The sequence below is a fragment of the Canis lupus genome, chromosome 35 (genome assembly GCF_003254725.2).
Source record: "Canis lupus dingo isolate Sandy chromosome 35, ASM325472v2, whole genome shotgun sequence".
Lineage (NCBI taxonomy): Eukaryota > Metazoa > Chordata > Mammalia > Carnivora > Canidae > Canis > Canis lupus.
Window position 1 is genome coordinate 25,948,542 of NC_064277.1, and position 71,727 is coordinate 26,020,268.

Below are 71,727 nucleotides of genomic sequence, written 5' to 3' on the forward strand. Positions count from 1 at the left end.
TGTGGGCCATATGCTTGGAGAATGATTGCCAACATGTATGTTTGAGGAGGGAGGGTTAGAGATAATGGAAGTTTCCAAAGGAATTTTTATATGTTCAAGTAGACTTACAGGATCCTCGGCATTGGGCTAGGATTGCCTGTTGCCCTTAGCAAAGTATTAACATCAAAGCAGTTGAGTTCCTAGAGGAAATAGGTCACTGCCTATTTCAAGACCTTGTCAATGGGCTATCTGTAATAAGGAAATTTAGTTTTTCTTTTGCTTTTGTTTCCCACATCATGTATATCTGTGTTATTTGATTTTAATATGTATCTCATTTTCATCCTGTTGCTAGCACAGAGTTCTAAAACCCCTGGAATTTTCTACATCATTAGGGCAACAAAGGTGTCTTTTGTTATGTTAACAGTGAGGGCACCAAGACTGTGGGCTGCTTGCCAGGACTGTTCAGTCCCAGCTCTCTGACCTTCAGGGAGTAAACAAGGAATCAATTGCCAATGGACAATGATTTAATCAATTATGCCTACGTAGTCATGCCTAGCTATGGAGACTTCTCTGCATAACAACCCGAAATAAGAGGATCTGGAATGCTCGCTTCTGGATTGGTGATCACGCAGAGATTTGGTGTGAGTGATGCAGTTCGAAAAGCATGGAAATTCCATGCCCTTTTTCTAAGCATCTCTTCCATCTGGCTGTGTCTGAGTTACATCCTTTTAATCTAGTAAGTAAAATGTTTCTCTAAGTAATGTGAGGTGTTCTAGCAAATTAAACCCAAGGAGGAAGCATCATGGAAACCTCTGATTTATAGACAGTCAGTGAGGAGTACAGGTAATGACCTGTACCTGTGACCAGTGTCTGAAGCAGGGGCAACCATTGAGAAGACAAGCAATTCTTTGCTGGATGAACTCTTAACCTATGGGATCTGATTCTGTCTCTAGGTAGTGTCAGAATTCAGCTGAATGATAGGACACTAGACTGACATACAGGGCATTGCTTATTGGTTTGAGGAAATACCCTGCACACATGCACTGGAATTTGGTGATTAGAACCACCTTTTAATATTCAAAGGAAATTAAAAGCGATGTTGAAGAGATATCTATACTCCCATGTTCACTGCAGCATTCATCACAACAACAATATATGGAAACAATCTAGGTGTCCCTTAACAGATGAAGGGAAAATGAAGATGTGGTATATATTTTCAATGCAATATTACCCAGCCAAAAGAAAGAAAGCAATTCTGCCATTTGTGACAACATATGTAGACCTTCAGGGCTTTATGCTAAGTTAAAAAATCCAGAGAAAGACAAAGGCTGCATGGTATCACTTCTATGAGGAATTGGTGGTGGGTGGAGAAGTGAAACTCATCAAAATAGAGTAGAAAAGTGGTTACCAGAACCTGGAAAGTGAGGTAAATCAAGAGTTTGATAAAAAGGTACAAACTTTCAACTGTAAGATGAATAAGGTCTGAGGATCTCATGTACAACTTGAGGACTGTGGTTGATAACACTGGATTGTATAACTGAAATATCCTACGAGAGTAGAACTTAAATGTTCACACACACAAGATAAAGAATATGTTGGACGAGGCACATGGGTGGCTCAGTCACTTAAGCATCCAACTCTTGATTTTGACTCAGGTCCTGATTTCAGGGTCATGAGAGCGAGCTCCCCACTCAATAGAGTCTGCTGGAGATTCTTTCCCTCTCCCTATGCTTCTTCCCCTGCTTGTGTGTGTGCACACACGCTGTCTCCCTCTCTCTCCCTCTCTCAAATAAATAAATAAATAAATAAATAAATAAATAAATAAATGATGTATTAATGAACCAGATGGAGAAAATCACCCACAGTATACACTATAAATATCTTACAATTTTATGTTAATTATACCTCTTATGGTCTATGCCAGACCTGCTCTACTTGCCCAAAGCACATTTCCTGCAGAACTTCCTGAGAAGTGTAGAAATTGCAGAAGAATAGGCCTCAGTATCCAACAGTTTTAAGGAAACAAAAGAATGTAAGAAGAGCCACTAGCAGACCAGGAGATCACCCAGTCCTATCAGAGACTGCTAAAACTCCCAGTGCTGATCAAAAGTAAAGACTGCCCAAAGCACTTTCTCAAGTCACCTTTGCAAGACCTAACCCTCTTTGGGCCTCAGACACATTAGATCAACTCAAGCCAAAGAATTGATGATGCAGACCCCTACTGGCCCTATGACTTCGACCTGGACTCTGTCACCTTAAGAGAACTTTTGCCCCAGCTCCATGCTGAATCCCCCTTGCTAAAGCTCCATCATGAATACATATGCACTCTTGGGTTAAAACTTCCCAGTTTTGTTGTGGAGGAGACACTGCGATGGGAAATATCCCTGGTGTTCTCCTTTAGTTGTTGCATATAAAACCTTTCCTTTTCCTATTCTTTGACTTAGTTGTGTCTTTTGGCTTGATGCCAACCCCTGCCATCCCCCACAAAGAGACAAACCCAATTCCAGGTAACAATATGAGTCTGACATGTTTTTTGTTTTTTTTCCCAACACCACCAAGCAACCCTATAATAATTATTGGACACTGACTAGGCGTCCTACAAATCTAATTAAAATCTGACTCTATCTACCTGGAGACAGTGTCAATCCCACAGGTTAAGGAGTCAGTCCCACAAGATGCCCCAATTCGGATACCAATCCCAAGTCCAGGGTGTTACCTGTGCTTCTTCCTGAATTGGAGGTTCACACTACTGCCTCCTCAGATGCAACAAATTTACTAAAGTAGCTCACAGAATTCTACTTACCAAGTTATTGATAACAGGTTATCTACTTGACTGAGTTATTATTATAAAGGATATAATAAAAGATGAACAGTGAAATATTTATATAAATAAATAAGAATGTTTATATAATATAAATATTATATCATAATATTTATGATATTTATGAGTTTGAAGAATGGCTGGGCATGCATATTAGAGTGAATGAGTAGGAAAGTGTAATGAAACAATGGAGAGTAGCATTGAAAGTCCTAGGTGATTGATTAGATATGGGGCGGGATGGCAGTGGGGAGGGGGTGGGGAAGGGGCCAGGGGAACAGGGCAAGGCACTCATGGAACAGCAAAGTGGAGATGTGCCATAGGCTACATGCCTCTGACTCTTGTAAGGAACTAAAGATGTATTTTGAAAAGTATCAGCTAATAGAGTGCATGTAGAGCCATTGTAGTACACAAGAGTGCTTAGGAAAAACATGTAGAGTTTGAAGAAAGATCATCTAGGCCTGAACTTTGAAAAACACCAACATTTACCAAAATACATGCATTAGATTTAGAGACAAAGGACTCACTAGTGATTTTGATAACCAGTTCACTAGAGTTCTATGACTCAAAGCCATATTCAGAGAGTTGGGAAGGGAGAGTGAGATGAGGAATGAAGACACAGGGTAGAAGTAGGCATTTTGAGAAATATGGCTGGGATCCACAAGGGAGGAAGAGAGTAGTGACCATAAGAGAACATGCAGCTAGAGAAAAAACTTTTAGATAATAATGAGAACAAACCAGTAGAGAGGGAGAGGTGGAAGTAAGAATCATTGAAAGAGCAGGGACCCTGTGAAGGCAGGACAGGATGACTTGAGCACCATTGACTAAAAGTGTAGTGTAGAGATCAGCAGCATTGCATCACCTGGGACCTGGTTATAAAATATAGAATCTCAGGCCACACCCCAGACTCATGGAACTTTTCATTTTACCAAAATTCAGGAGTGAATTTGTATAAACATTCAAGCTAGAGTAGCACTGAGACAAGGGATGGTTCTTTCATTTTAGCAGACAACAATTTAAAAAGGATGGATACACATATAGGCATATTTTTTCAAATTGGTGAAGGAAGTTATGTGAGCCTTCACTCAATTGATTTTTATGTTTAAAGTAGGAGGCAAAGTTAGCTGAAGGGACAGAAAGTAGGATTAGATGTTTCAAACAAGTGAAGAGTTCTTTAGCTACTGTAAATCTTATTAGGGAAATACAGAGAGAGGGTGGTATCAGCAAAGATAACAGAGAAGTTACCTCCCTCTCTGGGCTTGTTCTCTAACTTCAAAGACAAAAGTTTAAATTGAAACTCCCCAAAGTCCTACTCACACCCAAAGGGACAAGTCATAATGATGCCACAGATCTTACTCCTTCTTTCTTCTCTGAAGAGGACACCAACTTGAATCTCAACACAGGAGGAGACAGATCCATTGCCTAAAAAGGTGCCATACTGGCCTGGCCTCCTTGCCTTTATTCTGAGTGGGTGAGAGGGGAAGCTCAGCAGCTGAGCTTCACAGACCTCATGCAGAATGGGAATGCAGGGGAGCTCTGGGTACAGGCCTTGAGGACTAGGTGCCTGCTCCCTTCTCAGAGCAGCACTAACTGGTGGCGTGGTGTTCTCCAGCAGTAGGCAGCAGTCTTCGTGTGGCCAATAAGAAGTTGCATTTGGAATCATCTACAGTTAGACTTCTGAGGGAGGATGTTCAGTATGAAACAAAGGAACCTGTGGATGTTGTCAAAATGTAGTTGAAGGGAAGGATCAAGGAATCTAAGCTGATGTGTGGCTTACTGTGTGCTAAGGCTGCTATAACAGAATACTACAGATTGGCGGGTTTATAAACAATGGAAATGGATTCCTTACTGTCCTAGAGTCTGAGAAGTCCAAGGTCAATGCACAGGCAGATTCAGTATCTGGTGAGAACAGCTTCCTGAATCATGTGTGTCCTCACAGGGTAGAAGGGGCAAGAGAGCTCTCTGAGATCTTTCTTTCTTTCTTTTTTCTTTCTTTCTTTCTTTCTTTCTTTCTTTCTTTCTTTCTTTCTTTCTTTCTTTCTTTCTTTCTTTCTTTCCTTTCTTTCTTTCTTTCTTTCTTCTTTCTTTCTGATTTATTCGTTTTTATTTGAGAGAGAGAGTGTGTGCCTGAGCAGGGGAAGGAAGGAAAGGAGGAGGGGAGGGGTACAAGGAGAGAAGCAGACTTCCTGCAGAGCAGAGAGCTAGATACAGGCAACAGGAGGCTCCATCTCATGTCCTGAGATCATGACCTAAGCCAAAATCAAGAGTCAGATGCTCAACTGACTGAGGCACCCAGGTGCCCTTGAATTCTCCTTTATAATAGCACTAATCCTAACATGAAGACCCCACCCTCGTGACCTAATCACCTCCCAAAGGCTCACTTCCAAATACCATCACACTGAGGACTAGGTTTCAATCCATGAATTTTGGGAGATCACGAACCTTCAGGCTATAGCAATATAAAAAGAAAAAGTGTAGGAACTAAAGGTTCACAGAGAGAAAGAAATATTAAGGAACTGGGAGTTTCCACTTAGTAGAAAAACAGAAGTTGTGGAAGTACCTGGATGAAACTGCCAAGAGAGACAGATTAGAACATAGAATAATGGTCCTCAATGACATCCATGTCCTAAATCCCAAACTTGCCAATATTACCTTACATGGTAAATGAGACATAGAAAATTGACTAATCTGAGAATCTTGAGATAGAGATTATTCTGGATTATTTATGAGGGTCCAGTGTAATCACAGAGTCCTTGTAAGGGAAAGAGGGAGCAAAATAAGTCAGAGAAAGATAAATACTACATGATCTTACTCATATGTGTAACTTAAGAAAAAAAACAGAGGATCATAGGGGAAAGGAAGGAAAAATAAATCAGAGGAAAACAAAGAGGGAGGCAAACCATACGAGACTCTTAACTCCAGCGAACAAACTGAGGGTCACTGGAGGGGAAAGGGTGGGGGCATAGGGTAACTGGGTGATGGGCATGAAGGAGGGCATGTGATATAATGAGCACTGGTGTTAGATGCAATTGATGAATCACTGAGCTCTATACCTGAAACTAATAATACAGTATATGTTAACTAAATTGAATTTAAATTAAAATTTTTTAATTACTATATACTGCATGGACTTATTATTGTAGCATAATATGGATTCATGCTAATATGGAGAGGATGATCATGGATGTGAACTCCTAAAGCAGAATGGAGGTAAAGGTTCTTGGGGAAACAGATCAAAGGAGCCAGAAGCTGAGGTCCTGGGTGACCTGACTATGTGGTGCTGACATCATCAAATCGAGTGGAAGAAGTGAGGCACCAGTCTCCATTCGTCTAGGAAGAAACTTCTTGATGAGAAATGTGACATAATTGCATAAACCCCAGTTTCCAAGGCACACAGTTTTGTTTTTAATGCAGATAGAAATGTAATGGCTTGAAAATTGGAATGTGTTCTCAGGAAAGTGCCAACCCATCTCCTGATTCTGGGGTTGAAGAATGTGCTGATTCTACTTGAAATAGTCACATAATTAGGGAGAGCCAGTTGAAGTTAAAGCAGGAAATTTTGGCTAGGTGGGTTGTTAAACATGGAGACATGAGTTACAAAGAGTGGAGTTGAAGTACTCAAGGGAGACAGACTGCACATTTAAGTCATTAAAATGGAAGGACAGAGGGTATGTACATCCTGGAAGGTACCAGATAGAGAATTGGAGGGCTCGTGTCTGGGGTCATAAACTGGGATAGCAAGAATGAGAGAAAGTGGGTTTAGATGGCCAAATGGTTTCCAAGTAAATTAACCATCCCCCATAGTCCAAAAGATCCCACTGTAAGTGAAAAAATGGATGAGAAGGAATGATTAATTAAGAAATTAAAAGATTGAAATGGGCGAGGCTCTCAGAATTTAGCTCCATCTCAGAGATGGATCCACTGCTGGACCTCAATCTCTCTGAAAAAAGCAGCTGTGCCTACTGTCCAGGTGGTTAGGAGCATGCAAGCCTCTGACTCTCTGACTCTGGGGTTCTTAAGGAATGGTTTTAGCATAGGTCTTGGCATCCTGAAGCTTATTCCTCAGTAGAGGGCCCCACCACAGCTCTTGGGACTCTGCAATAATGACTGAATAAATCTTGTTTCATTTTCTTTCACCATCATTCCTAATCCATTTTTCACAATGTTTACAGCATTAACTTTGTAAACTCAAAATCTGATTGTGGCAATGTCTTGTCATTGGAAACTTGTGTGCGTGTGCATGTGTGTGTCTGTACTCCTTTATTTTGTCAGATACTTGCTTTCAAGCCTAGTGGAATTGATCTAACCTGGCCAAGTAGATATTCTTTTCCATTTAAGTTAACCATATTCAGTATTTGCTTTTCTGCAGCCAAGAACACTGATTGATAGAGTCCAAAACCCTTGTAGTCTACATCTCCTACTTTTCCCTATAGCATCCTAGGATCCAGCCATATGTAACTACCTAAATTTTCCAATGTTTCATGTCACATGTTCATGCCATGTACATGATGTGTATTATAACTAGAATCACACTATGATCCTCATTTCCACCTTCAAACCTCCCACTTATTCTTTAATACACATTACAAGTATCTTCTTTTGTGAAGCTTCTCCTGACCTACCTCCTCAAGAACTGATCCTACCCTGTGCTGTGCCCCAGTGTATCTCCTGCAAAACCTCCAATATGGTAATTAGGAGAGAATTACAAGTATGGTTTATAAATTGTCTCTCCTTCTGTTAGCAGTATTTCCTGATTAAGCACAGTTACACAGTAATATAGAAAAATCACCCAATAAAGGTTTACTAAGTAAATTACTGGATTTCCTTTTAATAAGAGTGGACAATACACGGTACCACTTTACTGTATTTTTAAATGTGAACAGAAATGGTCAATTATTGTTATTACATTATCAATATTTCAAAGCACTGAGTTGAACCAAGAATGAACGTGAGTGCAGTCAGAAATCACATAAGCCTAAAAATCCATTTGATGAGAGATGTCCAGAATGTAGCCTCACTTGGACCTCCAGTGCTGTCAGTCAGTCTTGTGTGGGTTTCTAACCAACTCTGCCTTCCATTTCCATGAGCATTTCTAACCTTACTATTTTCCCAAACCTCTTGCACTGGACCAAGACCAGCTCTCCTGCACAGAATCTCTAAGTAAAGGCAGAGAAGCAGTGAGAAATAAAGTGATAACTAGGTTAGTAACTATAGCAAATGAAGAAATTCCTCTAATGGTCTTAGGTTGGACCCTTTAATATTGATATGCAACTCCCACCTCAATACCCCAAACCCTACCCTACCCGCCCCTAAAATAATTACTGAAAGATATTTTACTTTTCCTGCTTATTTCCCAGTGGAAAGTGAGGATGGATGGGACCTCATTTAACCAAGCTAAATCATTCTGTGACATGCAGCTGTATTCCCTCTTTCTGGATGCCTTCCTAGAATGAATTTACTTTTGAATTGTCCCTCTGGCTTTGTACTTCTTACTGCATAATAAAACACCCCAGGGAATTTCCGGAAAGCAGGGAATATTCGGTGGTCAATCAAACGGAAGAGAAATAAACATACAGACGGGATATCGCGCAACTTAAAAGGAATGATAACGGCAGATCATTCTGGAATAATGAGAAAGGACTAAAAAGTCTTCTCTGGTAATTTCAGAGCAGAGGCTGAACTAGCTCAGGATGGGAATAAAAAACCGATGTGGAGATGCCGGGGATTGAACCCGGGGCCTCATACATGCGAAGCATGCGCTCTACCACTGAGCTACATCCCCTACTGGGGCAGCCGTCGAGCATCATTCCTGTCCTGTGAAAAGTGCGGAATTACTTGGTGCTATTTCGTCTCCCGCCCTAGCGCGGCGGTACTGGAGGGAGAGCAACCTGCAGCCTCGCTGGGTGGCATCCAAGCAGCTTCAGCACCTGCGGAGGCTGCGCGTTTCCAGTCCCGCTGGCGGGTCCAGCACCAGGCAGGGAAAATGCAGGGATCTTCGAGCATCCCTTGGAGAATGTCCTCCCAGCCCAAAGCTCACGGAAATGCCTCCCCGAATTCCTTGCCGCCAAGTCGGCTGAAAGGTTGATTGAATCTTGGGAGCTGTCGCCCTCCACTTCATCCCGTTCGAAGAAAAACCCGTCCAGAGAGATGGAAGCACGCAGATCCTGCTGATCGTGATCCCCCAGGCAGCGGCTCGGCCCACACGGACGTCGGCCACCTGCCACCGGAGCGGCTACCTGGGAACCTTGGCTTCCTGAGGAACCTTCCATCCAAGACGCCCGCGACGTCTTGCTTCCCTCTTTCCTTGATCCGCGTGACAGCCCCCCTGCTCGCGTCCGGCTCAGCGCCCCCCACCAAGGCAGGGCGGAGGGAAGCCCGCACCCGCTCACCTGAGCATACTCCGCCTCAGACAACGCAGAGGGAAGCCCTCACCTGCCCACCTGAGGGCCCCCCCAAAAAGAAACCAGCACGGGGGGACTCAATAAGAAAATAAACAATTGGTCTAAAAAACAGACACAATTCCTTAACAGACACTCACCAAAAAAGATGCACAGATGCCAAAGAAGGTTATGAAAAGATGCTCTACATCAAGTCATCAGTGTAGGTCTTTGTCTTTCTGTGTATCTTTGATTTCTTTCCTTCCTTTCCTTTCCTTTCTTTCTTTCTTTCTTTCTTTCTTTCTTTCTTTCTTTCTTTCTTTCTTTCTTTAATTAAATCAGGTAGTACTTCCAATGATATTGAGGAGTGGTGAGGGGGACACCCTTGCTTTAATTCTGATCTTAGCCGAAACTTTCAGTTTCTCACTATTAGCTTTAGCTGTTTGTAGATACATATTCTTTTTTTTTTTAAGATTTTATTTACTCCTTCATGATAGACACACACACAGAGAGAGAGAGAGAGAGAGAGAGAGAGAGAGAGGCAGAGACACTGGCAGAGGGAGAAGCAGGCCTCCAGCAAGGAGCCAGATGTGGGACTCCATCCCCATCCCAGGATCAGGCAACCACTGAGCCACCCAGGTGTCCCTAGATACATATTCTTTATCAAGCTGAGGACATTCCCTTCTATTCTGAGTTTGCTGAGAGTTTTTATCACAAATGAGAGTTGGATTTTGTCAAATGCTTTTCTGAAGCTATCAATATGGTCTTGTTGTTGGAAGAACAGGGCTAGCTGAGGACAAAGCACCAGCCCAGGGCAGCACATTGTCAAGTCTTTGAAACAGGCAGTGACATTCCTCTATGGACTCAATTGCCTTGATGTTAATACTTTGCTAAGGGCAGAAGGCAATCTTAGCTCGACCCCCAAGAGCCTGTGAGTCTACTTTAACATATAAAAATTCCTTTAGAAATGTCCTTTATCTCTAAACCCCCAAGACACGTGTTGACAATCATCCTCCAAGCACATGGCCCACCGATACACATCTGAAAGGTCTCATGACTCAGATTTTATTAGACAGTAATAAGTGACCTTTTCCCAACAACAGCTAGCCCCCTCAAGGTCCTGGAAACCTTGCTTCCAAAATTCCTTAGAGAGTACACTATTGAGACGGCTAGGTAGCTCAGCAGTTGAGTGTCTGCCTTCGGCTCAGGGCCTGATCCCAGACTTCTGGGATGGAGTCCCACATTGGGCTCCTTGCATGGAGCCTGCTTCTCCTCCCTCTGCCTATGTCTCTGCCTCTTTTTCTGTGCCTCTCATGAATAAATAAATAAAATTTTTATTTAAAAAAAAGTACACTGTCCCCAAACCCCTCCCAACTCCCAGGTATATAATTGACCACCCCTCATAGGCCTGGGGCAGCAGCTCTTCCTGCCCACCGGTCCTGTCCCTGTGCTTTAATAAAACCACCATTTGCACCAAAGACATCTCAAGAATTCTTTCTTGGTTGTTGGCTCTGGACCTCACCCTCCCAAAACCTCACCTATATTCCAAAAGTTCATCAACATGATTTCTCTTTAGCCTTTTATATGATGGATCACATTAACTGATTTTCAAATGTTGAACTAGACTTGCATGCCTGCAGCAACCCCCCCCCCGCCTTAGACACAGTATTAAATTCTTTATTATACATTGTTGGATTTGATTTGCTATTTTTTGAGGATTTTTGCATTGATGTTCACGAGAGATATTGATGTTTAGTCTCCTTTTTTGGAAATGTCTTTGATTTTGGTGTTAGAATAAAGCTGGCCTCATAAAACAAGTAAGTATTTCTGATGCTTCTATCTATTAGAAGAGATGTTGAAAATTGGTATAATTTCTCCCTTAAATGCTTGGTACAGGGGATCCCTGGGTGGCTCAGCGGTTTAGTGCCTGCCTTTGGCTCATGGTGTGATCCTGGACTCTCAGGATCAAGTCCCACATCGGGCTTCCTGCATGGAGCCTGCTTCTCCCTCTGCCCATGTCTCTGCCTCTCTGTGTCTCTCATGAATAAATAAATAAAATCTTTAAAAAATAAATAAAAATTTAAAAATGCTTGGTACATCTGGTCTCAGTGTCTTCTGTTTTGGAAGTTATTGATTATTGATTCAATTTCTTTAACATATATAGGTTTATTCAGATTTTCTATTTATTTCTGTGTGAATTGATTAGTGTAATTTTTCTTTTTATTGTAGAACATCTTAACACATATGAACAAAAAGGATATTATAATGAATTTCCACATAGTCAATATTTAGTTTTATTGATTACCAACTCATAACCAATTTGCCTCATAATCAGAGTTCCTTTGACATGCAATTCTGTTCTTATGAATGAGTTCAGGCATCTTTTCATGCATTTCATATAATTAAGACCCACTTGTATTTCTCTTCTGTGAACCATCTTTTAATATTCTTTGCCAAATTTTCTGCTACATTTTTGACATTTCTCTAACTGATTTGTAGGTTGTTTTATATGTATTGGAGCACAGTAATTGGTATTTTCCTAAATATGTCCCTTCTCCATTTCTGGGTACATGTTATGAACATATTTTTCTGCCCCCTTGACATTAGGTGCAACCATTTTTTCCCCACCCAAAATGAGTAGCTCAATGCATGTGGCTTCTTGCTTGAACTTTAAAGGCATGTGCATAATTCTTCAGAGCTCATTTCCCTCCAAAACAGCAACTGACAATATTCTAGGTAGGGCCTAAGATATGCTACCACAAAATATGTCACTTTGGCAAAAAGATTATTTTGAGTTGAGAGCAAATGAGAGTCAACAGATGCACAAAGAAACTTTCTCAGAACTTCCTTTCTCTAAGTAAAAGAGAAAACTTCTGAGAAATGAGGACTGCCACAAATTCCATCTCCTGGGTAGTTTTATGGCCATGAAAAAGTAGAAGGCTGGTGCTGAGATGGATTTGCACAATCAAGCCTTACTCCGTTGGTTTCCCCTAGATATTTGCCTTCCTGAAGCTCACTGCCCTTGACAGTCCAAAACCCTTTTTATTTTGTCACTTCTCTACAAATGTGTAGTTCTCTTTTAAAAAAAGATTTTATTTATTTATTTTTTTAAATTTATTTTTTATTGGTGTTCAATTTACTAACATACAGAATAACCCCCAGTGCCCATCACCCATTCACTCCCACTCCCCGCCCTCCTCCCCTTCTACCACCCCTAGTTCGTTTCCCAGAGTTAGCAGTCTGTCTCCCTTTCTGATATTTCCCACACATTTCTTCTCCCTTCCCTTATATTCCCTTTCACTACTATTTATATTCCCCAAATGAATGAGAACATATAATGTTTGTCCTTCTCCGACTGACTTACTTCACTCAGCATAATACCCTCCAGATTTTATTTATTTATTAATGAGAGACACAGAGAGAGAGGCAGAGACATAGGCTGAGGGAGAAACAGGGGAGCCTGGGGAGCCTGATGCAAGACTTGATTCCCACGACCTGAGCTCAACCGCTGAGCTACCCAGGCGTCTGGTTTAGGGATTTCAAAAGGAGTGTGAATCAGGTAAAAGAGGAATCAACACCAGCCAAGATATCTTGAATCACAATTGGAAGCACCATTGGAATTCATCCTGCTTTATGTTGTGGAATATGGAATCATATTTTTTTCCTAGATAACTACCCAGATTTTGCTACATCAATTATTAAACAGCCTATCTTTACTCAGAATGGAAGAATGTAACTCACTAGGCTTGTAGTTAAAAATCTAGCAGACAGAAATAAAGTATGGATATAGAATATTAGAGCCTAGTTAACTAGTGAACAACAATTAGAGTTTGATCTAACAGATGCATATAGAGCTCCTAAGAACAAAATTCCCTCATGATCAAAGTAACATTATACCAATTACAGAGTCTAAAGCCCCACTAAAAAATTATTTGTTTTACTTCCTTACCTTGCTTTCTTCCCCTGAAAGATACTGTGACTTGATGTCTTTTCAAATGTATATCTGAATTTCCTTCCAGATGTGAATTTTTTTCGATGATAATTTTTTTATGATAACCTTATTTATGATAATTTCATTTGCTGAATATATGTATATCTGAATCTCTTTTCAAATATGTCTTATCTTTTTGCTGTTACACATTCTGTTTTTAAAGCATATACTACTTGGATAGCTTTTTGAAAGTATATTACCAACATTCTGAAGGTAACTTTTTCATGAACCCCAGAATTTTTCTTCCCAGTGGATTGAAAAGTAATTTCTGAAACATTAAGGACCACAGACTTGGAAAACTTATATATGGCTTTCTGCCTGCAGGAAGTAATGGAGGGAATATCCACCAGCAGAAAGTCTGCTGGCTCTTTCCTTTCAAATCTGAACACATCCATTTTGTGAGTGAATGATTTAGTTGGAAGACAATCATATCATTCCAGAAAAAAAATATATCAGTCTTTAGTTACCAGAAAGAAAAAAGAGAGTAAAAGAATATGAAATACGAAGCACTTTATCAGAAAGAATTCAGACAACTTTAAATAGCCGTAATTTACCAGGGCCTAAGGATCACCTCACAAAAATGAATGAGAATTTCCTTATGGATTTTGAATGTGAGTTCTGGAACTGCTTTAATTTGTGAGCTCTTGGCCCATTCTATATATTTTCTTCTGTCTGTTAGTTCTTAGAACTCTGCTGCCCGATATGATATCCTGGCACATGGGAGGAACTTTTGAGCAGTTGAAATATGACCAGTGTGACTTGAGATGTGCTGTAAGTGTAAAATACACACCTGTTTCAGACTTAGTTTGAAAAAAAGAATAGAAAGCAAATATCTAGGCAGTATGTTTATATGGATTACTTGTGGAAATGATATTTTAGATATATTGAACCAAATGAAATACAATATTCATTTCACCTGTTTCTCCTTTTTTCAATGTGACTACTAGAAATTTTTAAATTATATATATGATTGGCATTTGTGGCTGACATTATATTGGGCAGTGCATCCCAAGAACACTACCATGCTTTTGCTTAATTTATTGTCCAAGATGACATAGTAAGGTGTGTTTTATAATCTTTAACAATCAATTTTGCAAATCAGTAACTAATCACACAAGCTCTAAGCTGTAACGCATTCCCCAGGTTGCTCCCTCTTAGCACAGCTGTGGGCCTATCACACTCTGCTCTGATCCTTGGCTTCTGATTTCTTTCCTTGAAGAATGCTAATTCCCTGCAGTAACTAGCAAGGCACCAAACCAATACTGTGACCTCTCAAAAGATTTGATTTCAGGATAACTTTTACAGTTTTTCCCCTTATTTTAGAAGATGTAAATGTTCTTTGCAAAAAACATGGGAAAATGCAGATAAGCAAGAAGGTTGAAATAAAAATCAGGACAGATTCCACTACTTCAAATTCAAATTTGTTACCATTTTGTTGTATGTGATTCCAGTATTTTCCCCTATGTGTTTGTTTCATTTCTTTAATAAACTGGAAATATACTGCCATATATATTTTGAAATTTATCTAGGTAACTCTACTTTGTGTCAGCCCCACAAACCTGAGTTCCTTCATGTTAGGAGATGTGTCTAATTCACCTCTGTATCTTCAATGTCTAGAACTTCATTTCTAGCAGTTATATAATACTATATTAATGAAAATAAATAAATACTATATTAATGTGCTAAAATTTATCACCCCAGCAGTAAACTAATATAAACAATAAGAGTGTTGGGGTGCCTGGGTGAGTCAGTTGGTTAAGTCTGCCGTCTGCCTTTTGCTCAGGTCATGATCTCCAGGTCCTGGATCTGGCCCCCAAATCAGGCTCCCTGCTCAGCAGGTAGTCTGTTTCTCCCTCAGTCTCTGCCCCTCCCCCTGCTCATACTGTCTCTCTCTCTCTCTCTCTCAAATAAATTAAATCTTTAAAAAAAAAAAACAGTAAGACTGCAATAAAACAAAACAAAAAAGCAAAAGGTTTACATGATTGGAAAATAAAGAAATAGTCACTGTTCACAGACAAAAATAGCCAATGTGAACAAAGTCAAAAAAGACTTTGAACAAAATGAAAATGAACAAAATGAAAAATAATGTGAATGATCATCTCACTGGAAAAATCTTTTAGCATCAATAGGAATTTCCTTCAGGGAACACAGTTGAATGACTGAACTGTCACTTAAGGATTGAACTTTCCCGTTTCACAGAGGCAGCTACTATGTATGTCTTTATTACAAAGGGCCACACTGCCTTACAAGAATTAAAAATTCTCATTTGAACCACTCAGTGCTGCAAAACTTGAAGAGTGAGAAGTACTCATCGTCTCTTCATAGTGATCAATAAATTATTGTGATGGAAATATTGGCAAGCAGTCTAAATACCTGAATCACCAAGGTGAGGACAGGAGACTTCACTGTTTGGTAGAGAGGTGCCTGTCATTGGTCAGCTATGTTCCATAACGTGTAGTTTGTGATTGGTCTTAGATCATCCATAGTTCCTGCTAGTGATGAATGTAAATCACAGCTGTGATTTCTGCTGATGACAAAAACACAGATGCTGCTCACTCTCCTGTGGTTTGCTGCCTGTGTTTATAAAAGGAATAATAAATTATGGTTAGAGCTTAGTAAGTATAAATTGGTAGTTTTTTCACATCCAAGATCTTAAACCTTTAAAATCTATCCATTGACTCCATTGGCGATCACTGGGCTCCAGGTTAAGAACCTTTGCATTATTTTATCCTTATGTTATCGTATTTAACCTTCATAAAGATCTTATGCAGTAAATAGTATTATTATCCTCATTTAACTGCCCAGAAAATGAGAGACCAAATATTTCCTCCAAAGTCCTATGACTAGTAAATGGCAGAGCTAGGATTTGAACCCAGGATAACTGACTTCTGCATATATGTCTTTTTTTTTTAAGTTTTTATATATTTGAGAAAGAGAGGGCAGAGCAAGAGATAGGGAGCAAGAGCAGGGAGGGGAGGAGGCAGAGGGAGAAGCAGACTCCCGCTGAGCAAGGAGCCTGATGCAGGACTCCATCCCAGAACCCTGGGATCCTGACCTGAGCCAAAGGCAGGCACTTAACGCACTGAGCCACCCAGGTGCCCCAATTTTGACATTTTTTTCAATATTCAAACTAATTTACATCTGAATTTTGAGGAAGGATTTTTTTTGTTTGTTTGTTTATAGGCTAATATGGGGAGAACTGGTATTTGAAAATACTGAGCATTCTGATCTAGGAACAGGATATTCCCTCCATGCACTAGACTAGGTATGTAAGTCCCTCATTAAGATAATATTGCTTTGGGGGGCACCTGGGAGATTCATTCAGTTAAGTGTTGAGACTGATTTCAACTAGGATCATGATCTCCAGGTTGTGAGATCAAGTTCCGAGTCTGGGTCGCACCTTACACTGAGTATGGAGCCTGCTTAAGATTCGTTCTCTCCCTCCACTCAGCTTCTTACCCACCCTCTAAAAAAAGATAATGTTGCTTTCTTTATATAACTGATGTACTTTTAGTTTAATTTATTATCAGTTTATATTTCTATTACAATCATAAATGTGTATTTCCCCTGTATTTCCTTCTAATTGGCTATTGCCTGTCATGGTGGTTTAAAAATGTATACAAAATATTTAATACTCCTCCCTTCAAGAAGAAGAAACTAATTTCCCTTCCCTTGAACATAGACTGGACTTAATGACTCTCTTCTGACGACTAGAATGAGGCAGAAGAATTGCACAATTTGAGAGACCTGGTCCTAAAAGATGGGGTAATTTATTATGCAACAAAAAACGTAACTAATACACTGGTATATATTTATTTAGATATATATGTATTTATATTTATATATATTTATTTCCTACTTAGTTCATACTTTGTACAAACTTTCTTTTATATGGATTTTTAGCTGCTTCTATTTCTTGCTATAGCAAATTGTATTATCAGAATAAATGTAATCATGCCTTTACATTTTTTTAAATATGATGCCTCTTTTTTTCTTATGTTGTTCCTATTGCTCCTGACTTTATCCAAAAAAAAATATTCTTTTTTTTAAGATTTTGTTTATTTATTCATGAAAGACACAGAGGAGAGAGAGAGGCAGAGACACAGGCAGAGGGAGAAGCAGGCTCCATGCAGGGAGCCCGATGTGGGACTCCATTCTGGGACTCTAGGATCACACCCTGGGCCAAAGGCAGGCGCTAAACCACCGAGCCCCTCAGGGATTCCCAAACAAAATATTCTTTCAAATAAGAATGACCATGATGGACACCCTGGGTGGCTCCTGGGATCGAGTCCCACATCAAGCTTCCTGCGTGGTGCCTGCTTCTCTCTCTGTGTCTCTCATGAATTAAAAATATATATATATATATATTTTAAAAAGAATAGCCATGATTTTTAATGCATATAATTTATTAGACTAGAAGTTTTTCTTCCCTTGCTATTTTTCTATGTGTAACAATAGGAATGAATATCAATTTTACAAAGTGAATTTTAGCTTTTATGATAGCTTTATAAAATATCGGATAATATAGTCTCTAAAGTAAAACAAAGCCTCATGTTTTAAAAAATATTTTATGTACTTATTCACAAAAGACACAGAGAGAGACCCAGGACCCCAGGATCATGACCTGTGCTGAAGGCAGACGCTTAACCACTAAGCCACCCACGTGCCCCCAAAACAGTCTTATTTTAATCTTGAGTTCAGTATTTACTCTTGGCTACTGCTAAAATTACCTCCTCGTGGACAGCCTGTGAATGAATGATGAGTCGCCATGTATGTATGTGTGCGTGTGTGCATACATCACGTATGTATAATATGCAATGTTTTCTTTCTTTTTTAAAAAAAGATTTTATTCATTTATTCATGAGAGACACAGAGAGAGAGAGGCAGAGACATAGGCAGGGGGAGAAGCGGACTCCATGCAGGGAGCCTGATGTGGACTCCATCCCAGAAATCTGGGATCAGGCCCTGAGCCGAAGGCAGGCGCTCAACCGCTGAGCCATCCAAGCATCCCTGCAATACATTTTCTATGCATTTTCCTATAACTGGTAAATAAGGAGGAGACAGGTTCTGAAATATTTTCCTAAATAAATCCAATGAGAAGGCAATCCTTGAGTTAATTACCACAGAGAAGATGAGCAAATATGACTTTTTTAAAAAGAGATTTTATTATTTGTTCATGAGAGACACAGAGAGAGAGGCAGAGACACAGGCAGAGGGAGAAGCAGGCTCCATGCAGGGAACCCAATGTGGGACTGGATCCCGGGACTCCAGGATCATACCCCAAGCCAAAGGCAGACACGTAACCTTAACCGCTGAGCCACCCAGGTGTCCCCAAATATGACTTCTTATGATGAACTTGTTCCTGCCTCAGGTTTGTACACCTCAAGCCTCATTTTCATGACCCCTGATTAGGCAAGAGCAACCTGAAGAACCATATCACCTCCTATCCTCTCCCAGCTTATGACTGGTATAAAATTGTCTTTGGCTTTCCCTATATTTGCTTCTAATTGGTTATTAGAAAGTGTTCTATCTCTTCCCTTTAATATTGGTGTATTACAAGGGATCCCTGAAAAAAATTGATTGTATAGGCAAGTAACAGAGAGTTCTACTCACTGTAATAAGAGGGGAGTGAAAACATTCTAGAACAGGATGACTACATGTCCTAAATGAAAAGGCCTTATATTCCTCTACTTCAGTCCCTCATGATTACTCTGGTTTGTTGTTTTTTTTTTCTGGTCCTTCTCTACTCCAAATTGTGAAAATGATAAAAGTTACTTGATTTAACTTCTGACAATTGACCTATGGTGTAAAAGTGGGGATTTGTCAGCCAAAATCCTAATGGGAAAGCAGGAGCATCATTAAACAAATATTTGAATGCCTTCAATGGACCTGGACTCCTTCCAAAAAGGCACAGAAAGGCTTCTGTTTTCCCTCAGGACAGAGATTGGTTAGACATTCACTTTGTGTTTAGGGGTTTTCTGAACAGAGTATGTTGGTCATGGGTGTGTTCTGTCTTCTGATGAAAATGTTGAGTTTCTTGGTTTCCCCCAAAAATCTGTAACCGAAGACTTAATCCCACAGCCTTCCATTGAACAGATGTTTCAGTAACATTGCGCAAAGATTGGACACTGCCACAAAAACTCAGAGAAAATTTTGAGGTGTAACAGGGCATACATGGAAAAGAACCTTCCATGTCAGGAATATACAACAGCCCACTTGGAGACCAGCCTGCTCCTGCCACGGAGCAGTGATGATTTACTGGGAACGTTGGACTGAGCCTAGGAGCACTGTACATGAGGGCACAGAAGCAAGTTAAAACCAGCCCATTTCCCCACCTCACACATGTCTGTTCCTCAGAGTCTAGCAGCCTGATGATGCAACTGAGAGACAAGTTCTGCCAGACAGACAAGGTCCTCTGAAGCTCACAATCTACAGCTGGGATTTCTGTGAATGTGAACAAGAGTCTCTTAGGGGCAGAGGAAGGTAAAGAGAAGATAGCAATGACCTCACCTCAATTCTAAGAATTCTAAGCATTTCCTGGGATTTGTAAGGAAGTTCCAGAAGCATTGTGCTATCTGCCATTAGTCCAGAGTCCAAGATCATTATAGTTCATTACAGGGTTTTCCATGAATACCATTAATGCGTGCCTAATCTTCAAATCACCATGAGCCCTTCTCAATTCTCGCTCAATGTACTGTCCCTTTCTTTTGTAGATACATAATTCTTAATATTTTTTAAAGAAAATCTTAGAATCAGCGATTCCTAGAGAATAGCAGTCTTGGGGATCGCTGTGATTGTCAAATATTTTCATAAGACTGCATCTTGAATGTGTGGGTATCTTGAATTAGGTTCAAATCCAAGTTCCTCTCTGCTTCTGCAGGAAATAGAACAACCTACCAACAAGCAGAAGGACATTCTTTCCCTGCAGCTTGCTAAAAGGTACTTCCCCTTATGCAAGCAAAGACAGAGTATCCACTTTCCCAGACAGGGTATCCAAACCCCTTGACCAGGGCAGGAAATACCCTTAACACTTTTCTGGATGTGAGAATTCTCAGGGAAAAAAGCACAACTCCACCCCCTAATGGGACTTGAACATTGGACCCTCGGATTAAAAGTCTGAGGATCTAACAACTGCGCTGCACAGGCACAAGCATTGGGCTTGCTCTAACAGCCCTGTAAAGGTAAGTGTGTCAGGCTATGGTTGACCTTGCTCTGCTTTCTTGGATAACATCTTGCAAGCCATCACTTGCACACACAACTCATACACTCAAAGCAGCTTGCAGACCCCACTCCCACCCTCACTGACCACTCCCAGCACAACCAGGTCTGGCCTGGAATAATTGGGCTTCCCTCAAAACTCCAAGCACAGGGTGCTTTCTGAAGGCTCAGGTTTGGAAAGGGCCTCCACAGTGCTCTCCAATCCCATGGTTTGGGTGAAAATGAATGAGTTCTTGTGAGACAAAAGTTTTTGCCGCACTTCTCTTACAATGCACAAGACTTCAGTATTTCCTTGTACCTAGATGCAGAGCTGGACGCGTCCTTCCTCCCCATTTATCCAGATCCTCTTTCTGTTAAAAGCTCCACATTCATGCTCTCTTCTCTCTACTCTGCTCAGAGCCGGCAATGAGGCCCTCACGGGATACGCAGAGGCCAGCAAGGAAGAGGCGGTGGCCAGCCGTGGGGAAGGTCCAAGGCCTGTCCTGGCAGCACCCCACAAGAAGTCGGATCCCACCAGACGCCCCGGATGGCGGATGGCGGGGCCTCGACAGGAACCTCTGAGCAGGTCAGGAAGAAAAGGTGGGAAACCAGCTTCCAGCTTCAAGTAATGAATATTCGTCCCCTAGTTAACAACTGTTGAAAAAAAGATGGAAAGCCCACCCCGGGGGTGCATCTCCCTCCGCTCCCTCGCACCTGCTCTCTCCTCTCCAGAGCGCGCTTCTGCTTTATTCAAGTTTCCTGCTCGTGTCGCTTGATGGCAGTGCTGCGAGCGTGTCCTCGGGTTCCCTCTTCCGAGACCAGAACCTTCCCCTACGTCTTGGGGTCGGGCTGGGTCAAATCCCCAGGGCCCGGGTCTCCTTAGCCCACCCCGCGGCGGCCCCAGTCGGCCCCCTCTCCGTCCCTAAGCCTCCTCCTACGAGAGGCCCTCCCAGCTACTCGGTCCAGGCTCCCAGGTTCTGGGTTCTCAGCTCTCCAGGTCTGGGTTCCCCGGACCCAACACATTTTCAATCCGGGAGTTTCTCCGTATAAATTTCTGGGCAGCCCTGCTTGCCTACTACTCGAGGCGTGGCCGTGGGCGCTCGCGGGTCAGGCTGGAGCTGCGCTCGGGGCGCCCGGCGCACCCCGGAGACTCCCCTCCGGAAGATTGTCTCCCTGCTCCCCCCCATTCCCGTCCGTCTACCCGGACCCTCCGCACCCCGGGGCGCTCCCTCGGGAGGACGTGCTCCCCCCCACACACACACACACACTCTCCTCTGCCCGCCCGCGCTCACCGCCGCTCCGCCAGGTGCTGTGACTTCTCACCGCCGTCACCTCCTCCGGAAGTGTCCTCCCGCATAATCCTCGGGGCCTTTTAGGGGAAAGTGGGAATTTGGAGACACAAGGCAACAGGAGCGTCTTGAGGTTCGTCGGGTAGGAATGGAAGCGCTTTCCCGAGGGCCCGCGACGACGGGACCTTGGAGCGCAAACGACACAGCCCACGGTCCGAAATCAGTCCCCAGCCAGCTGCTCGTTTGTTTTCCAGAAACACAGACCAACCTCCTTAACCCTCTGTTCCCATGGGTCCCCTATTCCCGTGGTACCCCACTTTCAACAGCACCGGGTCGCTGCGCGAGATCCCGGTCCTGGGTGCAAGCTCGCGGCAGAACTCCGCGCAAGGACCACGGCGTCGGGCAGGCACCGTCTTCACCCCGGGAAGGTGCTCCCAGGCGGCTCACGTCCATTGCGCTCAGAGCTCCGCAGCAGGGGATTTGGCGGACTCTGCCCCTTCTCACCTTCCCACCTAGCTGATTTTCTGCCTTCTCTTTCCATCTGGACTTAGGTTTCCAGAGACGGCTTTGTGGGTGTTTTTTTTTTTTTTTTTTTTCCTTTTTCTTTCTCTGTACCCATCCCCTGCATTTTCTGACAGGTATCTGGTGGTTAGGAGCGGCAGAGCTGCCGGGACCCTGCTGTGATGATGTGGGAAACCCACGGTGCCGGTGCCGGTGCCGCAGAGATTGACCAGACAGGGACCCACAGGTCTGCAGGTCCAAGCCGAGGGCCCCAGGACCCCTGCGGCTGTGCAGGGCCCGGGTATGAACTGTCTCCTTTCCCTGAAATAAGTGCCCAACATGTGACCTCCCTCGGAGACCACAGTGGCCAGAGTCCCAGTGCTCTTTCCCACTTCCTTTCTCGGTTCTGCCCCACTGCCATACTTGAGGCCATATAGAGGCTTTACATTTAATCCAGTGAGATGATAGAGAGTGAGAGGAAAAAGACACTCTAGTGCTCCTGGCAGGGAAAATATCAAGTGCAACCTTTAATTCTCTGCCAAGAGTCACCAGAAGGAAAATTCAAGAGAGCAGCTAATTCACCCAAAAGGAATTTAAAAGCAGTGTTTACTTGGCATCTGCCCTGTAATAAACCCTGCTTTCTAAAAGCAGGTCTCAGCTAGGAGACTCTAAAAGCCGCATCCTTGGACACCTGTCTTTAGGCGGTTATAGCACCTGCTTCATAAAAGGCATCGTGAGTTCCAGTGTATGTGGAGTTGTGACTGTCCCATTTTCCCGTGTGAATAGTGAATCCCACCCTTTCTGGTCCTCCTGCCTTCGAGAAGGGAGATCTTTTGTTTGTACACACGAAGCAAGCCTTTCTCTGTCTTTTAAAACTTGGTTTTTACACATTTTCTACATCTTTGTTACACAAATTAACCTCAAAAGGAAATGAAAATAGAACTCATTTTGATACATCTACTCGATGTAGATCATGTTTAGAAACAAAGTAGTCATATAATTTTTACCGGCTTCTTGTTTATAGCACAGTGTTTGTTTTAGGAAACAAGAAACTCATACATCTATCTATTCTTACCCTCTCCTCCTATCCCCACAACCACACACACACACACACACACACACACACACACACACTCGTGCTGCCCCTTTGGGCTGCATCTTTCCCCAGGATCTTTGGCATGACATTAACTCACATAACCCACTTTATGACTTTTCTTAAAGTTCTAAAAACAAGTGTTAAAAATGATTACAGAAGACAACTGAGGTGATGCAAACTTTATTTAACACTTCTTGAAGTGGACAGTGTCCTTTCAGAGAACTTTAGAATGGGGTAGAAGGCAGGATAAAGACTAAAAAACATGGAAGTGACAAATAGATGGGCACAGCTGACCATTGGAGAACAGATGCTAAAAGAGAGCATACATTTCTTTTTCCCCTGAAGTTGCTCTTGTTTCCATCCTGCCCTTTCCGAAGAGACCCAAGAAAACTCACTGAGAAGGTGGTGGTTAGAAAGGCCGGCTTCCTGCTTCCAAAGGAGGAGACTCTGATGGGTGTGGGCCCTTCCTTTGATCCTCTTCTCTTCTGCAGGTGTGAGCCCCAGGGGGAGAAATGCATGAACAATAAATAAAAGAAAAGAGAAAATGCAGAGTGGAGGTGCCGGGGATTGAACCCAGGGCCTTGTACATGCGAAGCACACGCTCTACCACTGAGCTACACCCCCTTTCTTCCCTTCTATATCTCCTGATTTGTGAAATACTCTATTTTCCCATTTTCAAACTATAAGAATTGGCCTGCAGAAAGTCTACTGGGTTAAGTTTCACTATGTTTGATATTACTAAACTGGACAGTATTCACAGTCTTCTCTGGGTAACTAGATTGTAATCTGAATGGTGCCTTCTCTCGTCTGAAGGCCTCCCCACCTGGGTCACCTGCTCCAGGGGCTGCTCACCAGCAGAGTGTTGGCTGAGGGCTACTTGCCTCCACCAGGGAAGTTCCAAGGACTTCTCCTGCAGCGCCCGCGGTGGTGAGGTTTGGGATGGACGCGCCCCCCGGGGCCTGGGCAGCTGTGGCCGCAGGTGAACCAGAGACTGAACAGCGCACCTGTTGGCGCAGCTGGCACATACTTGGCACGGGTCCTGTCTGGTTGGTTCCCCTCTCTTTCTTTCTTTCTTTCTTTCTTTCTTTCTTTCTTTCTTTCTTTCACTCTCTTGACCATTATGTCCACAAGGGGTTTTACAAACAACAGCTTCAAAACTATCTCCACTGTAAATTCAGTGATACCCACCTCCCCCGCCCCCCACACACACACAACTGGAGGAATGACCAGGGGCGAAGGCAGGCCTGGGGCAGCAGAGCAAAGTTGGGGGACCAAGTGAGGCGGGCAAAGCCTGCAATAGACAGGGATGTTGGAGAGATGAAGTCAAAGAGCCCTGGAAAGCTCCAAGTGGTGCCATCCATGGGCTGGAAAATTCAGGGGAAGTCCTGGACACCTCAAAGCAAGTAGGATTGGCTCACCTATGAAAGACAGAGGAAAGGGCCATTTGCTCTGAAATGCTTGCTTTCAGCTTAGCTAGTGTCACCAACAATCTACTGACTGATGCCAAAAACATAGGCTCTCTTCATCCCAGAACCTCTTGTAATATTGGCAAGTGTATTTCAGGCAGACTTTCATTTAAAGACTTCACAATGTTATGTGTCTACTAGTGAAGAGAAGGAAAATTGGAGGCTCCTGGTTCTGACTGTATTCCAGAATCCTCTGGAAGATTTACCAGAGACAGTGAACACAGAAGAATATTTGCAATCAGGTGACACGCTGTGGGAAGAATTGGTTGACGTCTTTTATGGACTTTCCAAACCGGAATCTAGGACGTTTAGGCCTTTTATGTTCAGCTTTCCTGACTTATGTCCACCACACCTCTATCTTCATTCATGAACACTAACAGTTTTCTCAACTTGCTGCTCAGAAAGCACTGCATTCTTTGAGAACCGTTTTTCCCCTGCTCCCTCACCCTGGAGATGACACCCTGCCACAACTGGTGATTGATCTGGCCAACAGACAACTCCTTCCCTCCTTCCCTCCCTTCCTCTACGTGTGTATAAGGAAAATGAGAGGAGACAAAAATCAATGGGTACGTTTGCTGTTCCTCAGCCTTCACACAGGTTCAACTGAGAATACAAAAGAAAATTTAACAAATATTCCATAATGGCCTGGTTTTTTTTATTTGCTCTTTCCTTTAAAAAAAAAGTATTTTATTTTTCAATAATCTGTACACCCCACCTGGGGCTCAAACCCACAATTCTGAGACCAAGAGCTGCATGCTCTACCACCTGAGTCAGCCAAATGCCTCTGGCTCTTTGTTTTTCCTCCTGTTCCTTAGTGAGCTGTGAACCAGCAGGAAGGAACTTATTCATGTGGTGATAGCATGCTTATTCCTTTCCTTTCCAGAGATCCTAAGTGAGCATGATCTTTCTCTGTCTCTCTCCTTCTTATCTTCCTTGTACTGATGCAACTTGAATGTGTACAGTGTTGGAGGGGAAAGAGAAAGGCTGTATTGAAGGAACCCAGGAATAAACCCAGACTCTCCTACACATTGAGCCTCTGTTCCCATGGAGCTGCGCACCTGGATAGACCCTACACTACAGTAAATCCCTACAATGGACAATTGCTCTGATTTCTGGATTAGTATAGGATCAAACAGTTGGTAGAACAAGATTTACTGTATTTAACTTCACTATTTCACAAAATCCTAGCCTGAATCTTTTTTTAACCTTTGCCGTGAGAAGGATATCAGAATGCTAGATCAAAGAACATTAATGCCACTAAGATCCCCCCAGACTAGCCCACTCCTAGGTCTGCTCACCAAAGGACTACTGGAGCATCAGTTCCAATTCTGCACCAGGGAGAATCCCAGGTGGAATGTTTACTTCTGTCTCCAATTTTCTTTTCTTCTAACTTCTGTTGGGGAAGACCCTACAGAATTAAAATACAAATTAAATACAAATTAAAATTAAAATTAAATTAAAATTAAATACAAATTAAATTTAAAATTTAATACAAAAATTAAATACAAAATTAAATACAAATTAAATACAAAAAATTAAATACAAAACAGAGACTTGAAAATTGAGCAGACAAAACAATTTAAGCCACAGATCCAAACTAGGTTAAATTGGTAATTCTAGCTTATCTCATGAATACAAGTGAAACATAGGTTATTTCTTGTAAATGCCTCTGATAATCGTAAAAAAAAAAAAAAAAAAAAGTCATCTTCCTAAAACTGGTGTAAAATAATCAGTTATAAGCAATTCCCTGATGTCTGGAACCCCCACTGCAATAACCAATCACTGCAAAAAATTAAACAACTTCCTCATTTTTACCTTATCAGCCATTCTGTGATGTCATGCCCTGAGCTTCATACCAGCTCTAAATCTGAAAGCTCCTAGTTCATGAGCTATTATTATATTCACAATAAACTCTTACTAAATACTATTTTATTGATTTGGTGGTTTTAATTTTGCTATTCAAATTTTTTGATAACCCATGAGATTAGCATTAGAGAATATTAGCAGTGTGTTATTTTGGGGGAATTAGGTCCCAATGAGAGAAAAGATAAAAGTGGAACAAGATAATAACATTGGTGAGAAATGAAGCATGATGAGTGACATGAGTGCCGATCTCAAAATTTAGGCTTCTGTGGGGGAGATATGGCAGAAGAGGAATGAATTTATCACAAAACTTGGTCATAAATGAAGAACAGTGTGTTTTTCTATTGTCACCACTCTAGTAATCCCTGGGGTAGACCCAGTTAGTGGAAGTTTCAGGTCTAGTTCAGGAGACCCCTTACAAAGAAGAGGGGAGGGATAAGGAAGGAAAAGCTACAGCTTATTACAGAGCCTCGTTTGGACAGAATTCTCCCCTAAATAAAGCACAAAGAGGCAATATGTAAGCTGAGACACTACATTTTGTAAAGCCTTTGCAAAAATCTAAGACCTTATAACATCTCCATAGGCCTAGAGAAGTCCTCAACTTCATCACATACAACACAAAGAGTAGTCCTGAGTTTGGCCAATATTTTGTGTGACAGTCAAGTCCCACAGGAACTTTGTTGTTGTTTTTAAGACTGATTTTGAGAAAGAGAGAACACTCAAGTGGGAGTGGGAGGGGCACAGAGAGAATCTCTAGAAGACTCCCCACTGAGTATAGAGCCCCATACAGGGATCAATGCAGGGCAGGGCTCAAAGTGAGGCTCAATCCATAACCCTGAGATCATGACCTGAGCCAAAATCAAGAGTTGGTCATTCAGCCAGCTGAGCCACCCAGGTGCCCTTCCCACAGAAACTTTAGAGGAAGATCTAAGGCAACTTGGACAGTGAAGAGACCAAGAGGAGTTGTCTGTAGGCCAGAAGCAGTCAGTAATTTCTATGATTTTAAAGTCTCCCATGTGATTCTGTTAATCAGCTGGTTTGGACACCACTAGCCTGGAAAGTCAAGCACCTAGAAATTGGATTGGATCAATTTATTAGGAAGATTTCATCCAAAAAGAGATGTATTCGTAGAAGGTTCACTCTATCTTTCTTCCCATCTTCTGAATTCAAAAGAAAAAATGGACAAGGTCCCCTTCCTCCCAGAGAAAGAGAAGGTGCTTCCCACAGGGAGATCTGACTTGTAGAGTCCAACACTGTCATGGCTTTGACAATGCCTGGCTGCTCTTTATGTTGCTGGATAAACAGTGTGAGCATGCCTGGACTGGTCTGGGGTCCCTCTGTGCAGGAGCCCCTGTTACAGGTAGCTCCCACAAAAAACACAAGAAGCCAGCTTTTCTGAAACCCTGTATGTGGTTATGTTGGGAGGAGTGCTGAATACTTGATTCAGGCTTAAACATCTCCGGTATAAACGGGAGCAAAATCAGTGTGGAAACCCAGAATAAAGAGAAAGTATGAGATTAAAATCCACTTGATTAGATTTCTATGATTTCTTTGCCTATGAAGTAGCAAAGATCAGCTGTTGGTGGTTTACTCTTTTTAAAAAATTTTTTTTAAAGATTTTATTTATTTACTCATGAGAGAAACAGAGAGAGAGAGAGAGAGAGAGGCAGAAGCAAGTTCCAAGCAGGGAGCCCATTGTGGGACTAGATCCCGGGTCTCCAGGATCATGCCCTGGGCTGAAGGCGGCGCTAAACCTCTGAGCCAGCCAGGTGCCCTAGTTTACTCTTTTAATGTGAGATTTCAGTGTTTAAACCCCTGTTAAAGCTAGTCTTTCTGTTCACCTACATATCTCTAATTCTTAGAAGCTAATTGAAACCTGGCTTTCTCTTACAGTGTGCGCCTCCTTCCATATAACTTCCTATTTTCTCAACTGGCTCTTTTTTTTTTTTTTTTAATTTTATTTATTTATTCATGAGAAACACAAAGAGAGGCGGAGACACAGGCAGATGGAGAAGCAGGCTCCATGCAGGATCATGCCCTGGGCCAAAGGCTGTGCTAAACCACTGAGCCACCCGGGCTGCCCTCAACTGGCTCCTAAAGTCAAGATTTTGAGGGAGCAAAACCAGAGTGCAATAGAATAAGAAAACCATTGGTCAAATGTAGGCAACCCAGCAATTTTTGTACTCTATCCTCCCATAGTAGGCAAAAAGACAATTTTAGAGAGTCTTACAAGGTTTAGATAGGTAAACAAAAGAGTGAATTTAGGCATGAAAATGGAAAGATTTGAGAGAACAAGAAAGAACATTGATTGACACAGGACTTGGAGCCATGTTGGATTTGGGGAGTAAGGGATTCATCTAAGAAGATCTCCAGGTAGCTTATCCAGACTTATATTGAGCTAATAAGTACAGAGGGATGAACAAGGTTTCTTTTAGGTTTTTGTTGTTTTTAGGCTAATTTGCTTTTGTATCAGAAGTAAGAAACAGAAAGTTCCTGCCACCATTATGTGGTTTTAGGCTTCCTGTTAGCATTAAGAACACTTGGGCACGAATTAACGATGTAGCTTAATATGATTATGATAAAATACCTATAATTCCCAACCAGAAAATTAAGAGCTCACAATTAAAATTGGAATAACTGCCTAAAACCTCCTTATCTTATGGATAATTTTGAGCCCTCCCCACTACCCACTCTTCAAGGGCCCTCCTCTTCATAGACTCATGAAAATGCAAGACTTAGACCCTTCTGAAATCTCTACAAATTTACTTAGATGTAACAGATTCTAAATGAAAAGAAGTGTCGTGGCTCCTGCCAGTAATGCTCACATAAGTTACTAATAATGATGACTGCACTTGGGGTAGAGATGTCTGATTCAGGAGATAAAGTCTGCACTAAAGTTCATATAGACTAAAATAAAGAGTAATAGCAAGGACAGATCAGAAGTTCAGAAGGGAGCGGCATATTTCCTTACATGGGCTTCTTTTTTTTTTTTTTTTTCTCTCATTTCCATCTTCCTTTCTCTTCAGTAGTATTGCAAAATGGTAGCTCAAGTGAAAAAGCTGATTAATCTAGTGGCTACTTGTCGCTTTGTACTCACTTCTTTCTTATGTTGTCCCAATCACCATATGGGAGGGGCAATCCACTGAATCTTGTGTTTGTTTTGTCAGGGAGCAGAAAATAGCAAGAAGGGGGTGAAAGGAGAAAATTCCATATTACCAGAGTCGTGGGAAGACAGAATAGCCCTAGATCCACCAGGAACCAAACCCAGAACTTGCACACATGTAAGAAATACCACCTCCCACTGAACCACACCCATGACACCTTGAAATATATGTACATTTCACCTATTTTCTATGAGTCTTTGAAAGCCTAACTTTTCAAAGTAAAAGCCATTACATTTGAGTACCTAGTTGGCTCAGTAGCTAGAGTGTATGACTCTTGCTTCTGGGGTCATGAGTTCAAGCCCCATGTTGGTTATGGAGTTTACTCAACAAAAGAGAAAAAAAAAAAACCCTGGATTTAATAACCTTTTTTTTTTTTAAAAGTCCACTGTGTTAAGCCCACTATATCTATAACCTCTATATCTATAAATCCTTTTTGTGCACTGACATAAAGAAAGGATAATACATTTTAGACTGCATGACACCATTCCTTTTTTTTAATAATAAATTTATTTTTTATTGGTGTTCAATTTGCCAACATACAGAATAACACCCAGTGCTCATCCCGTCAAGTGCCTCCCTCAGTGCCTGTCACCCACTCACCCCCACCCCCTGCCCTCCTCCCCTAGTTTGTTTCCCAGAGTTAGGAGTCTTCATGTTCTGTCTACCTTTCTGATATTTCCTACCCATTTCTTCTCCCTTCCCTTCTATTCCCTTTTACTATTATTTATATTCCCCAAATGAATGAGAACGTATAATGTTTGTCCTTCTCCGATTGACTTATTTCACTCAGCATAATACCCTCCAGTTCCTCCAGAAGCAAATGGTGGGTATTTGCATGACACCATTCCTGCTCCTAGAATCTTACCTGTCTGGCCAGTCCACTCTCGACCCTCTCATTGGTCTAAAGCCTCTTTTTATATAATTTTTGCGCCACTTCCACTGGAGTCCCAAGATGGAACTTTCCTTTCCTCCGTACAGTTTCTTTCTCTTGTGGTATGAACTGGTTTCAACCCAGTCTCCCTAGACCATCTTGTCTATATCTCTGTGTTCAAGTATTATTTATTCAAAGTTAACTTAACTCCTGTTCTTCATGAAGCTGCCTTAGACCCTCCTGCCAATCGAGTGGTTTTTAAGTTTTAGCAAGTATGCTTAGCCCATGGGATGGATGAACTTACACCTTTCTTTGTATATGTATAGGTCATGCATTCTTTCCTAGAAAGAAGGGAGCAGTCCTACCGTCACCTGGCATTCCTGCACTGCCCCAGGCACCAAGGGACCAAACCCTCTCACACAACCTCCAGCGCCCCAATAACAGCTATAGCTGGCACCATGGAAACCATAGGTAATCAAGAAGTGTCCTAGATCACTGCACTCCCTTAACTGATTAACTAAATCCCTTTAAAAATCCTTGACCGGGCAGGAACCTTGGAGTTGGCTGTTGGACAAGACTCATTCTTTCTCCCCAGGAGCCCCGCCTCCTGAATAAAGCTCATATTTCTTTCCAATCAAAACTCTTTCCTTGAGTACTGGCCTTTCCTGTGACCAGCTGCTGAACTTGGGTTTCCACAACGATGCCCCTGAGCTTTCCAGTGCTTTCAATCTCTGTCTCCCTGCAATGCCTATGCTAAAAAATGTTTTTGTTCATGCTTTGTTTTGTTCTGTTTTATTTATTTATTTTTTGTAGTTTTATGGTTTTATTAACACAAATATGACACGCACATAAGCTGTCTATTCATTTTCTTCGCTGCGCAGCCTGGCATTGGGATTGGTGACTCTGATGGCCAGCTGGGCTGCTCTTTCCACAATGGCTTTGCAGTTCTTGGAGGATACATTGTGAGCAATCTCTGCACAATAAGATTTGTTGCACATCAGCAGCACTTCAAGCTCCTTGACATTGTGGACTAGGAACTTCCGGAAGCCACTGGGCAGCATGTGCTTTGTTTTCTTGTTGCTCCCGTAACCAATGTTGGGCATCAAGATTTGGCCCTTGAATCTTCTGCATACCCTATTGTCAATACCTCTGGGTTTCCGCCAGTTGCGCTTAATTTTGGCATATCGGTCTGACTGGTGCCGGATGAACTTCTTGGTCCTCTTTTTAACGATCTTGGGCTTCACCAGAGGTCTGAGGGCAGTCATGATGCCCAGCAACCGATGGCTGCCACCTCCGCAGGTGGCGCCGAGGAAGAGCTTGTTCTGTTTTAATATCAGGTATGTATTGATGAAAGTCGGCCCTGTTTCTTAAATAATTTTGCGGCTTAAGTGGCACCTCACGCACCTCTTTCAATCATATTTAACTTCCATATAAAGAAAATACAAAATCCCATGAAACCATGTTTGGATGATATATCTTTTTGTTGTAAGGGACAGTCCCCTTCTGTATCCTGTTACTCGAGTCCTGCGACTTAGAGATAGCGATAATTAACACATCTCACATTAATAAGGGTAGCTGTGCCTGGCCGAATAGTGCCTGCCGTTCCCACATTCATGGGCTTCCTGGAACCTCAGAATGTCACTACATCAAGTCCAGATGAGGCCATGGGGGTGGGTCCTCATCCAAAAGTATTGGTGTCCTTGTAGGAGGAGGGAAATTTGAACAGACACACCAGGGGAGACTGCGAGTGACTACGGAGGCAGGGTTTGGAGCAGTGCAGTTGCACACCCGGGAAGGCCAGGGAGGGGCCCCCGCTCTTCCAGGACTCATCTCCAGTCCAACTCTCCCCTCCACCCCGGCCCGCATTCCCGGCTGCCCGGCCGGTGCCTTATCCCGCGGACTGAGTCTTGCCTAAGAGGTGAGTCTCACCAGCGCGCTCTGTATCAGCTTAGGATCGTTCTCATGGACTTGAATCACAGTATACGAGATTATTAAAAGCCACTCCCAGGAAATCTCCTTGAAGTCCACACATACCTTTGTAACCCCACTGCGTAGTAATGCAACTCTTTTCTCTGGAGGGTTTTCCCGAACAGCAGATTCACACGGAGCCCACCTGGACCCTTCAACTTGAATCCCGGAGGCCCCGCAGGTCCTAGTGGTCACCAGTGAGGTGGATCCCACAGCTCACTCGCCGGAAGGGGGTGTAGCTCAGCGGTAGAGCATGTGCTTAACATACATGAGGCCCTAGGTTCGATCCTCAGCACTTCCATGGGCCTCTTTAGGGGTTGGTTTTACCTCGGTTCCCTGGGGGTTCTGCGCAACCACCCCATAAGGGGACCTCCAGAAAAAACAATGTTGTCTTTCCTCTGTGGCATATTCGTGCCAGGTATGTGGGGGGAGGATACAAAGAGTATCTACTAGAAAAAGGAGGTGAAGGTTTTTTCTCTATTGACTCAAGAGGAAATAACACAAGAAAAAGAAATCTAAACCTAAATCTACCCGAGAGCCTCTTATTTTTTGCTTTTATTTTTGCTATTGCTTTTTCTTTCCCTTTCACAGTGGATAATTTAATGATAATCCTTTGCAATTCCAAAGACCTTGGCTCCTCCAACTCCGCAGTGATAATACTTGACGTACCAGTGTTGTTTTTCATTCATTGCACTACCGTGTAGTGCAGAGGTAGGTCGGTGTAAAAGTGACACCGCCAGAAGGCCCCATGGAGGTGCTGGGGATCGAACCCAGGGCCTCATGCATGCTAAGCATGCGCTCTACCACTGAGCTACACCCCCTTCCCACGAGTGAGTTGCAAGATCCACCACACTGGTGACCACTAGGACACTGCGGGAATTCAAGTTGAACAGTCGAGGTGGGCTCCGTGCAAATTTGCTGTTTGGAAAACCCTCCAGAGAAGAGACCTTGCATTCCCAACTGCAGAAGCTCTCAACACTGTGTCAAACACTTGGAGGACTGACTGGTTGTGGCCCACTCCCTGAGTGGCTATTCCTACCCGCCACCAAGGAGAGTCTCAGGACGCAGTAGTCTCTTGGTTCCTCTATTTTCTTCCCCTCTATCTGCAGCTCTCTCAGAAGTATGTCAAAGGTGGTGTGGGGCTTGCAAGACCCAGCCTTGCATGGCATCAAGTACTATTAGAAAAAAGGAAGGAAGGGAGGAAGAAGGGAGGGAAGGAAGGAAGGAAGAAAGAAAGGGAGGGAAGAAAAGAAAAACCTGCGTTGTTAGAGGCGCTCGGGAAATTGAGGTCTAGGTGGGGAGACAAGACTGAGCTGTAACTGCTTCACAATATTAGTGTGAAATGAAGAGCAAAGACTGTGTCAGTCACTACTTTCCTAAATCTCTGCACCCAACACCTTTGCCTAGAGATGTGGGGTCCCTATTGCAGGGTGGTGCTTCCTGGTTCTGAGAGCCCTGCACAGAATGGGGACCCTGCAGACAGAGTGAGAGCCCCAAGGACAGGAGACAGGAAAGTGCACCAGGAAACACCTCCCATGGACATAGCACCTGTTTTAGAGGTCATGTTTCCGAGGGGAGTTGAAGGAAGTGAAAGAAACAAATTCCTTCTTTATAAGCACAACACACTAAAAATCAGTCCCCCACCCCACCCCCAGACATAATGAAGTTGTTCAAACCAGCATACCATTGTAAAGAAAACTTCCTCTTCTCCCTCATCCTTTCTCGTCAGTATGGACTCAGGTATTCTTATTTTGGCCATCAGGCTATATTCCTTTTTTTAACTTTTGTTCAAGTGGACTCCGCACCCAGCCCCAAGCAGGGCTCGAGCTCACTACCCTGATCAAGGGTCGGATGCTCAACCAACAGAGCCATCCAGGCACCACTGTCCTTCGCTCATTTTAATGCCCAAGCAAGCTTCCAAGGTTTGTTTAGTAGCTCCTGTGTCCTTGGAAGTCTATCATCATCTTCTGAGCACTTTCTTACATCCTGGCTGGGAGATATGGTCCAGACTGTTGTGATGTCCCTGCCCCAGCCCTCGGGTGACAGCAGATTCTTCCAGTAGGCAACATTGGTTCCTGCTAGTGTGGATCTGCATTAAGAAATTAAGTTAAGAGACTAGCTCTCCTCACTGTCACCAGGGAGTCACTGAGTCTATGCTCTTTCAGCAGACAGAGCTAGGACAGAACTAGGACAGGGCTCTTCCCTGCTGCTTCTCTGAAAGTTCTGTGTGGCTGGGTGGAGCAGCATAAATAAATCCTGGGAAGGATGCCTTCACGCAGCAGGGAAGGAGAATGCAATCCAGGAAGTTCAGAAACAAGGGAGTTGTGTATATAAAGAGTCTTTTTGTTAGCAGTTTCAGGTCCTCAGGACTCCAAGGTAGGTAGGTGGCCACAAGTAAAATGATTCTGAAGGTAAAACAAATCAAACCTGTTAAAGCATAGAGGGGTATAGCTCAGTGGTAGAATGCATGCTGAGCATGTATGAGGCCCTAGGTTCAATCCCTGGCTTCTCCACTTCTTGGATTCCTCCTGTTCCTTGTTAAGTGGTGATATATATATTTTTTAAGTAGTGATATTTTGATCTTTGAGTGAAAAAACTCCAGGTTTCTATCTGCAATTCTCCATGGTGTTAGGAGGATGATGCTTTCTTTGTGAAAGTCTCAGACATGATGGAATACAAGGTGATAATTAATGCTACTTTACTCAAAGTCCACCCTTTTATTTTCTATCCATCCTGAGCAAGCATTGCTGCGTTCTCTAAAGTTTTAACACTGCACAAAAACCAAGTTGTGAGGAAAAGCAGATTTCCGAGAGCAGGAAACTCTCTGACCTGAAAGGGCATCTCCTAAGGCAGTTAAACCATACCCACCTCATCTTTCATGCTCCCCAAACTAGCATCAGGAACCAAGTCAAGAGTGTTTTTTCTGGATAAGAGGAAAAGTTTAAAAATAAAGGCCTAGAAAATCTGAAAAAAATCAACCTACTTTAGTACTTTCAGGGAGGACAGTTTCTCCTCTGGAACGAAGAACACAGGCTTGCCCAGTAATGAGAGTCAGCACCAGTTGGCCACATAATTGGATGGGCCCTGGTCACCGACCCCTGCAGCTGGCCCTGATGACAGGTCAGGTGACAGGTTGAGGAGAGCCCATCCCAGATGAAGGAGCAGGTGCCCTCTGTTTCCTTGTCATCTCCGGAAAGATGAGAGATGTTCAAAGATGCCAGATGTGAGCTGAGAAGGCAGAAGATGCTTCTTTACTACGAAGGCCCGCAGCACTGCCCTGCCCTGTTGGGATTCCAATATTGAAAAAGTGGCCAGAGTGTGGGAAAACTTACCCCTCCCACTGGTCCGGAACTCGGACTCTGGTTTAGTCCAGAGCACCACCTCTTGGAAGGGCTGCAAGAGATGTGCAGCAGGGGTTCTGGGCACTGAGGGAGGCATCAAAGAACACAGACACACCTTCTCCCCGGACTCAGGGCAATTCTACCTCCCCCTGCAAGAAGTTTTAAATCCACAGTCCCCATAACAATAACTTTGATGAATCTATATGAATTTGATCATTCAACTGAGTTTATAAAGTAAGATAGTTTTTATGCCTGAACTAAACCAGGAGAAAATCTTGTACAGGGAGACCTGAGTGCAAAGCAAGAGATCTGAGTGAAAGACAACAGCTATTCTTGATCACAAAAGAGGTGATTGGTTTGGTCTGTGTTAATTCGGCATTTGTTGCAAATAATGTGCCATTTTCAAGAAACCAAACTACATAAATCAAGAGGCACTGTGAAGGTTTTACTTTAAGAGTTTAGGAACCTGGCATCTCTTCTGCCCCATAACTGTGGGTGCCCTTGGCAAGTCATGCAAAATCACCAAGTGTTCTGTAAATTAATTTACACCAACTCCAGGGGGCGTGCTCCACCCAAAGTAAACATTCCTTCCTCGCAAGTAATTCTGTGCCTCTAGGTTTCACACAGCATCTCATCCATGGAAGACACCCCTTCTACTCCTCCTGAGACCTGAGGCCCACTAGGTCTCCATCCCTCACACATGGTGATTCAGCCAAACATGTTCTAAGACTACATTCTTATTTTTCCTCCAAGTATCTTCACTCCTTAATTTAATTCTGTGCATGTTATAAATATGTAGTTATTTATAAGAGAGAAATGTTTTTGTGCCACACTACGATCTGTAATGATCTGTAAACGGGGTGGGTTTTTCCATGTGTTATGAGTGATTAAAGGAAATCCTAAAGAAAATTCAAAGTGACTTATAAATTTGTATCTATTGCAAAGTCCCAAGAAGATAATTTCCTTACAGTGATGACTCTTAAACTTTAGTAAGATCAGGTTCTTGAAATCTACAGTATAAATGACTTGTATGAAAGACTTTTTTCTTCTAACGGAGACGTCAATTGGTCAGTTGCCACTCACAACTTCTTCCTGGAGCGTTGTTCCTCAGAGCCTCACATCTTTCTAATATTCCATCCCTTGGCTCTCTCCCCTGTTCCTGTCATTTCTCATGTCATTTTCTCCACCTTCATGGCAGGAGTAATTCTCTGGCTCAGGCTTCTCCACCTCAGATTCTTGAATATACACACATATAATCTTGGAAGTGCCATCAAAATCAACATCCTCCTCAATTTTGTAATATAGTCCCCTTTCTGGTAGAGAGCTTGGTATCAAAACTTGGCAATCCAAATGGGACTAGCATACCTCCATCAACTGTGCTAACTCATCCATTCTGGTTGTGACTTCATTTAAAAATTTAAAACTAAAAATCTAAAGTATTTCTAAAAGATTTTATTTATTTATTTATTTATTTATTTGAGAGAGAGAGAGAGTGCGCAAGTGCATGCATGAGGGTGGGGGAGGAACAGAGGAAGAGGGAGAGACACTCTCTCAAGCAGACTCCGTGCTGAGCACAGAGCCTGGACTGCGGCTCAATCATACGACCCTAGACCATGGCCTGAGCCAAACCCAACTGAATGAGCCATCCAGGCCCCCTAAAAATCTAAAGTTTGATGGAAAACTCTAGAAAAGTTGAGGGGCAAGAAATTCCGATATGTTACTCAGCAACATTCATTTTTAATTTTTAATTCATTTTTACCTTGAGATTTTGTATGTGTGTGTGCATTTAGGGTGAGGGTCAGTCAAAAGACACTATGAGATGTGCATTTAGGGTGAGGGTCAGTCAAAAGACACTATGAGAAGGCCCATAAAAGAAGAATCTCTATATTGTGTGTGCATGGCCAATGTGATGTGATGTTGTTATGAGAAACTATTTGACCTTAGGCCATCTTGATTTCTCTGGTGACATGAGGAAAATTATTAAACATCACTGGTCATTTTAACAATTAACTGAGCCTTCAGATTTTCCTTACCACCAAACAATCTTGCAGATGACATGCCATCGCTGGTAGAGTTCATTCTTAAATGAAGGCTAAGTTCACCACTGAGATTAGCATACTAAAAACTGAAAGCAGATGAAAGCTAAGATCATAAAAATTCAGATATGAAAACCCAATCTCATAACAACTTCTTTCTTGGTATTCCTTGATATGGAATCTATTTTATTTTATTTTATTTTATTTTATTATTTTATTTTATTTTGCCATATATTCATTCACCATTTCTAGGTCCACATCTTGGATACAACCTTTTGCTAATGTCTTGGCAATCACAGTTTTTAATAAAGTACCATTTTGTAAAAGCCTGGATAACTAATGTTATTATGTAAAATATTTAATATCTGCTCCTTAATTTAATCTTCTTTCCAAAGAACTCCTTTTTTTCATTTTTAAAATTTAAAGTCAATTTGCCGACATATAGTATAACATCCAGTGCTCATCACATCACATGCCCTCCTTAATTTGCCCATCACCCAGTGACCCCATCCTCCATCCCCTCCCCTCCAGCAACCCTCTGTTTGCTTCCCAGAGTTAAGAGTCTCTCATGGTTTGTCTCCCTCTCTAATTTTGCCCACTCAGTTCCCCTCTTTTCCCTTCTAGTCCCTTTCACTATTTCTTATATTCCCTGTATGAGTGAAACCATATGAAAATTGTCTTTCTCCGATTGACTTGCTTCACTCAGCATCACACCCTCCACTTCCATCCACATTCATGTAAATGGGTATTTTTCCTTTCTGATGACTGATATTCCATTGTATGTATATATATACATACCACATCTTTTTTATCCATTCATCTGTCGAAGGACATCGTGGCTCCTTCCACAGTTTGGCTATTGTGGACATTGCTGCTATAAACATTGGGGTTCAGTGTCCCATCATTTCACTACATCTGTATCTTTTGGGGAAAATACCCAGTAGTGCAATTGCTGGGTCATGGGATAGCTCTATTTTTAACTTCTTGAGGACCCCCCACGCTGTTTTCCAGAGTGCCTGCAACAGCTTGCATACCCACCAACAGTGTAAGAGGGTTCCCCTTTCTCCACATCCTCTCCCACATTTGTTGTTTCCTGTCTTGTTAATTTTAGCCACTCTCACTGGTGTAAGGTGGTATCTCATTGTGGTTTTGATTTATATTTCTCTGATAACAAGTGATGTGGAGCATTTTTTTCATGTCCTAATGGGCCATATGTAGGTCTTCTTTGGCGAAATGTCTGTTCATGTCTTCTGCCTACTTCCTGATGGGATTGTTTGTTTCTTGGGTGTTGCGTTTGACAAATTCTTTATAGATCTTGGATACTAGCCCTTTATCTGAGATGTCATTTGCAAATATCTTCTCCTATTCTGTAGGTTGTCTTTTACTTTTGTTGACTGTTTCCTTTGCTATACAGAAACTTTTTATCTTGAGGAAGTCCCAAAAATTCATTTTTGCTTTTGTTCACCTTGCCTTCATAGATGTGTCTTGCAAAAAATTGCTAAGGCCAAGGTCAAAAAAGTTGCTGCCTGTGTTCCCCTCTAGGATTTTGATGGATTACTGTCTTACATTTAGACCTTTCATCCATTTTGAGTTTATCTTTGTGTATGGTGTAAGAAAATGGCCCAGTTTTATTCTTCTGCATGTGGCTGTCCAATTTTCCCAACACCATTTGTTGAAGAGACTGTCTTCATTCCATCAGATATTCTTTCTTGCTTTGTCGAATATTAGTTGACCATAGAGTTGAGGCCCCATTTCTGGGTTCTCTACTCTGTTCCATTGATCTATGTATCTGTTTTTGTGGCAGTACCATACTGTCTTGATGATCATAGCTTTGTAATACAGCCTGAAGTCAGGCAATGTGATGCCCCCAACTTTGGTTTTCTTTTTAAATATTCCTCTGGCTATTTGGGGTATTTTCGAAGAACTCCTTTTGTTTTGAATGTATTTCATATTTTGGCGTTAATGTATCTTAAGTTTTAATGGCTTGTGGCTTGATTAGCCAATGTATTTATGCAAATATCCCAGCATGCATTAGCACTTCACCATCAGTGAAAACTGCAAAACCAAAGTTAATCTATGAAAGCTCACATTTCCACCTAAAAATCCGTAGGACCAATTTTGGTCTTCATTTTTCTTCAATCATGTCTATCCTCACCATACTGAGATACTATCACTTTTTTGGAACAAATAAAAGTCAAAATGAATCTAGTTTAGTCTTCAATAAATTAGGTTTAAAAATAAATGACATAATTTTAAAATTCTAATTTAGCTACTAATGTCAAACTGTAAATTTTAAAAACAGACTTAGTAGAAAGCATTTAAACATAAAAAGATACAAAAAGATATACTTGTAACTTCTCAGGTCTTCATATGCTTTGAGGCTAGTTGACAAATTAACCCTAAAATATGACATAGCATAACATGGTCCCACTACCCTGATGAGTGAAGGGAAGGAAGTCAATATGTAGCACCCAAAATATGACAGTTTGACCTAAAAATTACTTTGAACAGAAGGCAGTTAAGAAGTAGCGAACACAAGAAAGGCTTTCTCTTTACTTTTGCCTTTCTGCCTAGGGTCAGGACATAAATTCCCATTTTACAGGGGATGGTTACCAGCCCAGGGAGGCACCAGACAAATCTGCAAACAAACCTTCCTCTATTACTTTTCTCCCTTGTATTTACCTTCCCAGTTTGCTACCCTTAGGCCCTAAACTGCTTCCCTCTGTCCTGGCATTTCTCTACAAATCTACTGTTCTTTGCAGCAGATGCTGAGAAGTTCTTAGCTGTTGCTTTTGGTTTCTGTGCATTTAGGTTAATCTCATGTGATATGCACTGCACTTGTTACTAAACTCTGGTTTTCTCTTGTTAATCTACCTCTTCATTAAAGAGTCCCAGCTGGAAACCTAAGACGGGGAGAGGTAAAAGTTTGGCTCTCTGTACCAGCCTCTTGCTCTCACTGTGTATTCTCTTCACTGAGCAGCTGTACAGCCCCCACTAGACCCATGCACTGTTAGATTAGTCAGGTCTTCTGGTCATGCACTTGGGGGTCAAAGCTAGTCAAAGATTCTATGAATTCTTAAGTCTTTATTGCTATGTCTACACTCACTTCATGGAGACCAGTAGCAAATAATAGGAGTCAACAGGGAAAGGTATTTTTCTCAATTTCTTGGACTATAAGAGAGTGGGGTACAGTGGTAGAGAGCATGAAATGCAGTGCTGGGTTCAATATCTAGCACCACCATTCCTGCCCTTCCCCTTCAATCTCTTAAACCATGCTCAGACAAACTTTTCTCACTTTCCTTTCTTTGTATTTAAATTGATACAGTTTTTCCTGTTCATATCAAAGTTAGATTCATACCCTTCATGGGTTGCCTTTGCTCCTGATCCATTTCAACTCCATGAGCCTCATCATTACTGATGATGCCTGTCTTCCCAAGGAACATGTGATTGATTGAAGGAAACAAAAAAGAAAGATCTGACTCATGCAGGATATGCTGAACCAGAGACCACAGACATGGCAGATTTATATCAAGCTTGAGAACTCTATTCCATTGGCAATATACAGAGGTGCATGAAAGAAAAAGAACAAGAAGAGAAAGAACAAATAAGAGATTCTAGTTATTGCTGAAAGGGCATTATTTTTTCAAAGGTGCCTGAGTCAGTGCCATAGCTGCAGACCAAGGAGAAGCAAACCTGCCCAGTGACTCTCCCTCCCCCATCTTCTCCACCCATCTACTTCCAACTGCAAATCATCCTGTACAGACACCAGAAGGAGTGAACAATGGATCATGAGTCTTCCTAAGCACATAAACTAGGGTACTCCACAGAAAAAACCTAATCACTCTTTCCATCAACTCAGTGCTTCCAAGGTTGAGAAAAGTGGAGATGAAAGTCAGGGGTTAGTGAATTCACATTCTGGTGTAACCAAAATAGGTCTCCCATCCTTACTAGATGTAGGAAAGATTCGTAATTTGGTCATTTAGAAGAGGCTTGAACCAGATCTATTTTGCTGTATAAAACCACACTGCTGAGCCCATACATGACCTCCATCACTGTCACCAAGGCCACTTTGTTCATAAGCTCATTGGAGAAGAGCAGTGATGACTAAAGAGAAGCTTACAGACGTCAATAAAATGGATTATCTTGTCTACCTACCTATTAAGATTCCCCTCTGAGGAGGTTACTCTTTGGGGAGCATTCACATGGGAAACAAATATCCTTAGACTCTGCACATGAAGAAATCTATCCATCCACCTCCTTCTCAGACTTCTTTGTTACCACTTTACCAATAATTTTCCTTTCAAACCTCTAATTATCCAGCCAAACTGTTAGCTATTTCTCATTAGTTAGTGTAGACCTCTACCTTAAATCTGTCCTTGCAAGCAAAATAGTCAGGTGCCTTGCTTGAAGCAATGCCCACAGGGAAGATTTGCCTTTACCACTGGCCTTCAGGTACTTTGGAAGCTGATCATTTTTGTGTGATGCCAGCATATGATGCAGAACCACCTATAAACCAAGCCTGGCCTTTTTTTTCTTTTTTGGTTATAGGAAATGCCCTATGAGAATCCTCTTACACTGTGGGTGGGAATGCAAACTGATGCAGCCACTCTGGAAAACAGTACGGAGTTTCCTCAAAAAGTTAAAAATAGAACTACCCTACCACTCAGCAATTGTACTACTGGGTATTTACCCAAAAGATACAAAAATACTGATTTAAAAGGGTATGTGCACCCTGATATTTATTGCAGCATATCAGCAATATCCAAACTGTGGAAAGAGCACAAATGTCTATGAATGGATAAAGAAGATGTGGTATTTAGAGACAATGGACTATTCCTCAGCCATCAAAAAGAATGAAATTTTGCCACTTGCAATGATATAGATGGAGCTACAAGTGTATCATGCTAAGTGAAATAAGTCAGTCAGAGAAAGACAAATACCATATGATTTCAGTCATATATGGAATTTAAGAAACAAAACAGATGAACATATAGGAAGGGAAAAAAGAGAGAAAGGCAAACTATGAGACTCTTAATGATGGAGAACAAACTCAGTGTTGATGGAGGGAGGTGGGTGGGGGATGGGCTAGATGGGGGATAAATATTAAGGAGGGCTGGATGTAATATGAGCACTGGGTGTAATATGTAAGTGATGGATCACTGAATTCTACTCCTGAAACCAATATTGCACTATAGGTAAACTAGAATTTAAATAAAAATTTGAAGAAGAAAAAAAGAAATGCCCTATGAGGCTGTAGATGTAGCCTGAAAGAGCAGAAGAAATGTACTAAGTGTAAGGACCAAGGCAATAGAAGCTGTTTTCTCATGTAAATTATTCCTGCATGTAGACCTGCTCAGATATTCTAGTTCTACTTGATGATGAACTGATGTTGTGCATGCCCAGTTTCACAGCAGCATGGATTAGAGAAGACCTCTGTCATGACTGTAAGCCCTATTCTCGTGGTAAATTAGTCATTCGTGCTCAAGCATTCAAGCTCTCCTGAACCCAAGAGCAAGCCAGAAACTATATATATTTTTTAAAGAGGATAATAATTTGCAAAGGATGCTGTAGTTTTGCCACTAAATCCCAAAGGTTTGTCATGTGATTCACTTGTAGAAGAGTGCTAAAATTCCAAATGCCATCTCTTGCAAGACACTTGGAGTACTTTGGTGTGTCATAGAGGAGAGGAGTCAATGTAGGCTTCATACAGCCTGGACCTTTTGCACAACTTTCTTTTTCCTGGGCTTCACACAAAATAAGTAGCTTTCCTAGATAGAAGAGATTGGTAGTTGCCAAAGGCAGGGGTGGGAGGCAAAATGGGTAAAAGGAGTGATTTCCATTCATAAAATAAAGAAGTCATGGAGATGTAAGGTACAGTATGGTGACTACAGTTAATAACACCGTGTTACATATTTGAAAATTGCTAAGAGATTACATCCTGAAAGTTCTTATCACAAGGAAAAAAAATTTTGTAACTGCATGATGACACATGTTAACTAGACCTACTGTGGTGATCATTTTGCAATACATACAAATATTGAATCGTTATGTTGTATACCTGAAAGTAATATAATGATATATGTCAATTATATCTCAATTTAAAAAAAAACGTGGTAGCTTTCCAAGCTACTTGGTAAGTCAGTCAGAATATTAGGTCCAAATGACTCTGTTCTGCCTCCAAAATTTAAAGAGACCCACTGGACATTTTATTTCTTTTCTAGTGGTAGAAGCCAGAGGCAGCAACTTGCTCATCACCTCTGAACGGCTATCTCAACATACTCCATAGAAATTTTACTGAGATGACGGGCTCCTGAACTTCTGTAGGGCTCATTTCTCCCTCTGTGGCTCACATGTATTGTACCAATGAGTCTAAAGCACCTGCTACTTTTAGACCACGGGGTCAAAAGCAGGTCCAATAAGTCTGTGATTATCAATATAATGGGCCAATGCCATACCCTGAAAAATGGAGAAGTGATCAATGTCCCATGACTAGATTATTTTTTTAAAAGATTTTATTTATTTATTCATGAGAGAGACAGAGAGAGAGAGGCAGAGACAGGAGCAGGCTCCATGCAGGGAGCTCAATGTGGGACTGGATCCCAGGACTCCAAGATCACGCCCTGAGTAGAAGGCAGGCGCCAAACTGCTGAGCCACCCAGGGATCCCTCCATGACTAGATTATTAAAGGCTGGGAATATTAAATGATCCTATGGTGAGAGCAGAAGTATCTTGCTGGCCCTGCCAACCAACGACAAACCATGCTTGATGGCTGTATTAGTTTGCCAGGGCCACCATAATAAAACACCATAGGTTCAATGGCTTAAACAACAGAAATTTATTTTCTCACAGTTCTGGAGGCTCAAAGTTCCAGATCAAGATGTCAGCAAGTTTGGTTTCTTCTGAGGTCTCTCTCCCTGAAGCAACCTTCTTGTGTCTTCACATGTCTCTCCTCAGTTTCCATGTTTTCTGTGTCCTTATCTCTTCTTTTTCTAAGGACGCAGCCCATAATAAGTCATGCTGGGTTATGGCCCAGCCATATGACTTCATTTTACCTTAATTATCTCTTGAGGGGCCCTATTTGTAAATACAGTCGCAGTCTGAGTGGAACTGTCAACCACAGGAGTGGGACTTCAACACATAATTTTGGAGAGGCAGAATTCAGCCCCAAATGGTCAGTTTCTATCATCGTGAAGAATGAATAATTTTCTACAGCAAGAGCCACACGTCAAGTACCAGTGGCCATGATTATCTGTTCCAGTAAGGAAATAATTTCATTGTAATTGAAATCATCACTTCCTTAAATTCACAATAGTATGCTGCTGCCTTAGGCACAGGCCAAATAGGCCAGCTGAATGGAGAAGTCGTAAGAATCACCACCCTGGACATCTTTCATGACCTTGTTCATGGCATTTATGTTTAGAATTCTTCCAGAACTGCAATAGCTTTTGTGTCTATTATTTTGGCCTGTACAGAGAACTCTGATAGCTTCTGGCTGGCCTTTCTTCACTTGGTATCTCATACATCAGGAATCCAATCTAGATCTCCTTGAATGAAGAGGATACTGGCCCCACCTGAGAAAGGTATTTAGTACACAGCTAAAAATGTATATGGCAAATATTTTTTTTCTAGCCTTCCCAGAAGAAACTCCACTTGTTAAGACAATCGTGTGCTGGAGATAGAATGTTTGGAGATTATTGAACACGACTCTGAACTGACACCAAATATTGGAACACAAAATGCCACCGTGGTCTATCGGTCAGAGGGTGACTGGGAGAGATCTTGTGATCAGTAGAATCAGGTCTGTTTTACTGCAGGCCTATCTCGATCTCTGATTTCACCCCATAGTTATTTCCCAAGATCCAGGATGCCCAGTTGCAAGAGACAGCTCCTCCAGTATCGCATCATCACAACCGGATTCAAGGAATCATTTTAATTGTAGTGTCTATGACTGTCACTCTTGGCCAGAAGAGAATAGCCACTGCAGGCACTTCTTGGGAAGGAGGCTGTTGGTCTCCTCACTAACACATTTCTCAAGGACTCAATGACTCAATGAAGAAGGTCCTCTAGAACAGGAGTTTTGGCAAACCTTTTCTGTAAATGGCCAAAGGTAAATATTTTAGAATTTGCAGGTCACATGGCAAAATCAAGGATATACTTACATAACAAGAGAGGAAAAAATTTCCACCTTAAAAAAATTAGAGTATATTAATAGTTGAGTAAATTATTCTTATTGCTAATAATTGGAAGAATGGAATTCTCTTTGGGGATAATATTTTGCTTAATTGGGTTTCAAAGTTAGTGTTCCTTATCAAAATTTCTCAGCATTTTTGGAGATAACGAAAGACGGAAGAACGAAAAGAAGAGAAAAATGAGGGAGCTCGAGAAGTATTTCCTTTGGTCTCCTTCACCCTCTGAGCGGTGCCTGGGTCTACTCACAGGCTGCGGAGGAGCAGAGGGGCTTCCGGGGTTCACCCCACCACCGCCCTCCTCCTCCTCCTCCCCCTCCCCCCCGCCCCTGCCCCCACCCCACCCCCACGCCGGGATTGGACCCACCCGCGCACACGCGGAGGACGGTGGACGCCGAGTTCCTGGGCGGCAAACGTACTGGACAGACGGACAGTCCCACCTGAGGCATCTGGAACCACCCGGAGCGGAGGTGGAAGACGAGCCGAGTGTTGAGCGGGAAAGAGCCAAGAAAAGGCCTTTTCCCAGCGGCCGAGATAGCTCAGTTGGGAGAGCGTTAGACTGAAGATCTAAAGGTCCCTGGTTCGATCCCGGGTTTCGGCAGCCGCGAGCGTTTTGTCCCGTCCGCGCAGGACCGTCGCCGAGGACTTCCGTGGGTACCACCAACCAGGTGCACACAGATACCCGCGCGGGTCAAGGGGTGGGGTTTTGTCGCTTGCACAGGCGGTGGGAACAGGGCAGCGGTGGGACCTCCCGGTGCAGAGACTCGCGGGACCCTGACGCGGTTGTGCATCTGCTACCGTCTGGGCGACTAAGGGCGAGACAACCGGTGGGAGGCGGAGAGGAGCGGAGGGGGCAGCCACAGCCCGTCCCCGTCCCCGTCCCCGCGCCTGCCGGTGCCGACCCGAAACAGCCGGGCCAGGTGCACCGAGCATGTGCGGCCCAAGCGAGCACCAGATACTAGTTCAAAAATTCGAAAAAATAAAGATTACCATTTAGTGACACGTTAAGTTTATGAAATTCAAAACTCAGAGTGTATAATGTGAAGTTTTATTTGCGCACAGTCCATCATCAGTCCTGTAAGGTCCTGCGCGGACGGGACCCGCCACAACCCCGGCGACGGGACAAAACGCTGGCGGCTGCCGAAACCCGGGATCGAACCAGGGACCTTTAGATCTTCAGTCTAACGCTCTCCCAACTGAGCTATCTCGGCCGCTGGGAAAAGGCCTTTTCTTGGCTCTTTCCCCCTCAACACTCGGCTCGTCTTCCACCTCCGCTCCGGGTGGTTCCAGATGCCTCAGGTGGGACTGTCCGTCTGTCCAGTACGTTTGCCGCCCAGGAACTCGGCGTCCACCGTCCTCCGCGTGTGCGCGGGTGGGTCCAATCCCGGCGTGGGGTGGGGTGGGGGCAGGGGCGGGGGGGAGGGGGAGGAGGAGGAGGAGGGCGGTGGTGGGGTGAACCCCGGAAGCCCCTCTGCTCCTCCGCAGCCTGTGCGTAGACCCAGGCACCGCTCAGAGGGTGAAGGAGACCAAAGGAAACACTTCTCGAGCTCCCTCATTTTTCTCTTCTTTTCGTTCTTGCGTCTTTCGTTATCTCCAAAAATGCTGAGAAATGGAACCCAAGGACCGTACACATTTGCTAAAGGAACACAGTGTGAACAGTGCCAGACTAGACACTCACCACAATGGTTCCAACTCACGGGAAAGCAACTGTCACAAAAATCAGAAAGTGTAAATTGGGACACAGCCGCCACCAGAACCTCACAGAAGAGGACGGGGGGGGGGGGGGGGAGGCGCCAAGCCGTTCCGTCCTGTCAGCATCACCTGGTAGAAGACGGCCTGCAATCCGCGGCGGGGCTCCCCTCCCCCCTGCCCCCGCCCCCGCCCCCCACCAACGCCCTCCTCTGCCCCCGCCCCCCAGCCCGGAGCCGCCTGCCCCGCGCCGGGCCCTCGGGTTCCCGCGGGTGTGCGGTTCCCTCTCCATAGGGCCTGGTTCCCGGGGCCGCTCTGCAGACTCTGGTCCTGGAAACCCCCTCCCCGAGCGCAGGCGGCGGCGGCTCGGGCCTCGGGATGCAGCGGGGACCCCGCGGGACGGCACGGAGGCCGGGGAGCGCGGGGCCCGGTCCGCAGGACCTCGCCGCCCACCGCGGGGCTGGGGCGCCTGTAGTCACCTAGTCAAGGTGCAAACGGGGCGAAAAGGGAAGAGGCCCTGCTGCAGCGGCGCGCGGCTTGTCCCTTCACCAAACCGGCCTTGAGAACCAGCAATTCTCCTGCGGCGTCCCGCCCGCGTCGGTGCTCGGGGATGTCTGCGCAAAGCCCCCGCCCTCCGCCTCCGCCTGCAGGTTCCCGCGAGGCGCGTCCAGGCTCCAAGGGCGAGAACACCCGCCAACCGGGGCGTGGGCCGCGCTCGTTGCGACCCGGGGACTCTGAGCCGCTCAAAAACCGAGAGGATGAAAGCCCGAGAAAAGGTGGGGTCTGCTCAGAAACGGCCGCAGGGCAAGATCCATCTCCGAAGGGAGAATTCCGAGACCTCTCGTGTGGGCTCCGTGGCTTAGTTGGTTAAAGCGCCTGTCTAGTAAACAGGAGATCCTGGGTTCGAATCCCAGCGGGGCCTGAGGGGTATTTTCTGTTTGCAGGTTTGCTCGCCCCTCGCGGAAGCGTTTTGCTCTTATCTTGTAGTTTTTATTTCCACCATAGGCCTCCCCTCCGCATGCTCCCTGGCCCTTACTACGCACCCCACGACTTCAGACGTAACAGCATCCCAAGACGTTGGAAACAAAGGGGAACTGGTTTGATCACAGCCACACAAGTCAAGACAGTATTCAGGAAGCAAAGAGCAATGAGGTGATATTAGCAAGCAACCCTGTTTTCTCAATGTGTCTTTTTATAGATACAGACCACAAGTTCCCTTGCGATATCTCAGGGATCAAGTCCCAATTTGATTTCATATAGTCATGAACGGACTAATTGAAGTTCCAGAGGGAACTCTGTAGGCATGAATTTTAATAGGATACCCACAGGTGCTCTTGAGGTTATAATTCACCTATATGTGTGTGGGAGCCTGGGGGTGGCCTCGGAGATTGGTATATCTAATCCAAGAACTTTGTGAAAGCATACTATGAATGGTGATGGACTGTTGACCAGCCGGGCTGCATAAGGTACAGGTCCAGTGAAAATGAAAATGCAAGATCCTGTACTCAAAACAGGAGGAGAAGCCTGCAGTCCACCCCCGGCTTGGCCCTGCCCTTGCCTTCTCCACCTGCTGTATTCCAGCCATCACACCTGCCCCTGCCTTGCCAGGTGTAAAATCAGCGCTGATATCAGCTGTGCTCTAACAGAAATCCAGAATCTTTACGGCTGTGCGTGTAAGGCCTTGCCTTAATTCCTTTGAAATAAAAATCTGAAGTATAATATGCGATCACTCTTGGGGTCACGTGTAAGCAGTGGTTTGTGGCTTTCTCCCCAACATCGATTCTTCCTCTTGACTGTCCTGTCATCCAGTAAACAAACAAACAAATAATATTTTAAAAAATTTAAAAAGTAGAGAGAAAGTACCATTCAAAGTAACAATAAAATATAAGGCTTTTTCCTTTCTTCGTTGGTCTTTCTCAACCTATTATGTATTTTTCATTTGCTTATTTAATATCATTCTAATTAAGTAGAATTAACATCGTAAATTATCAGCATGAATTTTATTGTTCACCTTTATTTCACACACCAAAATCCAAGGAGCATTACGATCGCTGTGTGAAGAAAGAGATGCAGGGAAAGCCAAACATGCACATTGTGCTCATTTCCTTTGTTCACATACTACGCTCCACTATCCCATTGAACCTCGGTTACAAAACATAAATTCAAAGGTGTAATTATTATGGAGTTTGAAGGTGGCAAATAGAATCTCCTGTCCTCAGTTCACCAAAGCACCCACCCTGCCAAAACCTGGGGTTGAACTAGGGATCTTCAGATTTTCAGTCTAAGTCTCTCCCAGCTGAGCTATTAATGCTACCCAGGAGCAAAGTTTCCCAGTATTTATTTTTCCAAATTTGGATTGTTCTCAACTTCTGTTTTAGGAGATTCAGATTAAAGGTTGCTGTTTAATCATCCAGTACATTTTCTTACTCAGAAATTTGGGGAACCTATTGCCTCTCTCTTATATGGCTTGGATCCAATTCCTGGCAGCAAGGGAAGATAGGTGAGAAGGAGGGCAGAAGAGAGGTAATTGGGCTCCAACGGAAAGACTTTCCACTCTTCCTCATCTTGTGACTTAACCCAGACCTGTCTCAAAAAATTAAGGAAACTAAAGAAAAAATGTGTGGGGTCCCTTACGTAGAAAATTTTTGTGACCCTGGGTCAGACAAATATCTTGTAGATAAGACAACAGAAGCATTTGATAAATGCAACCTCATCAAAAAATTTTAAATCCTGTTCTGTGCAAAATATGTTTAAGAGAACAGAAAGGCAAGTGTCACAGACCATGAGACAACCTCTGCAAACCATATATTTGATAAAGAATTTACATCCAGAATATATAAAGGGCTCTAAATAATCAACAATAAGAAAATCTGATTTAAAAATAGCAAAATATTTAAGCAGATACTTTGCCAAAGCAGCAATAAGGATGACAAGTAAGCAAAAGAAGCTCAACATCAGTGATTAAGGAAATATTAATTAAGGCCATAATGACACACCATTGCAGTTATAAGAGTTGCTAGAATCTAAAAATGTTAGCCATACCACATGTTGGCTAGAATGCAGAAGAAATGAAACTCTCATACACTGTTAGCAGTAGTAGAAAAGTACTATTTTGAAACACTTTGGCAGTTTCTTAAAAAATTGAAGCTATACCAACCCCATGATCCAACCACTCAAATCCTAAGTATGTATCCAAAAGAAAAAATAAAACAATTGTGTCCATACAAATTCTTGTGTACAAATTTTTGTATCAGTTTTATTTGTAATAGCCAATAACTGGAAACAATCCAAGTGCTTAGCTTAAATGGGTGAATGGATAAACAAATTGTGGTATATCCATACCATGGAATACTACTCAGCATAAAATGGAGTAAACTATTGATACGTTAAACATGGGTGAAACTCAAAATAATTATGATGAGTGAAAGAAGTGAAATCAAAAAAGTAAATATATGATCCCATTTGCATAAAACTTTGGAAAATTCAAACTCATCTATAGTGACAGGAATTACATCAATGGTTGCTTGGGAAAGGAGAGGCAGGGAGAAGTAGGGAGTGGAACTCAAACGTTTTCTTCCTCTCCCTCTCTCTGTCTCTGTCTCTCTCTCTCTTTCTTTCCCCTTTTCTCCCTCCCTCTCTCCCTAACTCTCCCTCCCTTCTACCCTGCCTCCTTTTTTTCTCTTTTCTAAACTTTCGAACCAGCTGTAGGGTGAAGACCACTTCTGAAGATATGGAATTGAGGAACCCAACATGATTGGAAATGAGCAATAATGATTTTCATTTTGCATATAGGCTGTCAAAGTGCTTCCTTGGTTTTCTAGAGCAAGATATCCTGGTCTTGAAGTTGGCCGGTGAGAAAGGCAAGTGGTCTAGAAAGTGAGGAAGAGAGTGATTACAGACCAAAGACACTTGAAGAGGTGGGTGCAGACAAGACAGCCAATGGAAATCAGGTAGAGTGATCTGTGGAGGAGAAAGACGTGGTAGAGAAAAAGAATGAAGGGAAACTCCTAACTCAAGACTTTCCAAAGTGGTTCTCAAAAATAAAACAAAACAAAACACAGGCATTAGGGCAGTAAGAAGATCTTAGAGAAGACTGTCCCTGGCTGGGAAGAACCTAGGAGCAGGAATGGCTTAAATCTGGACTTAGAATTTACTATTCTGGAAAACAATCCAATTTAGAAACGTAGAATTAATTCAGTTAACAGAATAAATTTTCTGACACACACACACACACACACACACACACACACACACAAATGGCCTTGCCAAAGAATACAGAAGATACCACATTTCCTAATATATCACAAAACAAGCAGTTGTTGTCTGGGGGGTGTAGCTCAGTGGTAGAGCGCATGCTTTGCATGCATGAGGCCCTGGGTTCAATGCCCAGCACCTCCAGAGGCATTTCTTTCTGTTTTGCTCCACATTGGTACATTCTTTCAGGGATGCCGAGTCCACTTTTCTGTTTTTTTGTTTTTGTTTTTCTGCTCACATGGAAAGTAAAAATGACTGGTGAAACATCAGAAGAAAGAAAGGAGGAGGAAAGACTTATTCAACATCCCCAAATGCAACCAACTTTGTCACCTGGACCATCGTTTTGCAATAGGACTTAAAAAAGGAAGATCCAAGTGAGAGGAAGAGAAAGAGGGAGAGAGAAGGGATGAGTGGAGGAGAGAAGGAGAGGGAGAGACCCCTGTGCAACTTCTTTAGCCAGAATAGCTAATCCTAATGACAAGAGAATGAGAGAAATTAGGGTGATGTGAGCAAGATCTCAACTGTCTCTGGAAAAACACTTCAGATGGCAAGCCGAATGCCTTGGACAAACAACTATCCCTGATCCTTTATTACATACCAGGAACAGAATACAGGAATTCAAACACAGGCTTTTGTTTCTTCAGTTAAGAGCCTGAAAAAAACGACTAAGGAAAATCCCGTCATTGATCTGCTTTAATTTTGGAGACAAAATAATGTTCATCCCTGGCAATACAGAATACTTCACTTTCAGGCAAATCAGGTAATGGAGAGGTCTTGGCTTCTAAGAAGTCAACCGTCTCCTTGTCTCCTTCCCATTCGACTGTACCTGAAGATGGCGAAAACGAGATGCTCTGCACTGAATGCATGCTGTGGCAGCAAGAGACCCTCTCTTTCAATAAACCAGCCCCTGTGAACAGTGTTTCTGCTCAAAGATTTTCCTTTGGGGACTAGAGGAAGTGATGCTGTTTCCTTGCACAGACAGTTTACATGATCTGCAGGTTCTGCTTTTGCAATAGCCAGTCTCAGAAGCTGCTCTGTGAGGAGTCTGACTACAGTGGGATCAGCGTGCTATGAGAAAGCCCAACCTAGAACCATGGAGAGAAAAGTGAACAGGAAACTAGATAGAGAAGCACTGATACACCACAGTGGAGCCTCCTCAGACCTTTGAGTCCAACCCTGCTACCAGCTAAATAAAGAGCAGTGAACAGTCCCAACTGGCTCCAAGCAGCAGAAGGGACCCAGCCAAAATTTCTGACCCAGAGAATTGTGAGCAAATGTAATGGATGGTTTAAAGTTGTTCAATTTTGAGAAGTTTGATATGTAGTCTGCTATAATTAAAACAGTCATAGATCAACAAAGAGGGTCAAAGAAGAGATAATCATCTTATCTGGAAGCTCATGGTAGGAAATGAGACTTTTACTTTTGTTCTAAGGAAAATTTAAGACCATAGCAAAGAGTATAAACTTTAAAAAATGAGATCGATGTAGGAGCAATCCCGTTTTTTTTTTCCATTAATACCAATAATAAGTTCTTTATCTACTAGGCTTAGTGGATAACTTTAAGTCCTTACTCTACCCACTTCTAAAGAGCCCTCTCCTCCCAGCCACATAAATATCTGAAATTCGGGTTCAGAGATGTCTGCAGATTGTAATGTGCTTAGGGCAGACATCCTCAAGAGGCGAATCCACAGACATTTAAATTGTGTCATTTCTAAACCCAAACTATACATTTCCCTCTTATTGCCCTACCTATACACAAATCAACAAACCAATAACAACAACAACAAACAATTCTCACCCCTCCTCCTATATTTACTATTCTTTGCAAAAGGTATCACCATCTGCAAAATCCAACCTGCATGCTTTCCTAAATACTAAGTATTAGACTTCAGTAAGAGTCCAAATCCTGTATCAATCTACCTTGTTCCTCAAATTTCTCCCTTGCCTTTCATTGTTAAATTCACTGTTTCATCTATCTAGCAGATCCTTGAAAGAGCGTCCAAAGTTGCCTGCCTAGGTCAGGACAGCGTAAAAAAAAAAAATCACTGTACTGTACACATTTAGGGCTTTCTCAATCTGTTGCAGTCCTGGATTTGACCTGTCCCGCCCCCACGCCCCGCCCATCCTGCTTTTTAGAACCCAGTCGAGTCAACAGCAGGCTTGAGAGATGGAGCAACACACGCTAACGTGCTCTTTAGAAAGCCCCAGTTGATTTCCGTATAAAAGTTGGAAATAAGAGAGAGGAAAAGGAAACATGATTCTTCAACAGGACTTGAACTTAAACTCCTATATCTCACACGAAAAGGCTAAAACGCCACTGCTGACCTAAATCACTTTCACGATGAAGGTGCTTCCTGAAATCTAGTGAACTGGGCACATTTAGTTTCAACAGAAACTAATGCGAGCCACAGATACAATTTAAATTTTATAGGAGATCCGGGAAAGCCTCGAGCGGGTGGGGGTGTAGCTCAGTGACAGAGCGTGTGCTTCGCGCGGACGAGGTCCCGGGTTCAACCCCGGCTCCTCCAACCGTACTTTTTCGTGCGCTTAGCCACGTTTCTCCTCCTTTGTTAAAATAATATACAGTCCAATGTATTCTCTTCAATATTATGCCATTGGACCATTATGCCATTATCCATGGGACTTGGTGCCACCCAAGACACGAACATTCACAGAAGAGAGAAAACGAAGACAGCTGCACTCGTCAGCCTCAACACCGCCTGAAACACCGAGCTGCAGCCCCATCCACAGACCCATTCACTTTAGGTCTCATGAGGCAGAATCCCTAAAGAAAGGGAAGAAACAAAACAAAACAACAACAACGACAACAACAAAAAACAGAGAAACCAGGTCTGTGAAGTTTCGTGAGCTTTAGAGCACTGTGCGGTCCAAGGCGCAGGGGCCGGTCTCCTCTGCTCCCCAGCGCGCCTCCTGTGCGCCCCCAGTGCTCACCCCGCAGGCCGCCCGCCAGCCCCAGAACGCCCCCGGCGCCCCCCACCCCCGCCTCGGAGCCCAGGTGGTGGCGCGGGGCCCAGCTTCCGCAGGGGTGGGGAGTGGGGTGCAGTCTGCAGGCGTCAAGGGAGCCCAAGACCCGTGCCTAACGGACTTTTAAAGCCTAATCTGGGAGCTGGAGACCGCCGGCTCCACTCAGGCCAGCGAGCACCCGCGGACCGCAAGGATGGATCCTGGCATCTGGCCCCACTCTTACTGGTATTTCATATTACACTGACTTTCACGAGAGCTTTACACAACACGTATACCGGAAGGCTCCCCCTAATTCCCACAGGCCCCTCAACCACAACACCTCGCTGGAGCTACATACATCTCAGACACACTGACAAACAACGGATTTGAAGTCCTCACCCTCAAAAAAAAAAAAAAAAAAAAAAAAAATGAAGTCCTCACCTTCGACATTTCCTCGCTGAACATTTTTGTCCTTCAATCTTTAAATGCAGGAACCCCTCGTGGCCCCACACCGAACGTCCCGGAGGAAGAAGTGGCCAAAGGTTTTTGGGTGGGAATAAGGACAAATATATAAGCTGCTTGTATTAAAACAAATAGCACCTATTACAGAATCAGTACAAACTATAGAATACGGAATATCAATGCTCTGCACTTTGTTTTCTGTGCAAGTCGCCTATCGTTGGGCGAATGCACCAGAATCATTCCATTTTCTTTGCAAAACCTTTCCATGCTACCCTTTGTATCAGAAAAGAATGCTTTAAAATGTGAAGTCGAAATGTAAAAGATGAAGTCTAGATTGCCTCATTTGGAAAAACATTCCTTCCAACTGGTCTGAAATCATGAGAGGGAGCAGAGATGGGTCAAACCCCACACAGCTGCCTTCCCCAACTGAGCCACGGAACCCCTGCCAGGGCTATCTCTGGGCCACCCTCATCCAGCTGTGTTGCTGTCACACTGCGGTCTAGATTATTTCTGGGCAAAGGCTAAGTGAATGAGCTTTCCTTCTCTTTGATTCTCATTCTCTGACACCCTCTGGGTTGCAGAGTAATCAGCCAGGAAAAACAGCTCCGACCACCATCTTCCATTTTGCCAATCACGGATTCTTTTTTCTTTTCTTTTCTCCCCCCACCCCCCTTTTTTTTGTATTTTTTTTTATGGAGTTCAACTTGCCAACATATAGCATAACACCCAGTGCTCATCCCATCAAGTGCCCCCTCAGTGCCTGACACCCAGTCACCCCATCCTCCCCCACCTCCCCTTCCATTGCCCCTTGTTCATTACCTAGAGTTAGGAGTCTCTCATGTTTTGTCACCCTCTCTGATTTTCCCCAATCATTTTCTCTCCTTTCCCCTATAATCCCTTTCACTATTTTTTATATTCCCCGTATAAGTGAAATCATATAATGATTGTCCTTCTCGATTGACTTACTTCACTCAGCATCATACCCTCCAGTTTCATCCACGTCGAAGCAAATGGTATTTGTCATTTCTAATGGCTGAGCAATATTCCATTGTATACATAGACCACATCTTCTTTATCCATTCATCTTTCGATGGACACCGAGACTCCTTCCACAGTTTGGCTATTGTGGACATTGCTGCTAGAAACATCGGGGTGCAGGTGTCCCGGCGTTTCATTGCATCTGAATCTTTGGGGTAAATCTCCAGCAGTGCAATTGCTGGGTCATAGGGTGGCTCTCTTTTTAACTCTTTGAGGAACCTCCACACAGTTTTCCAGAGTGACTGCACCAGTTCCCGTTCCCACCAACAGTGTAAGAGGGTTCCCCTTTCTCCACATCCTCTCCAACATTTGTTGTTTCCTGCCCTGTTAATTTTCCCCATTCTCACTGGTGTGAGGTGGTATCTCATTGTGGTTTTGATTGGTATTTCCCTGATGGCAAGTGATGTGGAGCATTTTCTCACGTGCTTGTTGGCCATGTCTATGTCTTCTTTGGTGAAATTTCTGTTCGTGTCTTCTGCCCATTTCATGATTGGATTGTTTGTTTCTTGGGTGTTGAGTTTAATAAGTTCTTTATAGATCTTGAATACTGGCCTTTTATCTGATGGGTCATTTGCAAATATCTTCTCTATTCTGTAGGTTGCCTTTTAGTTTTGTTGACTGTATCCTTTGCTGTGCAGAAGCTTTTTATCTTGATGAAGTCCCAATAGCTCATTTTTGCTTTTGTTTCCCTTGCCTTCATGGATGTATCTTGCAAGAAGTTGCTGTGGCCAAGTTCAAAAAGGGTGTTGCCTGTGTTCTCCTCTAGGATTTTGATGGATTCCTGTCTCACATTTAGATCTTTCATCCATTTTGAGTTTATCTTTGTGTATGGTGTAAGAGAGTGGTCCGAGTTTCATTCTTCTGCACGTGGCTGTCCAATTTCCCCAGCACCATTTATTGAAGAGACTGTCCTTTTTCCAGTGGAGAGTCTTTCCTGCTTTGTTGAATATTAGTTGACCATAGAGTTGAGGGCCCATTTCTGGCTTCTCTATTCTGTGCCATTGATCTACGTGTCTGTTTTTGCCAAGCACGGATCTCAGGTAGGATTCTCCTCTTGCTCTTTAGGGCCCCACGGCATTTTGCATGGAGCCATGAAACTGCGTCAGAGAATCTTTCACATGAGAGTTAAAAGCCATGAGAGATAAAGCAACGGAACTCTGGCCACAGAACCCACGAGGGCCTCCACGTGTGGGATACCTTTTTCCAGGGGAAGGGAGTAGCCGACCTCTAGAACCTCAAGGCCCCAACCACAGACATGCATGGCCCACCTTAACTCAGGTGACTTCAAGTTGGAACTCCAGGCATGTTGGTCCTTCTTTGGGAAATCTGGTGCTATTACTGATTTCCCACATCATTACACACCCGGGTCTCTGCACCTCCAATGCTCTGGCCATCATCCCAGCAGGAAATGCTGGAGGAAGGCCACAAGAGAACAGAACCTGAAACGTGGCCTCAGGAAATAGATCCAGATAGAAAAAGGAAACATCCCAAATAGAAAACAGTAAGTATATGTTGTCACAGTCACTGCATCACAGTCAGGAAACCTGGCAGTGGTTTTGTCTGGAGGACTCTGCCTTCTGTCTCTGAGACCCACAAAGTTGCACAAGGAGGGGGTGGTTCTGGACACAAGCAAGCACTGCTCCCAGTAGCAGTTGTCCTCTTATAACAACCTCCCACCCCACCCCACCCCACGGCTTGTGGACCAAGAGTCAAACCTCAGCCATGACAAGGGCTCAAAGAATAGATGCTTCCATTCCGTTGGCAGAATTTGTGGTGACCAAATATGGTAAGTTTGGGGAGTGATCCTAAGTTATTGTGTATTCTCGTTCATTCGCTTTTGCTTTTTTCTTAGAAAAAAAAATTATTTTATTTATTCATGAGAGACACAGAAAGGTAGAGACGTAGGCAGAGGGAGGAGCAGGCTCCATGCAGAAAGCCTAATGTGGGACTCCATTCCAGGAATGCGGGATCACGCCCTGAACCAAAGGAAGAGGCTCAAACACTGAGTCACCCAGGCGTCCCTCGTTCACTTTTCATCCCTATACTCTTTTTTTTAAAAGATTTTATTTATTTATTGGAGAAAGAGAGAGAGAGGCAGAGACACAGGCAGAGGGAGAAGCAGGCTTCATGCAGGGAGTCTGATGTGGGACTCAAACCCGGGACTCCAGGATCACGCCCTGAGCCAAAGGCAGCTGCTAAACCGCTGAGCCACCCGGGGGTCCCGTCATCCCTATACTCTTCTCCCTAAACGAAATCTGCACCTTCCTGAATATCTCGATAAGCTGCAGATCAGCTCCGCTTCCTCGGTGTCCCGGCCGCCTCCTGTCCTCCCCCTGGAATCACAGGGAACCGTGGGCGAGACTCAGCTGGTGCTGGGACGTGGCCGAAATGGGCGCCTGGAGAAGAAACCACAGTCAAAAGTAACTTGGTGAGTGCCTTCGTGGCCCCGAAGCGACCGTCTAAGACTAGAGAAAGGGCTTTGGATCCGAATGCAGCGGTTGCCCAACTGGGGCGTCAGGAGCTTTACCAACACGTGCAATCCCGGTTCCACCAGAGAGCTCACCGGGTGCACGATCACTGGCTGGGGAACCGGGAGCTGGGGGAGGGGGGGTGGCAGGCGTGGAACTTAGATGCCTCCCGGTTGAGGTGCTTGTCGTCCAGGGGGGAGAACCGCTCCCTGGGGTGTGCAGCTGCGGTACGGAGGGAGCTGAGCTGTGGCACGGTTGAGCCAGGAGGAGACGGTTAGAATATTTGCATCTGTGTTATCAGCGATATTGGTCTATCATTCTCCTTTTTGGTATGGTCTTGTCTGGTTTTGGAATTAAGGTGATTCTGGCCTCATAAAACGAGTTTGGAAGTATTCTGTCCCTTTCTTTCCTTTGGAACAGCTTTAGTAGAATAGGTATTGTTTCTTCTTTAAACATTTGATAGAATTCCCCTGGAAGCCATCTGGCCCTGGATTTTAGAGTTTTTTTTTTAATATTTTATTTGTTTATTCATGAGAGACACAGAATGAAAGAGAGAGGCAGAGACACAGGCAGAGGGAGAAGCAGGCTCCATGCAAGGAACCTGACGTGGAACTCCATACCTGGGTCCGGGTTCATGCCTTCGGCTGAAGGCAGTACTAAACCACTGAGCCACCGGGGTTGCCCAGATTTTAGAGTCTTTGGAGGTTTTTGATGACTGCTTCAATTTCCTCCCTGGTTATTGGCCTGTTCAGGTTTTCTATTTTTTCCTGTTCCAGTTTTGGTAGTTTGTGGTTTTCCATAAATTCACCCATTTCTTCTAGATTGCCTAATTTATTGGAGTATAGCTGCTCGTAATATGTTTTTAAAATCGTTTCTACTTTCTTGGTATTGGTTGTGATCTCTCCTCTTTCATGATTTCATTAATTTGAGTCTTTTTTTTCTTTTTGATAAGGCTGGCAAATGGTTTATCTATCTCATTCTTTCAAAGAACCAACTCCTGGTTTTGTTGATCTTTTCTACAGCTCTTCTGGTCTCTATTTCATTGAGTTTTGCTTGCATCTTTATTATCTCTCTTCTTCTGCTTGGTGTAGGTTTTATTTGCTGTTCTTTCTCCAGTTCCTTTAGGTGCGAGGTTAGCTTGTGTATTTGAATTTTTTCCAATTATTCGAGGGATGCTTGTATTGAGATGTATTTTCCTCTTAGGTCTGCTTTTGCTGTATCCTAAAGATTTTGAATGGTTGTATCTTCATTTTCATTAGTTTCCATGAATCTTTTTAATTCTTTTCTAATTTCCTGGTTGACCCATTTATCTTTTAGTAGGATGCTTTTTAACTTCCACGTGTTTGTGTTTCTTCCAATTTTTTTCTTGTGACTGAGTTCTAGTTTCAAAGCATTGTGGTCTGAAAAAATGCAGGGGACAATCCCAGTCTTTTGGTATTGGTTGAGACCTGATTTGTGACCCAGCAGTATGTGGTCTATTCTGGAGAAAGTTCCATGTGCACTTGAAAAGATGTGTATTCAGTTGCCTTCAGATGGAAAGTTCTGTATATATCTGTGAAATCCATCTAGTCCTGTGTATCATTTAAAGCCCTTGCTTCTTTTGGTGATATTGTGCTTAGAATATCTGTTATTTGCAGAAAGTGCCGTGTTGAAGTCTCCTACTGTTCGTGTATTATTATCTAAGCATGTCTTTACTTTGGTTATTTTTTTAAGATTTTATTTATTTATTCATGAGAGATGCAGAGAGAGAAAGAGAGGCAGAGAGAGAAGCAGGCCCCATGCAGGGAGCCTGACGGTGGGACTGGATCCCAGGTCTCCAGGATCACACCCTGGGCTGAAGGCAGCGCTAAACCACTGAGCCACCCGGGGTTGCCCCTTTACTTAGGTTATTAATTGATTGATATACTTGGCAGCTCCCAGATTAAGGGGCATAAATATTCATGATTGTTAGGTCTTGTTGGACAAACCCTTTTAGTATGATATATGATATAGTGTCCCTCTTCATTTCTTACTACAGTCTTTGGGATAAACTTTAATTTATCTGATATGAGGATTGCTAAAGAAGGGTTAATTTAACCAAGTTGATTCCACAGGAAATATCTGGAGGCATTTCCTTGGTCCAAGCAGACCCGTCTGACCAGGCCCTGGCACTTAGCCTCTGCTGGTCTCAGAAATGGTTGTGTGTTAGAACAGCCCATCCAGAAGGTGACCTAAGAGAGTTCTCTGGTTTTGCCCTCACCCAGCCGGCCCTGGGGATCCGGAGGCTCACCAACAACGTTGAGACTTGAGAAGGTCTCATTTCTCTCAGAGGAAAAACAGTCCTGGCCCAGGACAGAGAAAGGGGTGTTTGTCTCTTCCAAGTAACTGGCTGCTTCCAGGAAAGCATGAGGATGAGCAAACCGAGAGGTCTACAGGTGCTCTACTTCAGGGCTTGGCGGGTTTCTCCTCTTTCCCACCGAAGCACCTGGCTGCAGACCAGGGGTGGGAGGGTTGTGGAGGACGCATAGACAGCGGGCCAGTCCACAGGGCGCTGAAGTGGAACCTTCATCACCTGCTCCGCTGGAGGGGGGGGGCGGGCAGGCGGCCCCTCCTCCGGGAGACTGTAGCCTCACGTCCTCCCTGGGGTGGAGTGTTTGCAGGTAAGCACAGTGCACCTCGGACCTGGAGACCCCATCCTCTCGGGGAGGCAGAGGTCCCCTCTCGTCCAGCGACGCTCCTCCTGGTCTGCTGTAGTCAGGTGGGTAAAGCCTTTCGCGGGAATGAATCCTAGGACAGTCTGTCCAGGGCGTTAAAGCTGGTCTTTAGAACCGGGGAGCCTTGCTGGAGCTTACAGGCCCTTCTGTTCCTAGAGGAGGCACCAGGTCGGAACCTGCGGAGCCCTGGCGTCCCCTCCCCCACCCTGCTCCCGCGCACCGCGCAGGGCTCTGGGCTGTGGTTTCTGCACCAGAGCGCTTGGTCCTCCACGGCCTGGGACCTTCGAGGGGTCACGTCCTGAGGACCAGCTCCCCGCGCACCAGCTCCACCTAACTGCTAGTAGGGATTCCGCATGGAGTTTTAGTCCTTTTTTTTTTTTTTTTTTTTTTAGAATGTTGAAAATTAAATTTTCCTCCAGTTGCAAAGTTAAAACTTTGAAAGCAGAGAAACCTTCTACATCTTAGCTTCCAGGTTTGGAGATATGTTCACACTGGCGGGCGGCATGGCCTAATGGATAAGGCGTCTGATTCTGGAACAGAAGAATGAAGGTTCAAGTTCCTTGGTGGTGGTGGTTCCTTTACTGGCGAACAATCGAACAATCGTTTGATTCCTACCGGTGCACCCTCGAGTAGCTTTGTGAACCTCAAAGGAGTTCAGAGTCCTGAAAGAAGCAAGCCTGTTGTGTGCTCCTGAGTTACTAATAACTTGCATTTTGTCACTGGGCTCTGATCACTATATACGCTAGTAAAACACTAATGTATGGTTCCCTACAATGTGGCAGCCCCACTCTAGAACCCGCCAGTAGAGGCCCACAAGGGGATGGGAGGGTGGAAGAGCCTACTGCGAACATTTCTCCGGAAAACTGGATTTCAGGGGGGGCTTCTATTTAAGAGTTAGGGGTTTGGAGGGAGTGAGGGATGCCGAGCTTGGAACAGGCACCCTCATAGAGGGTGAACTATCTGGGCTCAGGGATCTAACTTCTGAGAAATTACTCAAAGCTAGCAAGTCAATTATTCTCTCATCTTCCCATTATTTGCCTTTATTAGAAGCACAGGGTAATGGCATTTTCATCACATGATTTGTGGGAAAGTCCTGTGAAGGCAGACTTGATGTTGACCAAAACAGCCAGTCATCTTATCAAAACTTGGTTCTTGACCAGGGATGGAGGCAGCCCTAGGTTGTCCCACTTGAACTATTCTGAGCCACTCAGAGGGATTAATAGATCAACTCCTTCTTCAATTGTTCATAAGATTTTTAACTTTCACTTTGGGAAGATTTTATATTACTTATGCATTGCCATTTTTTATGGTCCACTCACGTGCTTACCACTCACCCCTAAAGATTTGGGATCCAGTTTTTGGTGGTGCTGATTGGATGGGTTGGAGAGGGAGCCAGAAGAAAAGAGAGAGGTAGGGAAGTTCTCTTGGGCCAATTCTGGCTTCTCTAGTTACTGTCTCTTTCCTGAGTCAAAATAAGAGACTAAACAAAGATGTCTGTTAGGTTCTTTATTTTTCCTCCTCTTTCCATTTTTTTTTTCCTGTTGTGATCTTCAATGTTACTGAAAAATAGAACTCAAGGTGAACTTATAAGTATTGTGGTAGGCACATTTCATGATGAAAATGTATGGTAAACTGGACTCTCTCCCACTTTTTTTCCTGTCCCATCTTGTCTTCCTTTTGCCAAAACAGCCATCCTTTGTGGTACCAAGGACTACGCAGTAGAATCCCGCAGTTGCAAAGGCAATGCACTACATCATTGGTCTTCTTGTCATGTAAGCAGGGAAGTCATGATAGAACAATGAAGAAGTACAAGAAAGTTGTGGTTATGGAATAAAGAACATACGTGGAGATACAGGGGATTGTAACTCGAGATCTGTATTTCAGTACCCAAGGACAAAAAATCAGCTTGTGCTATACAGTCTTCATAAAAATCGGTGGCATTTTTGGATGGTATTGATAAACCTAACAGTTGGCAAAAGAAAGTCCACTAAGTTTGAAATCATTAGGCTAGAGCCTCTCTTTGGCATTTCTGACTCAAGAAACTTGCCACTCCAATCTGACATTTGTACACAGTAGCTGAGGCATATTTAAATTTAAAACATTCAGGGATGCGTGGCTAGCTGACTTAGTAGAGAATGCAACTCTTGCTCTCAGAGGTTTTGGGTTCAAGCCCCACCTTGAGAACAGTGCCTACTTAAAAGAGTGCTTAAGTTAAAAACATTTACCCATTATAATAATAATTAATTATATAAAAAATTATTTGTATAATTAGCCTAAGTAGGTAAATTTTCTCTTTTTTGAACTGTAGAATTTGTAACAGAAAGCATCACAGTGATTTTTGAGCTAATTGAAGATGTGAAACACAACAAATACATCTCATTCTTTTGGGATCTTTTTCTGCAAAGTGCTGGAAAAATATTTAGTGTAGTCCAGCTGTTGTTTGGAAGACCTCCAAAAGACAATTTTTAAAAAAAGTTAACATCAACAATGATAAGTCATGCTGTCCATATGTACCTTAATATGTGATGAAAAATATGATCTCTATATATAGATTTATACATAATATATAATATAAATATATATAAATATAAATATCTCTCTCTCTCTCTCTATATATATATATATATATATTTCCTTCTGTGATCTTCCTCCTCAAAACTCATAGCCCAGACTAATCATGACAAAAAGAGCAGACGAATTCCAGTAGAGGAGCATCCTACAACATACCGGAAGAGAATCCCTCTAAGCTATCATAGTCATTGTGATTGCTAATTTTGTGTGTCAATTTGGCTGGGCTAAGGGATGCCCAGATAAGTAAAACATTATTTCTGGGTGTGTCTGTGAAAGCAGGTTAGCATTTAATTCAGTAGACTGAATAGAGAGATCTTCCCTCACCAGTGAGGGTCCAAAAGGAACAAAAGGACAAAAGAAAGTAGAGTCTTTCTATGTGCTTGAGCTAGGAAATCTCTCTTTTCTTGCCCTCAGACATCCTGTGCTCCTGGTTAATAGGCCTTCCAACTGGGGCTGAATTATGTCACTAGGTTTTCTGGTTCCAGCTTGTAGATGGCAGATTACAGGACTTCTCAGCATTCATAACTTCATGAGCCAATTCCTATATTAAATCTCTTCATAGGTATCTTGTTACAATAAAATACAATGGAGAATACACTTGAAAATTCCCCAAGCAGACATAACCATGGAAGCCACATAAGCAAAGCCAAATCTAGCTTATTTCATGAATACAAGTGAACCTTAACTGAGGTTATTACTTGTAAATGTCTCTAATAATCATAAAAGAAACTTAAGTCATCTTCCTAAAATAAAATGGTATAGGATAACCACTTTAACCCACCCCCTGCTGCCTTGAAACCTCCATTATAATAACCAGTTGTTTTATTTTATTATTTTAAAAAATATTTTATTTATTTATTCATGAGAGATACAGAGAGAGAGGCAGAGACACAGACAGAGGGAGAAGCAGGCTCTCCCTAAGGAGCCTGATTCCGGGCTGTGGGATCATGACCTGAGCCGAAGGCAGATGCTCAACTGCTCAACCACTCAGCCACCTAGGCATCCCATAACCAGTTGTTTTAATGTTCATTTTTCAAGCCATCTTGTGCTGTGCTGCCCCTGAGTTTCATATCAATTCTGGAACTGAAGACTTTCAGTTCAGAAACTGTCCTTTTGTACACAGCAAACCCTTAGTCAATACTAGTTCATTGATCTGGCTTTAATTTTTACTGTTTTTGACAATCTCTTTATATTCTATTGGTTTTGTCTCTCTGGAGAACCCTCACTGAGACAGTCATTGAAAACAAGAAAAATGGGCAGCCCTGGTGGCTCAATGGTTTAGTGCTGCCTTAGGCTCAGGGTGTGATCCTGGAGACTTGGGATCAAGTCCCACATTGGACTCCTTGAATGGAGCCTGCTTCTTCCTCTTCCTGTGTCTCTGCCTCTCTCTGTGTGTGTCTCTCATGAATAAATAAATAAAATCTTTGAAAAAAAAAAAAACAAAAAAATCTAAGAAATATCATAGCCAAAAAAAAAAAGACACATGACAACTAAATGTACTTGGTTTTGTGGAACAGACAAAAGCTATTAGGCTAAAAACCAAGAAAATCTGGAATACACTATGAAATTTATTTATTTATTTATTTTTAAAGATTTTATTTATTTATTCATGAGAGGCACAGAAAGAGGCAGAGACCTAGGCAGAAAGAGAAGCAGGCTCCATGCAAGGAACCTGATGCAGGACTCGATCTCCGGATTCCAGGACCATGCCCCATGCCAAAGGCAGATGTGCCTAGCCGCTGAGCCACCCAGGTGACTATGGAATTTATTTAATAAAAATCTATCAGTGTGCCAGGCTGGCTCAGTTGGTGGAGCATGGTGACTCTTGATATACAAGACTGTTTGAGCTCCAGACTGGGTGTAGAGATTACTTTAAAAAGTAAAATAAAATAAAAAGTTATCAATGTTGGTTTGTTAATTTAGTAAATGCTACCATCTCTTTTTAAAAATTTATTTATTTGAATCCTAGAGGAAAACACAGGCAGCACCATTTTTGAACTTGGTCACAGCAACTTCTTGCAAGATACATCCATGAAGGCAAGAGAAACAAAAGCAAAAATGAAATATTGGGACTTAATCAATATAAAAAGCTTCTGCACAGCAAAGGATACAGTCAACAAAACTAAAAGACAACCTACAGAATGGGAGAAGATATTTGCAAATGACCCATCAGATAAAAGGCCAGTATTCAAGATCTATAAAGAACTTATTAAACTCAACACCCAAGAAACAAACAATCCAATCATGAAATGGGCAGAAGACACGAACAGAAATTTCACCAAAGAAGACATAGACATGGCCAACAAGCACGTGAGAAAATGCTCCACATCACTTGCCATCAGGGAAATACCAATCAAAACCACAATGAGATCCCACCTCACACCAGTGAGAATGGGGAACATTAACAAGGCAGGAAACAACAAATGTTGGAGAGGATGTGGAGAAAGGGGAACCCTCTTGCACTGTTGGTGGGAATGGGAACTGGTGCAGTCACTCTGGAAAACTGTGTGGAGGTTCCTCAAAGAGTTAAAAAGAGAGCTACCCTACGACCCAGCAATTGCACTACTGGGGATTTACCCCAAAGATACAGATGTGGTGAAATGCCAGGACACCTGCACCCTGATGTTTATCGCAGTAATGTCCACAATAGCCAAACTGTGGAAGGAGCCTCGGTGTCCATCGAAAGATGAATGGATAAAGAAACTGTGGTCTATGTATACAATGGAATATTCCTCAGCCATTAGAAATGACAAATACCATTTGCTTCGACGTGGATGGAACTGGAGAGTATGATGCTGAGTGAAGTAAGTCAATCAGAAAAGGACAAACATGATATAGTCTCATTCATTTGGGGAATATAAAAATTAGTGAAAGGGAATAAAGGGAAAGGAGAGAAAATCAGTGAAAATATCAGTGAGGGTGACAAAACATGAGAGACTCCTAACTCTGGGAAATGAACAAGGGGTAGTGGAAGGGGAGGTGGGCAGGAGGGTTGGGGTGACTGGGTGATGGGCACTGAGGGGGGCACTTGGCGGGATGAGCACTGGGTGTTATGCTATATGTTGGCAAATTGAATTCCAATTAAAACATTAAAAATTTTAATTTATTTGAGATGAGAGCCCTTGAAGGGGGGACCAGAGGGAGAGGGAGAAGCAGATTCCCTTTCTGAGCAGTGGGGCTTGACTCTGGGATCATAACTTGAGCCAAAGGCTGACCCCACTGAACCAATCAAGTGCCCCTAAATGTATCATCTTAAGTTAGATAATAATAGGAAAAACTGGGGGCAGGGTATATAAGAAATCTCTGTAATATCCTCTCAGGTTTTTTCTCCCTGCAAATCTTGTACTGTTCCAAAGTTAAATTATATTTACAAGATAAAAAAGATCTGTTTTAGACATACAGGTGAAGAGAGTGTTTAAAAGGAGTTAGAGCAAATCTGCTGCAGATTGAGTGCATTTCTTACAGAGCTTGGCTCCCACAATTAACACGAGGGTGACTTACAGGGCCAATGCCACTGATATCTATGGAGATTTCCTTGTCACATTCAACATACAGTTAAACAAAATCATAATCATGTGAATGGTAAAGTACACTGCAAACATTCCCAGAGCTACTCGCAAAGGAAGTTGGATTCAGCCCTTTGTGGATGTGAGTTTAAAAGAGCCTGTGCAAAAGTGAAAGAATCTACACCAGAACCGCGTTGGTGCATCTTCAGACTCAAAGCCTGATGCGCTTCCAATTCCGCCATCCAGAAGTACATGGTTTCAGCGGGAATCCAAATTCAAATAAAGCAGGTGTAGTCGCTGCTTAACCTTCCCCCCTCATTCTTTCCCTTGTATTTCAAACTCAAACACGCTAAAAAAAATCCATTGCTGCCAGCGAAATGCCCACACTCTGGATTGGAGTGTGTTTCTAAGCTCAGCGCTGCTCCTAGGGCTGGTACGGTCTACCGTTGCCCTAGCAGCACATGCAGCACCAGGTCTACTGTTCCAGATGCTCCAGATGCTCCAGATGCGCCACCGTTGGGCCACCGGATGCTGCAACAGGACACTGAGTCAGGTAATCTTTGGCAAAACAAGACGAGAGCCGCTCCGGTGAGGAGCCCCCTCTCAAAACACTTACCTTCTTTCTCCAAAGGTCTGGACACCTGCAGCAGTGACGCAGAGCTTGGTCACTGTCTACCCTCGCTCCTGCCCTGTCTACCTATCCTACCTGTCCACTGAGACCCCGCCAACTACTCTTCTTCGCTCCCTGCCTTCACTGCCTCTTCCCTCCTCCCCTGGCTTCACCTTTGTCCCGCCTGGAGCCTGGTGCTCTCCCTACTCCACTCCTCCCCTGCAGACCCTCCTGAGCTCCCTCCAGATCCCAGCACTCTCCTTCCTGTGTGGCAATAACAGAACTTGTGCAGGCACCTCCCCGACCCCTTTTCTGCCTGAAGGCTTGGAATTTTCTCCAAAATCGGCATCTAGGTTAACAGTTGCACCAGGTTTCGCTCACCTGCCACTCGTGCGCGCCGAGGATTGGGAACAGTGACCGCCGGTCCTAAGCCCCACCGGGGTCCGTGTGCGTTCCCGGGGCTCCCCGGGCGCGTCTTTGTATCCACTCTTCCTTCCACCCCCGCACCTCCTTTGGCTTTTCTGGCAGTTTCGTGGGCAGAGAAGGACGTTGTTCAACAAGGAGGATGTGAAGACATGACAAAGGCCCAACCCTCGCGGTGGCCTGGAGCTGGCAGAGTAGTCCGTTGGCAAAAAGCGGCCTTCCATAGAGGGAGGGGAGGAGGCATCAGAATGCATTTGTCCTGTCACAACTGACACTGGAGTCAGTCCCAGAGATTTCAAAGACGGAAAAACCTGCCCGGGTGGCTCAGCGGTTTAGCGTCGCCTTCAGATCAGGGCACCCTGGAGACCCATCTCGGGCTCCTTGCATGGAGCCTGCTTCTCCCTCTACCTGTGTCTGTGCCTCTCTCTGTGTGTCTCTCATGAATAAATGAATAAAATCTTAAAAAAAAAAAAACCTGCCCTCATCTTCAGATGAGGCTGTAAATACATGCCATGGGGAGCCCTGCTGCTAGCCACCTGAGGGGCTGTAGCTCAGTGGTAGAGTGCATGTTTAGCAGGCACCTGACCCGAGTGGAGGGGGTGACCCAGTCTCATCCTTTACTCTAGGGTGCCATCAGAGGCCACCCGGATGCCTGGCACCGTTCAGAAGCAGCCAGTTCTGCTTTGCTGCTAATTTTCATTATTATTAAGAAGTGGGGAGAAAAAAGACAGAAGTGGGGGAAGGAGACCCTTGGGAAAATCCCTTTAGATGCTACCTAGCCCTTTTGCTCAGCTGAACCTGTGTTAGTACATCCTTCCCGCCGTCAGGTCCCCATTCACCCCTGCACCCCCCCCCCCGCACTCCCCCGTAATCTTCATGGGCACCCTAGGTCTGCCCAACACCAGTCCTGGGGCACCACGAGCCCAGCTTTTTCATCTGAAAAAGTGTTTACTGTCCAAGGGAAAAGGGCTTCTGGTGAAACTCGGAAGCTTCCAAAATCCATTGTCAAAAAAGTTTATGTCCAGAGGGGGAAGGAGCAGCAAGCTGTCTTGAAACGTGGGACAAGCAGCTTTAAGCTCACCTTCCGTGGGTTGCAGAGAACCTTGGGAACCCTACATCCCAGGTGGAACCGGAGGCGCAGCCCCGCTGCCCAAAGATATGTACTGGTGAGGATCCAGAGGTATGGATCCAACGCCACCTGCTCAAGTCCCCGGGTCCTTCTGGTTCCTCCTGCTCCTCCCCCCAACCTCCCCCTCAACGCGCCGAGGCGCCCTCTCCTGCACACTTCTTGCCTCTCCACAGCACCCACATGCACTGACTCCTCCTCACTCAACCGTGCCACAGCTCAGCTCCCTCCGTACCGCAGCTGCACACCCCAGGGAGCGGTTCTCCCCCCTGGACGACAAGCACCTCAACCGGGAGACATCTAAGTTCCACGCCTGCCCCCTCCCCCCTCCCCCAGCTCCCGGTTCCCCAGCCAGTGATCGTGCACCCGGTGAGCTCTCTGGTGGAACCGGGATTGCACGTGTTGGTAAAGCTCCTGACGCCCCGGTTGGGCAACCGCTGCATTCGGATCCAAAGCCCTTTCTCTAGTCTTAGACGGTCGCTTCGGGGCCACGAAGGCACTCACCAAGTTACTTTTGACTGTTGTTTCTTCTCCAGGCACCCATTTCGGCCACGTCCCAGCACCAGCTGAGTCTCGCCCAGTGGTTCCCTGTGATTCCAGGGGGAGGACAGGAGGCGGCCGGGACACCGAGGAAGCGGAGCTGATCTGCAGCTTATCGAGATATTCAGGAAGGTGCAGATTTCGTTTAGGGAGAAGAGTATAGGGATGACGGGACCCCCGGGTGGCTCAGCGGTTTAGCAGCTGCCTTTGGCTCAGGGCGTGATCCTGGAGTCCCGGGATTGAGTCCCACGTCAGACTCCCTGCATGAAGCCTGCTTCTCCCTCTGCCTGTGTCTCTGCCTCTCTCTCTCTTTCTCCAATAAATAAATAAAATCTTTAAAAAAAAAAGAGTATAGGGATGAAAAGTGAACGAGGGACGCCTGGGTGACTCAGTGTTTGAGCCTCTTCCTTTGGTTCAGGGCGTGATCCCGCATTCCTGGAATGGAGTCCCACATTAGGCTTTCTGCATAGAGCCTGCTCCTCCCTCTGCCTACGTCTCTACCTTTCTGTGTCTCTCATGAATAAATAAAATAATTTTTTTCTAAGAAAAAAGGAAAAGCGAATGAACGAGAAGACACAATAACTTAGGATCACTCCCCAAACTTACCATATTTGGTCACCACAAATTCTGCCAACGGAATGGAAGCATCTATTCTTTGAGCCCTTGTCATGGCTGAGGTTTGACTCTTGGTCCACAAGCCGTGGGGTGGGGTGGGGTGGGAGGTTGTTATAAGAGGACAACTGCTCCTGGGAGCAGTGCTTGCTTGTGTCCAGAACCACCCCCTCCTTGTGCAACTTTGTGGGTCTCAAAGACAGAAGGCAGAGTCCTCCAGACAAAACCACTGCCAGGTTTCCTGACTGTGATGCAGTGACTGTGACAACATATACTTACTGTTTTCTATTTGGGATGTTTCCTTTTTCTATCTGGATCTATTTCCTGAGGCCACGTTTCAGGTTCTGTTCTCTTGTGCCCTTCCTCCAGCATTTCCTGCTGGGATGATGGCCAGAGCATTGGAGGTGCAGAGACCCGGGTGTGTAATGATGTGGGAAATCAGTGATAGCACCAGATTTCCCAAAGAAGGACCAACACGCCTGGAGTTCCAACTTGAAGTCACCTGAGTTAAGGTGGGCCATGCATGTCTGTGGTTGGGGCCTTGAGGTTCTAGAGGTCGGCTACTCCCTTCCCCTGGAAAAAGGTATCCCACACGTGGAGGCCCTCGTGGGTTCTGTGGCCAGAGTTCC

At 43.7% G+C, this 71,727-nt stretch overlaps 1 protein-coding gene and 7 non-coding genes across 8 annotated transcripts; 3 read left to right on the forward strand and 5 right to left on the reverse strand.

Moving 5' to 3' along the window:
- Positions 1–8,507: 8,507 nt before the first annotated feature.
- TRNAA-CGC (transfer RNA alanine (anticodon CGC)) lies at positions 8,508–8,579 on the reverse strand. Its single transcript has one exon. It is a non-coding gene; the product is annotated as a tRNA-Ala (tRNA).
- A 15,221-nt stretch (positions 8,580–23,800) lies between these two features.
- TRNAA-CGC (transfer RNA alanine (anticodon CGC)) lies at positions 23,801–23,872 on the reverse strand. The gene has a single exon. It is a non-coding gene; the product is annotated as a tRNA-Ala (tRNA).
- A 7,557-nt stretch (positions 23,873–31,429) lies between these two features.
- LOC112674452 (60S ribosomal protein L32-like) lies at positions 31,430–31,927 on the reverse strand. Its single transcript, XM_035710658.2, has one exon. It carries the CDS (start codon positions 31,875–31,877, stop codon positions 31,470–31,472), a length of 408 nt encoding a protein of 135 aa, XP_035566551.1. The 5' UTR covers positions 31,878–31,927; the 3' UTR covers positions 31,430–31,469.
- Positions 31,928–33,329: 1,402 nt separating this feature from the next.
- TRNAA-AGC (transfer RNA alanine (anticodon AGC)) lies at positions 33,330–33,401 on the reverse strand. The gene has a single exon. It is a non-coding gene; the product is annotated as a tRNA-Ala (tRNA).
- Positions 33,402–46,671: 13,270 nt separating this feature from the next.
- TRNAF-GAA (transfer RNA phenylalanine (anticodon GAA)) lies at positions 46,672–46,744 on the forward strand. Its single transcript has one exon. It is a non-coding gene; the product is annotated as a tRNA-Phe (tRNA).
- A 537-nt stretch (positions 46,745–47,281) lies between these two features.
- Positions 47,282–47,354, reverse strand: TRNAF-GAA (transfer RNA phenylalanine (anticodon GAA)). The gene has a single exon. It is a non-coding gene; the product is annotated as a tRNA-Phe (tRNA).
- A 1,326-nt stretch (positions 47,355–48,680) lies between these two features.
- TRNAT-AGU (transfer RNA threonine (anticodon AGU)) lies at positions 48,681–48,754 on the forward strand. Its single transcript has one exon. It is a non-coding gene; the product is annotated as a tRNA-Thr (tRNA).
- A 3,404-nt stretch (positions 48,755–52,158) lies between these two features.
- TRNAA-UGC (transfer RNA alanine (anticodon UGC)) lies at positions 52,159–52,230 on the forward strand. Its single transcript has one exon. It is a non-coding gene; the product is annotated as a tRNA-Ala (tRNA).
- The last annotated feature ends 19,497 nt before the right edge of the window (positions 52,231–71,727 follow it).

Bases quoted from the DNA above. Each gene is read 5' to 3' on its own strand.
- LOC112674452 (XM_035710658.2), bottom strand. From the start codon at position 31,877: ATGACTGCCCTCAGACCTCTGGTGAAGCCCAAGATCGTTAAAAAGAGG.